The sequence below is a fragment of the Poecilia mexicana genome, unplaced genomic scaffold (assembly GCF_051168715.1).
Source record: "Poecilia mexicana isolate PSO_F unplaced genomic scaffold, ASM5116871v1 scaffold_15, whole genome shotgun sequence".
NCBI classification, from domain to species: Eukaryota; Metazoa; Chordata; class Actinopteri; order Cyprinodontiformes; family Poeciliidae; genus Poecilia; species Poecilia mexicana.
The window spans coordinates 26414853-26486941 of record NW_028263384.1 but is presented as its reverse complement, the minus strand read 5'-3'; positions in this window follow the sequence as shown (position 1 = coordinate 26486941).

Genomic DNA, 72089 nt, shown 5'->3' with positions numbered 1-72089 from the left:
CCTCCACTTTTATCTCAAAGACGGTCGTGTCTATTAATAACTTTTATGTCTTCAGACATTATTGCACACCATTGCAACACCCAGGGTGATTTTTAATTGCCAGTGGCAATACATTTCTTTCAAGCTCTTAAGATTATCATATAACTTATCTACAGTGTTGGAAAGTTGCAGAAAAGTTTGTGTAATCTTTTGAAGTCCACATGTCTTGCAATGCTTCAATGTTGTGTTCTTTGCATGTTACCAGTCCTCACAGTTCAATACAAACTGTTCTCAAGAAATGTATGTATCGTTTTTTTTTTTTGCATATAAATATAAAAGGAGAAGGGACCTTGACCTGGCAGAGTTTTGGTATTATGAATCTGCAATATACCAATCAGGCATAACATTATGACCTAGAAAACAGCCTGTTGTTAATCCAAACAAGTTTCACCTGGTGAGTTACTGAGAAAACTAACTTTTCAATAAAATACTGATTCATGGAGTTTGATAATATTATTGCTTAACAATATTATCAAATCTGCACACGCAATCTGCCACAGACTGAAAGGTTTATGATTTATGGAAACCAAACTGACTCATTAAAAATGACCATGTAACAAAGCAAAGTTTTGTAATAAAAGTCAGTTTATAAAAGTTGTATGTCGTACTTTATGTATTTACTGAAAAGGGAGTATTTATTGTTGCTGTATGTAAAACGAGGAAAAGTCTGTTTTATATTCAGTCTGCAATGATAAAAGCATCTCAGCAGGATGCATAAGCCCTGTCCTGGCATCCAGGCCCTGTGGTCTACTCTGCCACCCATCTCTCCCAAGACCAACTCTCATCCCTGCCCTACCTTTCTCTCCTTCCTTAAACCTCCACCCACTTCTTCCACCCACCCACCCCTCACATCTTTTCTTTGCTCCCCTCCTTACACCCTCAATTGGCTGTGGAAGATGGCTTCAGTGAGTCATCTTGGGACTGAGATCAAAGGCAAATTACAGCTGACGTCTATGCAAAATGTAATATGGAAACCCTCAAGCTACATCCTCACTATTGATTTTTCTCTTTTCTCTTCCATCCTCAGCTTGCCTGACTGTATCCCTTTCTCCTTCATTTCTCTGCTCGTTTTTATCCAAGCACAATGATATTCAGTGTGAAAATTGAAGTAAAAAGGCCCCAAACTCTTTTTCCAAAAAAAGCAGAAGCTGGAAAAAAGCGGGGGAGCAAGAGAACGATTTGTCCCCAGTTATGCCTGTTTGCATTTAACGTCCATTTTGTGATGTAAGTAGTCCTGTTACTTGTGTGGAGCGCCACTTAAGGCGAGGGTTCGGTGTCAAAGGGGGAGGAGTTGCAATATGTTACACCCAGGCTTTTCTCAAATTAAATAAACTCGACAGGCTGCGTCCCTCACAGCCAGTAGAGCCATATTTATTAAATATCTGGTTTTGGGGTTAAGATGTAACTGCGAGGCTAAATGGAGTTCTTCAACAGATTACTTGTTCTCTGAAGTCGCCGAGGCCCTGCAGGAAATTGAAATGAATTGAAGACATTTTCTGTGTAAAAAGGAGCCTGTGACTTTTTCTCTTCACTGCGAATTTGTTTAATAGTGCTGGAGTCATCTATTTCTGACCCGTCAACTTATTCTCTGACAGAGCAGCCATTTCAAATGGAAACACACACATAGGCAAACCCACTTCCACCTTAGCAGGATTCAGATCATAACTGAGCAATGTCTGCAATTTTGTTTCATAAAGACTGGGTACCAAACAATGAGTTGGAAACAAGAAACTGATTACATACTTTACCATCACATTATTTAAATACTATCTTTATGTCCCGGAGTACTGAGCCTTCACCAAGGGCTCAAAGACATGCAGAATTTGAATAAATGCTATAAACTGAACAAAGGTAGGGAAGTGCACAGAATGTAACTTCAAAAATAAAAACCCAAAAGAGAAAATTTACATTTAAAATCATAATAGTAATAATAATAATAATAAACAGTGGCATAAGCTGCATTCTAGTTCTTTTCTAAAGCGTCATTGATATTAGAGAAATGCTTCATCTGGATATTAGAGGGCCTTTTACCTTGATGATGTAGATCACTCCATTTCAGGCCTCAGGGCGTAGCTGGACCCAAAGCTTAGAGAATTATATATTATTAAAGGAACAATTCAAACAACGTTGTTTTTTTAATTGACACTCGGTTCCTTGATTCCTGTCTTTCCATATGTTGCGGCCAATTCGATATCCATGTTACCATTAAGAAGTCAAATCCTCACAAGTTGCAATGATCAAGCCAAGGAAATGACAAGGTGAAGTGAGGAAAAGTGGCCATAAAAAAAGAGAAGGTTTGTTGCTGGTAAAGTGCTATGGAGAGGGATAAGGGGGAGGGGGCTGTGTCGAAACCGAGAATGAGAGATCAACAACGCCATAAATAACCTTGAGAGACATCACCTATCCTCCCGCAAGCAGCAGCTTGTCAGGGAAATGAATGGGTTGTCACTGTTGTCTTTGTGCCCATGGCTGAGGGCACTGAAGCTGGCAAAGCTGCACTCAGACGAACAGGAAAAAAGGCTTTCTTTCCCTTTCTAATGTCTGAGCACCTACGGTACTGAAGCTACAACTAACAAACACACAAACCTTCACACGCACAGTTCACAAACACTCTTTGAAAGCATGCATTCACTCCAGTAACATTGAAATGCCAAAGTAAGGAGGTGAGGAGCAGGGATGGAGGAAACGTCATACCAGCTCACCACGCACACTCCTCTCAAGCACTGATTTCTATTTCAACTCCAAATGCATTGATCTGCTAAATTACTGAACTATCTCTGTCTTAATCAACACATGCCACAAAGTGTGTGTGTTTTTTGAGGACAGATAAATCAACCCTGGTATATAAGTTTTTTTTTTTTTGTTTTTTGGCAAATTACAAATACAATTGTTCTCAAATCGTCTTTACGCATAAAAAGTGTCCTTAATAAAAAAAATAAATAAAAAAAAATTAAATCTATCAGTACAAATAAATGTATGATTTCCACTTTACTTTTCAAATTCTTCCCAAAAAGAAGAAAGGAAAATAGAATCCAGGTATCTGGATTCTATCTGGCACTGTTGATCGGTGTTTTTAGATACGTGTTTAGTATAACGGGGCCGTACTATAGAAAATATGTTGAGATATCACCATGGTAATGAGCATTTAAATCTGTCTATCCGCAAAAATAACCGTGACAGTTTTGTTCTCTTCCACTGGCTGCCCCAGTAGGTGTCAGTGTATGATGTGACGTTACGGTCCAATGAAATTTCTTAGAACTTCATAGATAATACATGTTATTTTTGTTATTTTTCTATGTACTCAAAGGTGTTTTACAAGTGTAAAACCATATAAAATCAAATGCAACATAACAGCTAAAATGAGCAGTTTTAAACATGAATGCAAACCTAAGACAATGTGATTGTCTAAAGTACATTATTAAACAGTAGTCTTTACCATTAGGCCAGAGATATTTTTAATAGTTCATAAATTATTTGATAAATCACATATTTACTGAACTATCGAGTAACTAAAAAAAATGAATCATTGAAAAATATCTACAATAAATAAAACATGATTTAAAAATGTGATTTAAAACAAACAAAAATGTTACATGAACTACCTGTAAGCAAACAAAGAGCATCTTTGTTTCAATTTGCATTAGAAACAGCAAAATCTACCATTTAGAAACCATTAATCTTTTGTGCTGCTACTTGTTTTCTATTGGACTTTTTCTTGAAGCATTTTGGATTTCTTACTCAAAGACGCTTGATCTCTGTAGGTCCAAGGCAAATTTAAATGTATGGCTTATGCCTTCATTACTCAAATATTTTGCCTCATGTAGACACAGCTACACAGCCATAAAAGCAAGGAAAACACACATTGCACACACACACAAAGGCACACACGTTGCATGCACGGGTAATGTGATTTAACCTGCTTTGGCGAGCTCCGACGGGTACTCGACATGATTAAGAGCCAATATATTGCTGCATAAAGCCCAGCTAAAGATGTCTTTTTTTCCGAGCCGCTCTTATTTGCCTGCTCTTTAAGTCCCTCTTTGCATCCTCCTCTACGTGTCTTTTAAGCTCTTCTGAGGCTTCTCCGAGGGAGAACGTTACACACATCATTTTGAATCGCTCACTCAGAGGCAGAAGCGTATCAAATGCCAGTGAAATCAGGAGCGCTCTGGTAATCAGGTGTTTTTAAGGTCCTTTCTGAGAGCCAAAATGCTGAAAAGTTTAGCATGGGTTCATCTCTTCATGGGGGGGTTTTCTTTTTAAGTAAGTACCCCCCTTTCCATTTCCGTTAAGACCAGTCATTATGTGCTTGGAATCGGCTTGCTGCAGATGCTAAAGAAGTTTTTAGGCGGCCAGGTGAGAGCCAAGTGAGGGATTTTGTGAAAAAGTGGCAGAGGTGTGGTTCACCCGCAAGCTTCTTGACCCCCCCCCCACTGTTTACATCTAAGTATGTGTGTCAGCAGAAAGTATTCCTGTCAACATGAAGCACAAACCCGCTTCATGTTCAGTCCTCTTAAGAGCCGCTGAGCTGTTCAGTATCCAAAACTTTCCCTCCAATCGCATCCCCTCCTTTCCTGCCGCCCCATTTGTCATTGCTTTCTTTCTCTCCGCCTCAACTTCTCTCCCTCTCTTTTCCATGTTGTCCCGCTGGCAGCTCGCGGTGAGGCGGGCATCATCTCGTATACATGGCGTGGTGCGTGATGTGGGACCACAGTAATGCAAGCATCTGCTCGCAGGGCTTTTGTGTTCAAAAGATTCAATTAAAAAATAATTACCAAAAGATTAGTGGTAGTCCGGTACGACTGTACTGTTTGAATAGATGTTTCCTTTTCATCTGCTGTAATAATAGGATGCTTTTTAATTAAAGAAAAGAAGAGGAAGCAGATGAAGAAAGAGAGGAGGAAGAAAAGGGAGAAAGGCGGACCCGCCTCAGTACACCCTGTCTGAAGACAAAGTTTGTTTGATGTGCAGCAAAATTAAATATTTTTTTTTGATCTAACAAATTAATTTTCACTCCAACTCCCTAGCCCTTCCTGTCCTTTCCTTTTCTCCCTCTTTTACTGGAGGAGATAAAGACAATTTAATTTAGATACAAATGCTGTGAAGAGCAGAGTGCGCACACAGTTACACACACTCTCAGCTGGTCAAGCCTGATTTAAATCCACTACTGGTAACTCCACCGCAGCCCAACTGTGAGGTCGAGAAAAACGCGGGCCTTATATCAACACTGATGGGCAGCACAGGGATGTGCGGGCATTAAAGCCAAGTAGGTCATTGTGTTATTGTCTGAATAATTGAACATGTATGTTTTTTAATTTGTGCTTTAAGTGTGGTAGCAAAAAAAGTAGTTGATTATAGTAGAATCTTCTACTTGTGATGTGTGTAATGTTTAGAATGGCCTGTTTCCATTTACTAATTTATGACAAGAATACCTGTCGATTAAAATAAACTCTTGTCTTAATGCAAAAAGGTGGTGCCATAAAGTTTAGGGCTTCAAACTTTTGAAGAAGGTCATTTGGACCTGCCTGCGGTGTTCTTTAGGCTCTATGATGCTATTTGCTGATGAATTAATTCACTGAATGGCTCAGCATCAAATTGCATTGTAGTCCAGTTGTCATTGTACCAGCCATCCACACCTGTCAGGTCTTCTGGTCCTCAAATCTTTGTTTAGAGTTGCCTTTGATTAACTGATTTGACAAAATGTAATGTTTATGGCTTGCTTTACAATTTGCTACTGGTTGTTGGTTATGGTGTGAAACACTTTAAACTCCCCTATGGTGCTGAAATGTGCTAAAAAAATAACTTGGCTTGTATTTTACTTAGATTAAAATACACACACGTGGACTTTGGAAAAAAAGTTTTACATGTAAAAAGTTTTTAAAAACCTAAAAATATTAAGCATATTTCAAAGAATATACTTAAGATATCACAAAATGTCCACTTTGGGATAGATATCGTAAATCTCAGGGTTCCCTAAACTACTCTTCTTAAACCTGTTAAAATTCCTTATTGGGGGTCCTGAGGGCCACTGTGCTGCAACTCTTAAATGCGCCTCTGCTTCAACTCACTCACTCAACTGAGTCAAAAAATAATCAGGCTGTTAGCAGAACTAAGGAGAACCTGACTGCACACAGTGGAGGTCATTCAATTATCTGATTTAGGTGTATTGGACCTGAGACACGCCTAAAAGCTGTCTGGCTCTGGTCTATGGTGTAGTCATCAAATCCAAAGACATTTCAACACATTTTTTAGGAATACTCACTGTCATAGGAAAGTCCTAAAAAAAGGTTTTGTCCTTTAAAGTGAACGTTCCCTAAAAGGAGAGTTTGGTCTTTAGAAAATCTCCTAAAAATCTCACACAGGTACTTTTAGCACCTCAAAACATTAACAGATTTTATTTTTCTTGATTAACAAAGCCATGAAAATAAAATTATTCCAGCAGAGTACTTCAGAGTTATTTAACAAACATGTTTTAATCATTCATTTGCCATGTACGTTTTTTTTTTCAGTTTCTGGAAATAAGTTTTTTGGTTGTTTTCTGGGTTTTATGCAAGTCAAAGAAGGTACTGATTGAAGTAGTAAATAGTAATAGAAGACAGAAAACAGTCCGTCTTGCTTCAAATGGTCATGAATTCATATTAATAGTCCCTTTATTCTTTGCTATTTGGTGATTTAACTTATCTCACACAAAATGTTCTCTTATTTAGACAAAACTGTATTAATTTTAATTTCCCTTGTGAGTTTTTTTTTATGTTGTGCTTTATTTTAGTTGTCTAAAAAGAATCCTTAACTCTTAATCTTTTTCCATCAATGTGACAGCAGGTCAAAGAATCTTACTATTAACTTCATCTGATATTAGAAATCTCTTATATTAAAATGGATTAATTCAACAAAGCTATATGATATAAAAACACCAACCAAGAGGCAACAAAGGGTAGAAGGACGTCTTAAAGAGGGAGGCTGCAGTGAGGCAGGTGAGAGAAGAGCCTGGCTGAAAGAGATGTCATTGATTCGGGGTCCCGATGGCTTTGTTCCTGCCATGCTCTGCAGCACAGGGCCGACGGACCCTAAGTCAACGGGCAACAAATGGGCACACAGCATTTCTCACGCTCACCGGCTTTGTGCTTACTCTGTCAGCCACGGCAAGACCTGTCAACTGCTGACCACTTCATCGGACCCCCAGAGAAACGGCGAGAACCATGGAGAAGAAGGCGGCAGACAGACGAGTCAAATGAAGGACCTCTTAGGTCCAGAGGGATCCTATCCAGCAAATTTCAATAGAGAGTCCTAGAAGATGGAGACTGTCTCGCCCTTTTATTTATTTTTTAAATTTACTTCAAAATGAACTTGATAAGGTATGCCAAAGTTGTTCACATCGTTGCCTTGCAGGAATAAATTTTTGGGCTCCAGTCTCCGCCTGGAGTCTTTCTGCATGAATTCTACACGTTCTACCTGTGAATGTGTGGGTTCTCTCCAGGTACCCCCTTCTCCTATAGACTAAAAATATAACAGTTGGGTTAATTGATTTGTCTTGTGAATACTTTCCTAGAATTGCATTCAAAAAAAATCAATAGCAGTAAACATCTTTTAATGATTTCATTCTAAACAGGTCAACAATAAACAGAACAAAGTATTTTTATATAAACATGATGATTGTGATTAAAGATTATTTAAGCAGTTTACAAAAATAATCAACATATTTTCAGACTGATTTAAAAGAAAGAGAAATCAGGGTTATCTAATATGCATACATCTCACAAAATGTACAGGCAACACTTGGCATCTCATTTTTTTTCCTTCTGTTAGCACAGGGAGGAATAAAAGACGGGGGCGTGGGGGAGGAGTAGGAGCATAGAAAGATATTAATTAAGCAGGGATTGTGCATTGACTCTGTCTTGTGCATAATACAAAAGGTTAAGCAAATGCCAGGGCAACAGTGTTACTTCAAACAATGACTATTAGCTTTGGAATCAGTTGTGTGTCTGCTGAGGAAAGGAGTCTATTCAGACTCCTGATTGCTACTCAGCACGACGTCTGTAGAGAAGGCAGGGGGTGGTGGTTTCAGAGCTGGGGTGGGAGTCACTCTATTTCAGTCTGTCATTAAATTAGCTGAAGGTAGCAGAGGTTGAGAACACACAATTATTGGTGTGAGTAAGGCGATTGGGTGGAGAGGAATGACGCATAAACAAGATGGCAATAGAGAGAACGACGAAACAGTTGGCGGTCAGCATAAGCACGGTGACGAGGAAAGGAGGTAAGGGATACGTTTTCCTTATGATAAACTAAAACGTTTTGCCAAAGACAACCTGAAACACCCAGTTAGCTTTTGCGTCAGGTCACTTTGCCCCCTCGTGAGTTCTTACCCCTCCTTTGGTGCCCAGTTTCCCTTGGGTATTTTCTTGACATTATACCTTAAGCTAATTATGAAAACTGTTTTGGTGAAAGTTTCTAGAAAAATTCTAATGTTTTAGTGTCTTGTTCATAATTGAGGGTAGGATGAGCAAGAGGACAAAGAAATGATGTCTCAAATACAAGTTGGTGAGTTGACCTTTGTTTATAGGAATGCGTAGCTTAAAGAAGGCTGTAAAGTCAAGATGGCTTGGAATAGAGCGAAAGGATTCAGTTCAGGCTTCTGATCAGGATGCCTCTCGACTGCCTCACTTTAGCTACATTCCTATGGGTGGAGTCCCAGAAGGAACCCAAAACCTGCTCCATATCCTTTCTGCCTACGTAATGCCTTGGGATGCCCACAAAACTGCTGGGGACAGGAATGTTTGGGCTTCCTTCCTTCCTGTTAACTTGGTCAAATGATCCTGGATAAGTGGAAGGGTAAAATAACCCTACAAAGAGTGTTGATTGCTATCACTAAAAAGGCAAATAAAGCCAAAAGAAAAGAAAAAAAGAATATCAATTTACAGTAGATCCCCAGTTCTCATAGGAGTTAGGTTAGGAACCACAACTGCCATGAATAGTTAAAGACATCTTCCAAAAATGCTTATATAACTGCTTATTTTCTAACCAAATATACCTTAATGTATAATAATATGCACAGTAGAAACTGTCTTAGCACAACTGCAGAACCTAATATCTACAGTCTTTCAGATTGTCGCTCTAAGGGTACAGCCAATCAGTATTGAGGAAAATAAATGGCACTCCTGAATTGGCTGCTTTGCCAATGTCAGACAGCAGCATGTCAAATAGCATTGCATCTATGTATTTCAGCTTCCAAAGCTGCATTTCCCTTCAAATATTTTAGATATGCTTTCTAAAAAAAATAGGCTAATTTTTAAAACCCAAACTGGGTTTCACAAAACAGTTGTTCCGTAAATCCAACAGGAAAAGTCCCTTTCTAACGTTAATCTGGTCACAGATAAATCAGAAATGTCAAAAAGTAAAAAAAAAAAAAAAAAAAGAAAAAAAAAAAGAAAAATCCAGCTGGCATTGTAAAACCAAAGAGGGAATGGAGAGGAACTCAAAGGTCCAGTTTGTAACTTTTATTAAAAATATATGTTTTTTACATATTTATTAAAACTATGGGACCAGTGGTATCCCAGCATTACCGGGAGGAGATGGAGGACCTCGATTTCTTCACAGATTGTCTGTATCATACCATCACAACAAATTATATATTGCGGAGAATTACCCTTTCTCCATCAGGCTCTTGATCTTTAAGGTTGAAGAAGAGTCAGTGAGTTGAATTCATGAATTCCATTTATTAAGACCAAAATACAGCTGGTCCACTTGTTCGTGCTATTGTTATGGGCTAACAAAGCAAAATGGCCTCAAACAACAGTTTGCAATTCCCTTTGTTAGCCTCTATCTAAGCTAGACATTCCCTAGTGCAGGGGTCCCCAAACTACGGCCCGCGGGCCGGATCCGGCCCGCCTCCACATTTGGTCCGGCCCCCTGAACAATACCAGAGAGCATTCAGATTTTTTTCCATTTATTGTATTTTCCGGTTTATATGTGGATTTTTCTTCAACCACCAGGGGGCTCCTTAGCAGGAAGTGTGTCCTGTAAATTGTGGGGTGCATTGCTGCCATCTGTTGGACTTTTAGGGAACTGCTTGACTTTTAGTACAGTTGCTAGCGGTAGAGCAGATGAACACACGTGTCTGTTATGAACGCCGCATTCCAGGTCGAGTTCTTCAAAGCAATGCCTGTAAGTAGCAGCTTATACTTCAAAACGAGCCTTTATGTTACCATATGAGAAATTAATATGTTAAATTTACATTCCCTCAATGGAATATATACTAGTCAGTCCCAGTCACCGTTTCACTCATGGGTTTTGGCCATGTGCTTTCTGGGTAAAAATCAATCGAGAAACGTACCCCCCCCATCAACAATCTCTGGCCCCCCACCAGAGAAGGGAAAAGTTATTTGGCCCTCACAGGAAAAAGTTTGGGGACCACTGCCCTAGTGTGTCATTTCCATTAGCCTCAGCTTTGCGCGCATGCTCTATGTAACTGCATGTGTGTGTATATGAGCATGGAAATAGCTAAAAGAGATGGAGTGAAAAGCAGAAGTATTTATTCTCAACAAAAATATATTTTATATAATATATACACACGTGTGTGTAAACGTTATATGCTTTAAGGCAGGGGTGCCCAAAGTCGGTCCTCGAGGGCCGGCATCCTGCATGTTTTAGTTCTCTCCATGGTTTAACGCACCTGGATCAAATGATGGCTCGTTAGAAGACCTAAGAGGAACACTGACATGCTGAAAAGGTTGTTACCATCAGCAGGGAGAGAACTAAAACGGGCAGGACGCCGGCCCTCGAGGACCGACTTTGGGCACCCCTGCTTTAAGGGGATCCAAATACAAAAATGTAATTGTAAATGGACATCAACTATTCAGTGATATGTGAAACCTTGCTAGCCTTATTCTATTTTCTGTCCTCACATCAAATAAATAAATGAATAGTAAATAAATAAACGCAAATTTCTCATTGTCACGCAATTTAGTTCTCCTAATTGGGAATCTTTCTAGACCGGACCCAAAAATGACAAAAAATATAATTTCAGGCTTCAGAGGTCTACAATTTTTTTGCAGTGTCCTATAAAATGGCTTAAATTATATGTAGAATAAAATACAAATTCAATTCAGGAACCTTTATAATAGACAAAAAAAAAAGTCATTTAGCTAAAGTAAGCCCAGAACCTGCTTCTTAACATGCAAGGACTTACAGTGAGCCTATTGAACAGCAGAAACCGGCTTTAAACTAGAATAAATTACTGCATCAAAATGACAAAAAAAGGTGGAAATAAACAAACCAGTAAAGCGGAGAAAACCTAATGGTAGAAGCCCCTTTTGTATTGAGAGAAATTACAGGAGCGTTTGATTTGCGCCGAGGTGCCATCCTGAACATATGGCATTTTAATTCCTGCCCGTCTCATCTGGATAACTTGGGGCCTGGTGAATATTGTAGCACCTTCAGGGAAATATGGGCACAAGCAGAATGCTTAAAAGCAAAGAGCTTCAATTTCCCACCTTAATGGGCCTTCCCACCCCCTATCTCTCCTTTCTCTCTTGTTGGTCTCTTAAATCCTGGAGTTTTTTTTCTCTTCTTCTTCTTTTCATTTTTACAGCCCTCATTTCTAATTTTTTTCACTCCTCCTGCCCTCCCTGTTTCCCTTATTTGCATTGATTTCCCCACTTAGAGTTTGAGTGGACTCGGAAGGAAAATAGGCCTCTATCAAACCACACTTGTTTTCCACCACACACACCTGACACACAGAAGAGGACTAGCGGTGTGCACAATTTGTTTGCGGCTGTTCATTTTTTTTAATCGTCTGAAGCCTTTTGTGTGGGTTGACAGCTTGAGACTAGTGACTAATAAGTCCAGGCCTGGTGCTGTCCTGCTGGGCTGAGCAGTCTCTTTACACACGCTCACATACATACAAACACACATATACAAAAAGAGATCCCGAGCTTGGCTTCTTATCCCGCACACACACACACATATATACACACGCCTAATCATCCTTGTGTCGAGCTCTCCGCTGGCGATCACCACTCCACCACACTGCCATCATGGGCCAATTAAGTGGCCATATATCTGTCTAACAGTCTCCTCTGTTTGAATGGACAGTAGTGAAGTAGCCCTAGTAAGCAGCAAGATGAGGCCACCCGCAGCTAGCAGTCAATTTGTAGCTTGAAGCCCAGTTGCCACAACACTCCAGCATTATTAGGACTAGTAGCACCATAGAGAATTTTTCTGTTTGCGTGTAAGAGAGGAGCAGCAGCAGAAAAAAGGATGTCCACTCCTTTGTATGTGTGTGTATATTTACCAAAACAAACATTTCTGTTCTTCAGGCTTGCGACCACGTTTATATTTTCTATGAAAGCAGTTTTGATTTAGTATGAAATTGAGCTTATCGCCTTGTTTAGCTTAATAATACCAGGGATGCCTGGTATTATTCTGACTTGGATGAAAAAAAAAAAAGTTTTTTGCAGTAAATTTGACTGTCAAGGAGAGATGGTTATTTTTAATGTAGCACCAGCCAAACATAAATGTAAGCACTCTTTCATGCAAGTTGGCAGAATTAGACATAAATGGGCATAAGTTAGGTCACTAGATGGCAAGAAAGTTTGTCCAACGCATTCCTTTGTGTGTGCAAAAGATATGTTAATGGGTTTTAGTCATATTCTTACACCACACTGGTGGTGCAAGGTGATTTCAGGCAAACTTGGAACTTTTATACAATTGTAAAAAATAAAAACAAAAGGAGCTGGTATGTAAACTGCATATAAAGCTTCAATAAATTTTAAATAATTATTTTTTCTATACCCGTTTTTGTTATACTTATTCTTCCAAAGTGATAAAACCTCAGTCATGGTTGACATGGCTCTGACTGATGTTTAATCAGGTTGTCCGTTAGGTCCAGTCACACTTTGACCCCAGCTTACTTAAGTTGTAACAATTCTCTGAAAGTGTGGACAGAGCCATGACTCACCTCTACCATTTTATTTTACAAGTGACAGTTAAATGTGATTTTATGTGCAGAAAAAAGTTTATCTGAACCTATGTCTCATTGTACTATTGTTTGATTTAGTTTTACATAATTTTTCTGATATTCAAATAACACTCTAGCTACCTGATTACATCAGCATCAATATGAATTAGTACATGGTTGACTTTTGACAGGGATTTAGTCTTTAGAGACCTTTCCTTAAGTTAGAACAGAGGCTAATTTTGTTAGAGTTCCAAAAGGATTGTGCTTATTACAAAAAGCAAAAACAGAAGAAACATGTACTACACACCTGCTTTTTATATGGATAATGTAGAAACTTTTGATCGTTTAAAATCCTACTCTTTTTAAAAAGTGGGTTTCTTGATTTTATATCTTGCCCTTTAGAGAGGGAAAGTAAGACAAAGTGTGTATGTGAAGAGTCACACAGAAAAAAAAAAGTACATGAATCTCCAATGTAAATCAAAGGAGAGAAACTACAATACAGACAAAAAAGAGGAAAAGGCACAGTGAAAGAAATGAGGTAAAGCCCAGAGTGCTTTAGAGGTGATTATTCTAATTTAGGAACCAATGTAAATCTAAATGAAGTCACGTCAGGAGTCGCCGGTTGGACACAACATAATCACCCTGGGACTTCCCATCCCATCATCCTGCTCTCTCTTCTTTCCATCCACCTCTCCCCATCTCCATCTCTGAGACTCTGTTTGAGACCTTTTGAGTGGGTAACCTCAGCAACACCACACGCAGAGGGACCAGTGGAGGTATTATTGTGCTAGGTATTGGTTTTTGGGTGGAGTAGTCGTCGGAACGGCACTATGGGAAAAACAGGAACGCAGAGGTGTTGAAGGTTAGACAGCCTATATGGGCTCTCTCACAAACACCGTCACACTGATATTCCCATCTGGGTCCTAACAGATCGGGATGTGGAGACGTGTTAACGGAGCAGGTTTCTCCGTCCATACGCCCACAGAAGACTGCATAAGCTGTAAGCACAGTATGTGTACAGTGGATGCCTGTAAATCCGATATGTACGCAATCACAAAATCAATGAAAAAAAGGGATATTTGGAGGTGGTTTTGTTGATCATTGAAATATTTAACTACTGGAAGCAAAACTAATTTTGTAACCATGATCGATGACATTGAGAGGATTTTTCCAATAACATTTTGGGATCCATTTACTGTCTGATGTAAATGGATCAGACAGTAATTGAGACTAATTATATATATATATATATATATATATATATATATATATATATATATATATATATATATATATATATATATATATATATAATGATATAATGCATAATAAATATATATTAATAATATATATAACAAGTAAATTCTACATTTTGACAAATAGAAAAGTTATCAAGTATAATAATCCTCAAACATATTAATAAATATTCCTGTTTTTTGTTTTGTTTTTTTCAATCAAAGACTTTGCCCCCCATTTTAATGTCAAATCAAAGCTCTTGGTCAGCTGCCGATCTGCTGTGCCATCTTTGATCGCTGGCATCGCCCTGGAAGTGGGGCTGAAATCTGTTTTTACTGGTGGACGCAGCAGATTTGTTGATCCTGTCAAGCAGTAATCACACGTGTCTGATGTTGTGTGCATCAATCTCCAAAAACCCAAACTACACAGAAGAAATTAAGACGGCTACATTTGCTGAAAGTGATACTGATGTAAAAGCAGTTCATAACAGGGTATATATTGTGTCTCATTGTTGGGATGAATTATTGTTAATAACATCCCTGTTTTTCAAGCATCACTTTTGAGAGTGAATATTATTGTTATGCTTGTGTGACTCATACACAATGTGCACTGGTCCATTAGGTATATCTCATAAATAAACTAACATAATTAAAATCCAAATTTAACAATCAACCCAGATCAAGGCTTACAGATAAAGTCCGGACTCTGGTTTAAGATTATAGTTTGGAAATAATTTTACTAATTAATAAAAATTAACATGAGCAATTTATTGGCATTCTTTACCTTTATTTTTATTTCACAGGTCAATTAAAAGCACTTTAGTGGTATCTCACATGTTCTGTAGAAAAGTACCATTTGTACAGATATGGCTGTGGTTATTTCAATATGTATGTATATTTAATATTTCATTTTTCTAGTTTTTTATCATATAGTTTTTTGGAACTGGAAAACTAAAAAACAACAAAAAAATCACCTACAAGCTGAAGGTGAAAACAAACGCATAGGGACACAACCAACAATTCTAATATGAGTGTGTAGCTCTTAGTGTTTAATAATCAAGATATAACTTAACATAAGATAGAAATGACCCCAATTTTAATTTAGTTTCAAGTATCGCATGTGTAGCTTACTAAAAAAGTGAACATAAATGGATGTGTGTGTCTGCAGTGGTTTGGGGCCCCAGCCGAGGGTTGAAGCTCCTTGCACTTAGTGGTCATTTATCATGGGAAGAGTCCCAGATAACACCTGCCTTCACCGGCAGGTCAGGAGAGGGTCATCTGCTGACCTGGATGGCAAAATATTTAACCATCACCTCCCATGACCAACACACGTTGACTGTGTGAGGGCAGAGGGGAATAATCTCATTCTGTGACGTGTAGCCGAAGTGACCTCTCGTCTACATTTCATCCAAGGAAGCTTGGCTTTACCTCTGATAGAAGCACCAGCAGCAGCCTGTCAACCTGTGACGAGCCTATGCAGCAAAACTCTCATATATCCTTTCAATGCATATAGTAAACTATTATTTCTGCTGCTTTTGCACTCGCACCAAAGCAGACTCTCAATGAGGACCTAAGAATCTTCTGCATTAACTGTCCTCCCCAACCTTTTATACTTTAAGTCCCCCGTTTCAGTGTAAAGGAGAGCAGTGTGATACGGACAGGAATAGAGACACAGAGAAGATGAAGAACCCTTTTGATATAGTGCTGCAGGCAAAAGAAGAGAAAATTGATTGAACCTTGATGAGAATAATATCAAGGGGTGTGTTCACTTAGTGCTGGACCTGCTGCATGCGCCAGGGATTAAGACACCCTGTACATATGTATGATCTGTGCTGGGCTGTGATTCTAGGTTAAAAGGAAGCGCAAGGGAACAGCACATTTCCATGATTTTTCCTTTTAATCCTCTTCCGACATGCCCTCTGATAACACTGGTTTGGGCCGTGTAGAGATAAATAAGTCATAAATACATTCTGATAAAAGATAACTTAAAACTGTCTCACTATAAATAAATGCATATCCATCTGGATGTAGAAAATGTAGCTTCTTGAGCCGGTGCACATCATGTCCTATGAGACAGACACTTAAAAAAAAAAACTGCAAACGGACATAGTTAGAAATTACCATTCGAATCACTATAAACAACATTTACGAAAATACAGCAAATAAAACCGCTTCACAATACTGATCAGACTCGTGTGTGTTTACTTCAAAGTACGATGAAACTACACAAATGAAATAAAAGAGAATGATTCAGAGGAGGACGGTTCCACAGTCAGCAGCGAGTATGTCAAAGAATTTTGATTTGGGCTAATTTATTGGAAAAAAAAAGATTTTACTGTACTTGAACAAACAAAGAATAATTAACATTACACTGGTTTCACAGCATGAAATGGATGTAAATTCTGGCAGGTTGACAGACTGAAAATCATTCCATCAGACCTCTGGTGCGGTCAGATATACGTGTGCATGCATCTGTACATGAGAGACAGGCTTGTGTATATATGCCATCTGGCAGAGGCGCCTCACACCCTGAGCTACCCGTCCCTGTGTGTCGGATCAGAACCGGCGGACCGTGGATCCAGATCATTGCTTGTACCAAATACCACCCAAAATAAACACACATGCAGCACCAGAGCACAGATGCTATGAGAGAACACACTAATTGCAGTCTGTGGTTGTCAATCAAGCCTCCACCTACCCACCCCCTCCTCCATTATCTTTCTTTTTAGCATCTACTCTCCCTTCCTCGTGCCCCATGGAGATCCCCAGTCCCTCCCTCTCTCCACCACCTACTGGGGACAGCTGAGAACAATCTGGGGACGCTTTGAGACATTCATTAAGACTGCAGAAGTTGCTGAAGCTGCATATTTTCTGTGCGGTGGCATCGCTGCGGATGAAGATAGCCTCAGAAAGGTAAAGAGTGATCCAGAAACACTTATTGTTCTGTAAGAATTAGTTTGGTCCGAACAGGTATCAGGGCTCTGAAAGGGTTAAAAGTTGGTGTTGCACTTTTTCCTTTCTTGCCATATAAGCTGGCATATTAAAAACACGTCACAAGGGTCTATATGTGAAGACTTTAAGGGGATTTATAATAAGAATTTAAATCCCGTCACATCTTTAATGTGTGTTGCTTTTATTATACTACAATCTTTCAAACCCCCTTTTTTCATTGAGTTGATGACTACTGAAAAGATGCTGGAAAGTTTCTTTCCTTCACTTTTACAGGACAAAAAAGACACTTAAAGCTGACGGCTCAGTCTCTGAATTTGCTGCATATGTAGGTATATCTTAAAAGATTATTTTTAGGGGGAGAAAAAACATCATAAATATGATGTGTGCATGTTTATGATATACCTTTTTAGATGCCACATAATCTGTATATTGGGATGTGTTGTGATTGTAATAAACTGTACTACGGCATGATTACTTCAGTTAGTTTTGCAGTACTCTCACAATATTTTTTTCTTTTTGCATGACTCCTACTGGTCAAGTTATTACATGAATAATCTGACTAAGGTCAATTTCTCTGCCACCTCAAACACTTTATGCATTCGACATACTCAGGAGACATAATTTTCATCAGTGCAGACAGAGTGTCTGCATATTTGTGCATGGCATTAAGTAACGGGACGTGGTCATGTTTCCCGTCACATGCTACAGAACTCCACCAGGAGTGGAGGCTGTACTCCTCAACGCGGTTGTCTTGGATTCAGTTTCCGGTCTCGAGTCTCCCTGTCTTGCTGCATGTCCATGTACGATTCTATACTGGATTCTAGAGACTAAAAAAATCTTAAAAAGGAAATGTTTAACATTTTCCCGCTCTTATTATATTTATCACAAGTATAGTATCAAAAGATCTTCATCATACTTCAGGGATTTTTACTTGCCTTTTACCGTATTTGTGACAATCTGCAAAGCAAGACTTAATACACTTATCTGATGCTTGAGTTTATATTGTGCAGGATTTGTAAACATAAAAGGGATCAAGACATCAAGAAATTATTGCTGAGCATGACGGTTGTGACAAGACGCAGAATCAATTTACGCTTCTTCAAAACCTCCACTTGAAGCTGGTGGCAGGCAAGAAGGAGCCAAGATGCTAATCGCCTGAAAGATCCTGGTGTAATGCTTTCCCTCCCATTCAGCTCGGCTCTGTCTGAAGCTCTCTTTCCTAATTATCTCTGTAGGACATACATTAACAGACCAAACACAAATGCCATCGAAACTACAATGGTCCCACAGTTGTCATTATCGCAAGGCACTAATTGATCTTATTAGCTGGTTACAATAAGGTGCTCCTAATAAGTAGCTCCAAACATTTTAAATTTGCATTTATAGATATAAGCACGTAATGATTTGCTATGAAACTTTTTACTTCATTTGTTGAGGACCAGTGTTAGTGACACTCCTGTTGAAAACTACTAAAAGCATGACATGGATGGTGTTATTAAAATCGTGTCTTATTCTGCTAAAGGCAATATCTTGTATTTTCCTGTTTTGTGACCCAGACTCACCGATCCATCGCTTTCGGTTCATTCAGGAACCGTCATGAAAAAAGAAGAATCTCTGGAGTGAAATCTTAGGTTTTTAACACAAATACTATGGCATAATGTTGTGAGATTGTAGCAGGTAAAGCAACACAGAGGCTTTACAAAAAAACATATACATATGTGCATGTTAAGCTAAATTAAATCAATGAATAAGTACAGTCTTACATGTGGTCCAAAATGAACTATAAATAGAAAACAATCTTTGCGGCAAAAATTCACCCAATCTGATGGAAGTTAAAAGTTTAAACTAAGTTTTAGAAAGCAATTATTTTAGTTGGATTTGGATTTCGGCACACATCCATGTGGCAATATTAGTTCTTTCAGCCAAGGCTTTTCAATGAATTCTTCAGAGACGGTGTTAGAAAATGCAGACAGAAGTTAATAAAAGTCTAATCAAAATAACTTCCAAAGCTTTGGCTTCTTTCACTTTCTAAATGAGATCAAAGCAAGAGTCGAAACCATTTAGGAACGTGCAACATCACAAAGAGAAACAACAACAAAAAAGAGAAAGTGTAATGAATGGCCAGGCAACAAACAAATAAAATAATGGGAGAAGAATAAAAACAGAGCAAAGAGGAGGGATAGAACAATCCACCCGGGACGCTTCGCCTTTATTGTCTTGCCTCTTCTTTCATCTCATGTATTTTTGTTTCTTTTGTTTATTTCTCCATTTGAGACATTTAGTTTCTCATGTGTTGTCCAAAGGGGCAGGATGTTGGGGGTTGCTTTCCAGGGGGTCGACTTATTATCATGTGTCGAAAGTGGGTGTAAGTGTGTGAGAGTCCTTGTTTGTGTAATTATGCTCTCCACATTTCCATATTTGAAATGTGCTGAGCTATAATTGGCTTGATGATGTGAACAATTGTTGATTAGTCTTTGTTTTTAATTATTACAGTGTCAGAATCTCAGTTTTTGTCAGACTAGATTGGGAGCGTAGTCAGGCAGCACTTTTGTCAATACCGTTCTACAACTGTGCAGTTTCACGCAGAAGTGAAGCTCATACAGATTCTTTATATGTGCAGTATTTATTTCATTTCTGTTCATTTTGATGAATATAAACACAAACTATAAAAACAAAAATGTGTTCATTACTAATATTATGTAAGAGCAATGAAAGGATGAGAAGTCACAAATAGTCATTGCTAATAAAACTGTTCACAGATTGCTGTAAGGAAGCATAACAATGGAAAGTTGAGCGTAAGGAAAAGGTATTGTCAAAAAATTTACACAAAACAGCAAATATAAAGAGCCTTTAGAAAATTCTGAAACTAAATCGATCCAAGAGTTTGAGGATACACAAGGTGTGGACTCCACCGAAGTCAGATTTTTAAGAGCCTCTGTGCAGACGTGTCCAGGCCATGGGCCATAACTGTTACACTCTTTTTGTTAAGCCACTTCTAAACCAGACGAGATCAGAAATATGGGCTAGAGCTAAGGCCAGCATCTGGCACGTTTAGGTTCTTTTTCTGGATCACCTCATCTGAATGAAAAGATGGCTTGTTAGCAGGGCTCAACAGAAAATTGACTTTCTGAGGAGACATCTACTACCAGGGTGTTGAAACAGAGGTGGATACCGGCAGGATACCGGCCCCTGAGGACTGACTAGGACACCCCTGGACTAAGGAGAAAAAGGCTGACATCTTACTCCAAAGATCTCTTACACATGAAAGCCAGGTTCATCATAAAAATCAGTGTGACAATTTTGGGTGCCAAGTCATCTGCTTGCGCTGGTTTGTCAGTATTCATCCCTCTACTGACAAATGTTATGGAGATTCTGATTTTTTTTTTTTTTTCAGCATGATTTGATACAGGCCTCATTGCCAGTACCTCAATTTCAGGAGGACTATGAAAGACACCAGAGACAACAGTGCAAAAGAGCTAAAGGCTGATATTAAAGCAATTATTTTTACTTTTCAGTGGTATCCTAGATTAGTGACTTGCACCCGTATGCAAAAACTCATTTTTTTTTTTGTATTAACTCTTTGATTCCTGACAAATCATTTTGGCACTCCATGTGTTTTGTACTTTAACCTGCACCATTATTGCTTTTATCGGTAGGTCAAATGTGGAATTCAATTTTTCTTCATAAATTGGAGAACTACTCCTTTTTATCACCGCACCCAGCTGTCCACTACTGCGACTTGTGAAGAGAGGCTGGTTGTCCAAGGAGAGAGGACGGGCCAACCTGAGTACAGAAATGAAAGGAGCATGAAGAAATCAATTTTGAGAGCGATCTCTTTTTCACCTTCCACTTGGAGAAGGAGGTTGGAGGCAGTGGCTGAAGGGAGGGGAGGATGCGGAGTGATGGGCCTACAGGACACGTTAGGTCAATAAAGAATCAATCAGAGTGGGTGAAACCGCAAGCTGAGAGGAAAGGAGTGCGGAGTCGGCCTCAGCTACTTCATATTATATAGGAGGTTTTGGTACTGGATAATGACCAAACCCTGTAGTGCTGTGCTGCACTAAGCTGCTTTTTTAATCCAGTAACAGAGCTTAACAACATTTTAAATTCCAGTCGGTTGGAAAAAAGTGAATTGTTTTCTTCATGTTGGGAGTGACTCACTTCTCTAAATCAAGTCAAGTTTATTTGTACAGCACATTTCAAGAACGAGCTGCATTCAAAGTGCCATATGTGATAAAAACAAGACACAATAAACAAACATAGATTATGACATTGCAGTATCAAAATAATGAGAATTAATCAAATGCTGCAATTCAAACAAGACTTAGTCAATGTTCCATCTATTCTTAATTAAATTCAACTCAATCTAAATGGACTCTTAGCCTTGATTTAAAGCAACTCTGTGTTTCAACAGTTTTGCAGTTTTCTGGAAGTTTGTTCTACATTAGAGGATAAAAACTCCATAGCTGGTTCTGATTCTGAGGCTGCAGAGCCAACTATAACCACAAAACCTGAGAGATCTTTAAGGTTGAAACAACAGCAGGTCGTTAATGTATTTTGGTGCTAAGCCATTAAGTGATTTCCAAACTAATAGAAGTATATCAAAGTGTATTCTCTGAGCTACAGAGAGACAGTGTATGGACTTTAGATCTGGGGTGATGTTTTATATTTTCCTAGTTTTAGTGAAGACGAAAGCAGCAGCATTTTGGATCAGCTGTCTGATTGACCTCTTAGGCAGACCTGTGTTGCTGTAATCAATTCAACTAAAGATAAATGCATTGATGAGTTTCTCCAGATCTTGTTGGGACATTAGTTCTGGAAATGTTCTTCAGGTGATAGAAGGCTGACTTAGTAATTTTCTTTTGTGTTTCTTGATGTGAGGTCTGAGTCCATCACCACACCTTGACTTCAGGCCAGTTCAGTAGTTTCTTGCTGTAATAGCAATGACGTCTTGTTCTTCTTGAGGCACAAAAATAATTACTTCAGTTTTCCAAGTGGAGACGCTAAAGCATCTAGAGGTGTGGTTCGGAAGAGACGGTGTGGTTCGGAAGAGACGGAAGCCATACCTCGGGTTGCCTATCTTTTTTTTCTCCATGTGGGTTTGTGATTGATTGAGTCTTGCCTCAGGTCAGTCCCTCCTTCTGGTGAGGACAAATATGGAACATTTTAGAACATGTGTCTCCCAAAACATGATAAATAAAACTAGGAGCATTTTAGAAAATGAACACCATACTGAAGCACAGTGTGACGATATGTGACACCTGAGGAACTTTGCCAAATCAATGGAAACATTAGTTCTGTTCTCTAACACAGAATACTGTATTTTTTTATCTTAACCTCGAGCACATTTAGATTTTGCAGCAGGACAATCATCTAAAGTGCACCAAGTCCACCACTGAAGCTTTTGAAATTGTCAATTCAAAGTCTGAACTGAAGTCCAATTGAAATTTTGACCTTAAACAGACCATTTATTGTGGAAAGTTCTCAGAAATGGTTGAATTAAAAATATTTCTGTCAAGGAGATTGCACCAAATTTCCTTCCCAGCAACAGCAAAGATCACGGCCAGTTAGTGCAAACAGTTGGTTGCAGTTGATGCCACAAAGGGTGGAACAACAAGTTATTAAATCTAGGGTGTAGTCAGTTTCCAGAAAGGATCAGGTTTGGTTTGGATCTTTTTTTTTTTTTTTTTGTCTCGTTAATTGAACCTATAATTTGAGAACTGAATTTTGTGTTTGTTCACAACGATTTTCAGATATTTGTTTGATAATTGTAATTACTGAAGTCTGACAAGAAGGCAAAACCAGAAGAAATCTGCAACAGGGCACCGACTTTGTAACAGCACGTTGCTCCTGCTACTGAACGCCTCCTTATAATCCATGGTAACACAAGGTGTGTTGCCGACCAGATAACACCCAGAATGATTTTTTTTTCACCTTTAAAGAATACAACTTTCTGTTGCTGTAAACATACTTAGTGTTAAGTGTTTACAACCTTTAAACAGTAAAAATCCACTTATTAATCACATGAAATCTACTACTCAGCTCGTTCCCTCTCTGAAAACATGCCCAAGTCACTCTTCATTATAATTTCACTGGATGTGTTGTGACATTCCTGACATGTGAAAAATAATGAGGAAATGGAGAAAGGATAATAAAACAGCCTATGAGAGCTCTGTTTCCTTTGAAAACATTTCTTTGTCTCTCTGCTGGTGATGTACAAAGCTGCCACTTACACAAATAAAGATATCAATTAAGAGGCATAATTGAGATGGTGTAGATATATAAAAATGAATTTCCCAGAGGTGTCCTGGGTAATGAGTTCCATAGAGGTATTAAAGGTAGACGTGTGTCATGGGCCTTGTGAAAAAGCTCTTGTGACACTTGCACAAAGTGATATTGCTTATCTTTTTTTGTTTAATATGTGGATCTTTGTCATTTTTCCAGCCTGATCTTTGAAGAAATGGTTCCATCTGATTAGAAGCTGAATGTTTTCTGGTTTCTGAGAACGACTCGTTTAACAGCTGAATCTTTGGTGTGTGATTTGCAGGAGAGGGCGTATGTTTTGAATAACACAGCTGATGTGTGAAAATATTAGAAAATATTAGCTCATGTATCAAGCATAATTCCTGCATCTCCAGAAAGAACTTTATGCAGAAATGCCGTCAGCAAAATATCCGTCAAAGCCTGCAAGGGCAGAATCAAGACTCAATTAATGTCGACTGAGTCTTGGTTAATTATGTCCTCACATAGATATCTCTTCATGTAGCCAGTTTCACTAGTATTTACCTTTATACAATGGGTACTATGGTCTTTATTCCCACAGAAACGTACAATGATACCATTAGAACACAAAACTACCTCTTCACTTGCTACCTTATTTATTTCTTACATAGATTTAGTGAGGTGTTGGAAACACCTCAGATTTTGAGTCATGATGATGATAGTCAAAGGTGCTACGATCATTTTGACATGGTACATTATCCTGCTGGACGTAGCGATCAGAAAAAAGGTACGCCTGGATGGACATTATCAAAATCAATCATACAGGTATGACACGTATCAAGAAAATGTCCCCCACACCATCGCACCACCACCAGCTGGACCTAGTGGTTTGAGGCAGGAACAACATTCTTCCAATCTAGTATTGTTCAGTTTTGGTGAGGCTGTGTTAATTTTAGCCTTGGTGTTTTGACTTCTGTTGCTTTCCGTTTAGTCAAAATTGTCTGGTTGATCAGGGCATCATTTTTGCTGTGTTGATGCACATCGCTCATTTTTTTTAAAAATTATTTTATAAAAGTCTTTTTTTGGTCAACTTTTTGGTAGTAGTTCAATTAGTTTTACCTGTTAACAAAAGAAGGAAATCTCCTGAAAAGGACGCAAAAACAAAAAAAAATATCAGAATACAGCTATGAAGTAAACTCTGTCATTAAAAGAGTTGTATATCAGAATTGTTGAATGTTGGAACTTTTTTAGCAAGTTCAGGAGATTTACTCAAAAAAAGAAAAGTGACTGGTCAAGTTTCTGTTTCACTTTTTGGAGGGGATATATTTGTGCCTAATGACTCTCAAGGCTACTAAAAACACCTTCGGGTTAAAAGCCCAATCTGAAAATCAGTTGATGCTACTCAGTCGCTGCTGTGATTTATGTTTTTTGCCTTTTGGGGTAAATGTGAAATTGAATAGGTGTACCAAATGAAGTGGCCGGTGAGCGGATATGTGTGTTAAGCATGTGTTTTTCTGCCTTACCTTTTGTCCAGGGAATCCTTGGCCATTCCCTGCTTATGGATTTCCCAAGAAGTATAGAACCTCTGTTCCGTTCTACTGGAGGAGAATGCATAATGAAGACAATGTTAAAGGATAATGTGCAGAAAAAATCTACAAAAGTGACAGAGTTGTATAAGCCCCAAAAAATCCAGTCAGTTGCATCCATACTCCCAAACTCATCCAACTCTACAAACATAAAAGATGCAAGGTTCTCCATCTCTCTGAGGACAGACTCGGTGTTCTGCATATTGAATGAAACAAGAGCAGAACAAGATCTATTTTCAGGGCAAAACACACACCTTCAAAGCTTATTTTCAGTGCTGTTGGCAACCTGGACGACAAGGTCAAGATAAGGAAGTTTGGAGGAAGTTGAAGAATCCAGACTGAAAAACTTACTTAACATTGTCCAGTTAAAGAACTTGCCCCCCTACAACTGTGGGAAACTGTGTGAATTTCAAAGTTTGACACAAGATCAGAAAACTAATGGGCCAGCATATTTCTATATAGAAGCAGATTGTTAATAGTCTGAAGGTAGATTGGACCACAGTCTTCTTGAAGAATTGTATTGGTTACACATTTCAGTATAATGAAAAGAAATCTTGTAATCCCACTAGAGAACATCTACACTCTGATCTTAATGTCAAACATCTGAATAATTCAGTAGAGGCTAGGGAGAAAGTTGGTTTGAACAAATGAGTCTAAACTAAAATTATTTGTTTTCAACTTGATTTCCAGTGTTAGGACTAGAGAAATGTACGACCCAAAGATCATAAGTAATATCCTTACCGGGAAAAAAAAAGACATCACTGATGTGGCTTAACATTTTTAACAGCCACAAAATCTAGGGTTTAAAATTAGTAGAAATTTGCCCAAAAAAGACTAAAAAATAGATTTGAAACAATTAAGTTGGTCAGATATGAGAAACAGCAAGGTTCAAGGAACCGAGGAACCAAGAATAAAAAAGTGAGGATGAGTAAAGGGGTGCAAAAACACAAAAAATGAAAAGTAAGACTGGAATTGGACCAAGGATCAGAAGAAAAGGAAATGAAAAGAAAGAACTAAATCAGAGATGTGCACAGGAGAAACGCTACATTCTTCTAAGTTTGTATGTGTGCATCGTGGTGTTGTCATGGCATGCAGCAACCTAGCATGCCTTTTAATTCTGCTGAGTAAATAATGCATCCAGCACAGTCCATAATTTATATAAGTGGACATGCAATCAGTTCAGATTAACATGCATGATGCCCTTGTGTGTGTGCGTGCATGTGTGTGTGTGTGTGTGTGTGTGTGTGTGTGTGTGTGTGCGTGTGTGTGTGAAAGAGGAAGCAAGAGCAAGATACTAGGGGATCTCTGTAACATGACAGGTCACTGACTTTATCAGTGCAGCTCTTTGCCACTTTTTCCTCGACTGGCTTCTGCTTTACTTTCACATGAAACTAGCAGTTTGCATTGATTTCAAAGTAGACGTTACATTCTTGTGAAAAATCATGCGAATTTACACGTTATGGCTTAAAAAAATCTTGCAAACTGCTTAAAATCGAGGCTTAAGCAAGTTTAATTAATAACCAGTATATATGTCAATTAATAAAATTCAATACTATAGACTCAATTCAAATTCAACTTGGGAATTTGAATTTGGTCCCAGTTACAATATAATTAAATTAATGTCAGTGTGCAAAGCCATTTGGTAAAATAACCTATTTTTGGAAACCTGTTGCTTTGACTCACAATAAATATATTTTTAAGGGGATAAATAAGAGACTTTTCAGATAAATGCAAATCACATGTTCTTTATTACTTGAAATATTTATAACAGAGTAACTATTTGCCAATGAGGAATTTCATTTTTTCTCCAAACATAAGCAATATCAAAAGTCCTTGCAATAAAGAAAAATAAAATCTGAGTAATTCAGGGAAACTCCAAAGGAATCAGCTTGGAGCAAGAAATGTGGTCCAACATGTTTCATGTCCAGCTTTACTCCCAACTCCAGCTCCTGCTGTTTTTTTTTTCCCTGCAGCATGTTAAATGGCTATTCCACAGATAGATCTCCACCGGGCATTTGGTTTAATCCAGACCAAATGCTAATAGGGCTGTTTGGTTGCTGGCCATCTGCCTGGGCTGGTGGTCAACTGTGGCAAGCTGTGCTGAGCGGTGCAGTGCCTAGTCGCTGTGCCAAAGTCTGAGCTGTCCAGAGACCACTTCATAACCAGAGGACACTTCACGACCAATCGTCCACACTCACTCCACGGCGGGGTAATGTGGTCAAATTGATCTTTTCATGATTTTGGAAGCAGCTTGTACATCTCTCACTCCCACACCATTAAATTCCACATCAGAGGACGTTCTTGTTGAAAATTGAGCATTTGGCTGTGGCTACTGAAATTAGCTTTGATTTATTTCTGAGAGAAAAAAATAAGACGTGCTCTCTCTCTGCAGTTACACACAGGGGCTGACAGTGCTGTGGCCTCGACACCTCCACCAGGACAGAAGCTCACACTGAGAAGTTTATTTGTGCAGCAACAAGGCAGCTCAAAGTGCTTTATGTCATAAAAACATAACAGTAAGCAACTATGAAACAAGCTGTAAATGTTGCATTCTGCCAAATGTCATCAAGCAAATACACAACAAATCTGATGATCAACTTTCTACTAATTGAAAGCATTTCAGAACAGGTGGGTTATTAGTCTTGATTTAAAGGAACTCTGTGCTCCTGTTCTGCAGTTTCCTGGAAGTTTGTTCCAGATTTGTGGAACAGAAGATGGATGTTGCTTCTCCTTGTTTGGTTCTGGGTTGATATAGCAACAACTGGTATTTAATGTATTTTGGTGCTAATGCTATCCTGCAACCTTGGATGGCTTGAGGGTAATGTAGAAATTATCTTCTTCAACATGTGATGCTGTGGCATAAGAAAGACGAGACACATGTTGAGCTTCCTTTCACATTGAACAGGAAGATTTATTCTTCTGCATAATAAACACACTTCATAAACAACATACTTCAGGTATTGCATACTGCAAAAGAGAACCCTTAGCTTCATTACATCAAAAATGGCTGTAGTATTCCTTTAAACCAAACAATTATTCTTTTAACATGCTCCATATAGCATTATGAATCTCATCAAATGACAAAATTAATTAATATATGTGCACAAAAATATATTTCTACTGACCTGCGGCATAAGAAAGACAAGACACACACGTTGAGCTTCCGTTCACATTCAACAGGAAGATTTATTCTTCGTGTGCTCAACTTTCTCAATGCCACCAACGCGACAGGCGCCCCTAGTGGCTGTGTGTGGAATTGCCAGGAATAGCTGAAATGACACTAAATAACTTATTACAACGAGAAATTAAAGATACAAAATTAAAAATTATGTTGTGGTGCCTATTTTCTTAATTATTGTTTCCATTTACTTATAACTCGTTTTTCTCCATGCGCTAAATTTGGGAACATCACACAAAATGAGAACGCTAACCTTTTGACTCCAGAAATAGCAGACAAAACAAAACTTTACCATCATCTCAGAAGTCCAGGTTGCCATTTCTTCTAAGTAAAGTTTTTGGGGGTATAATAGTGGTATTTATAAATTCTGTCACACACTGAAAGCACTTCTTTCCCTAAAGCAATGACACAATTGGTAGAAAATTAATACTTGCAAAACGTGCCAATAAATCGACTTTTAAAAATAAAAATTGTTTCCAAATTGTTGGGGTACATTTATGCAAAAATATTGAGTCCCAGTACCTCAAACAAAGTGAGAAAAGTAAATAAAGAAAATGCAGAAAGTGCAATTTTGCCAAGTGCTGAAAGTAATTGTTTCCACAATTGTTTCCGTTTTTTATGCTTGTATTATCTCTGCTGGGACTTTTATTGTTAATAAAGTGAGCCAAGCATATTATAGCCTAATTCACACCAGTCAGGTCTTTTCTCTCTTTTTTGTCTTGAAGTCAGCAATAAAACTCAAATCAGTATGCAAAGTGCCACAGCATGTTGGCTTCTAACAGCAAGACATCTAAAGCTTTGTTGAAACTTTTGGACACCAAGTGAAGCCTCCTGAGCTGAGGGAGAATGCTACGACACAGACCAAGGGAGAATTAAACAGAGTATCAGCACAAAAGAGAAAGTACGCTTCTAACATTGTGTTCCCATCCAGTACTCTCATTCTTGGCTACAGTGTGGTCGACTTAACACACAAATATAGACGCTAATGCCCACAATCGTGGATTTTGGAAGGCCTAGCCGGCCTTACAGTGCGCCCGCCGGCTCCTGAATATGCATGGTGCCGAGCAGAGAGAAGAGAACGCCAGGCGAGACACAGAGGATTTGATGTTCAATAAAAGAAAAAGCCTTTGACATGGAATACGAGCGGGGTCCAGCCTCAATATAAAAGAACCAGGAGGGGAATTAGATGGATGGAGAATTCCTTCAGAAGTACAGACAGGGGACAGACACAAAAAGAGAGCTGAGAGGAAAGGAAACTGGATATTTGAATGTGTCTGAGTGCATTTGTGTGTGTGTGTGTGTGTGTGTTAGTTGTGGAACAAGTAAGGAGAGTACTTACTATTTAAGTAGATACATTTCTCTCTGCAGCCTCTTTGAGTATGGATAATACAAACCTATGATACATGCATAAGTAAGTAAATGAAAATCTCTCCAGCTGCTTCTCCGACATCTGAAAAAGCAGCTCTTACTTTCAGTTTTCACACAACTCTTACTAACTTTCTCCGAACTTTGCACAGCTCTTAAACATTACCTTTAAAAATCTTCAAGTCATTTAACAGGCTCTTCAAATTAGACAAGGCCCGTGGGTCAGCCTCATTACACTTCCTATTAGTAACCACGCCATAAGGCTGTACATGAAAACTGTTGTTTAAGTGCTACTTAATGTAGGGGGGTTATCTTTACAAGGAGGAACATTAACTAAATTGCCCAAATGACATATTTCCTCATTTTAGATTTTCATTGAGTTAAAAAAAAACAACAAAAAAAAAACTCATTTCATCAAAGACCATTTCTGGTCCATGTTAACGTTAATAAATCACCAAGCCTTTTACACAGAGATGGTAGTGCAGTCTAAACATGCCTGGAAAAAAATATTTCATACTTGTTTTATTGAAAAGTTGAAAATTGCTGCAGTAATGTGAAAATTGACTACAATTATTTAGCTGGACAAGGCAATAAAAGTTCATTTCATTCAAAGGTTTAGTGACAATCCAGTGCAACAATTCAGAGGTACAATTGCTTAGGATCATTGTGCTGCTGCATAATCCAAGTGCACTGAAGGTCAGGATTACAAATAAAGTAAACCAAGCAAAGTAATGACAACATTTTCCCTCTAGATTTTCTGCTAGAGGAACAGAATTCATGGTTCTATTCATAACAGCGATTGATCAAAATCCTGAAGCAGGAAAGGAGCCTCACGCCATCATACCATCATTACCCTGTTTGGCTGTCAGTAAAATTTGTTAGTTTTATGCCAAATGTAATGGGAAAAACACAAAAGTTCCAGTTTTGTCTCAAAAGGATGCAGAATATTTTGACAAACTTGGGGTAACTATTAGTTATCAGTGGTTTTGACCTTGGAACTTTCTGAACAATTTTTTTTTTTTTTACCAACATCTCTTTTGTGCTTTATACATTCTGAGTTATTTTCTTTTTCCAGATGTGTCATCATTTCACTCTTGGTGTAATTTTGCAGTGTCAGCCTTTCACCACTGTTCCATGTTTCCTCCATTGTGAATAATGGCTCTTATCGTGGTTAATCTAAATCAGGTTGTCATTCAGATTCAGTTTTTCTATGGATTGTCAGATGTAACCATGCACAGTGTGTATACCTTTACTTATTAATTTTATTTGGGTTAATGGAAAACGCAATGTATATAAATGAAACACAAATGCATATAAACTTAAATGTACGTTCAAAGCATTTCTTATGCAGTTCAAGAATTCAAAATAACTGCTCAGAGCACTCGTTATGCAATTCAAAAAAATTCTAAATAATAAATGTTCAGAGCACTTTATGTGCAGTAACAGATTCCAGTTCAAAAAGTCTTTCCCAGACTGTTTCAGAGTTCTTTGTGGTTTTAATTGTTCTAAAGTTTCTCGTGGTTCTCTGTCTTTTTGAGAGTTCAGTTGTGTCCTTCCAATACTACAATCCAATCCAGAATAAAAATCAAAAGGGAAAATAAAAAAGTAAAAGGTCCTATCAGCTCGCCATCAGTTCAGTTCTGTTCAGTTTTCATTTTAGGGCAGAAAACCTGACTTGTAAAGGGTCAGAACAATAATCAACAACAATTTAAATGCAATCATTAACTGAAATCAGTTTTCCAGGAAACATTAATACCATACATCATTTAAATAACTAAACAGGCAGTTCAGAAATCATGTGGGGCTGTCAATACAGTATTTCTTAGGAAAACTCATTAATTTAACTGCACACTTATAGTCAAAAAACGCTACTTCCGGATAGCATGCCAATCACAAAACGAGTCAAAAGTACAAAAATAAAATCCAAAATCAATTAGGCACCATAGCCAAATGAAACAACACATCTTTGCACATTAATCTGTGTTCATATTCCCCAGGTGCAATTCAATTATAAAAGTCTAAATTAAACTTCAAATTAGTAAAACCTTTTCTCAAAGTAGTTCAGTGGTTGCAGTAACAACCCTGCAACACAGGATTTTAAACACCTAAACACTGTTTATTTTTCTATTAACTGAAAAATAAGTACAGAGCTTACCACATGAGTTGAATGTATAATTATATGTTGTGTGGCAATGGATTCTGAAGAGCAATAGATGGTCAATTCTGATCAGAACACCTGGTTTTCATCTGACATCCTCAGCAGGAGCCAAAACTAACGCCAAACAAACGTTGACAACCCCTCGTCAGCTGACTAAATTGTTCCAAGGGATCATGTGACATTTCTCAGTTTCTTTATAATGTATTTTAATAACATGGATTATTAAAATGAATGAAAACATTTTGGTTAATTACAGACAATTCAAGGAAACAAACACTTCTCACTTAAGGCCAAGATAATTTGTCTGATGATCTGAAGCATTCAAGTCTGACAGGCTGAACTGGAGGAAATAAAAGTCTGTAAGGGTGCAAATATATTTACATGACTCACCATGTGTCTCGTTAAGGAATCATTTAATTGATTTTTAAAACCTAAATCCGTGCAAGAGTTGCTACTAAGATAAGACTGAAAATGCAAGTAGACAAATGATACAAAAACAGTGTTGAGATTCATGCTCATATTTCCACAAAACTGTGCACTGCATGGTCACAAATACAAAAAGAGGCGTTTCCTTTCGCCAGTTGGGAATGCTATGCGTGTGCGTTGGTTTGGGCGAAGCTCCACATTAAGTCTGTTTTTGAATGCAATTAAATCTTTGGCCTGATCCCTTCTGACATGGTAATTGTTATTTCAAACTCAGATTAATAAATCATGGACATCTAGTTAAGAATTAAAATAGGTCTCCAGCACTGCTGCAGCCCTGCCTAACCTCCACAGCCCAGTCTCTCCAAACACACACAGCTTTCCTGAGCACAGGAATTCTCATAGTTCGCATCCTCTCTTTATTCACAGCACAAGCATTTACAAATACATCACATATACACACATATGCTGGATTTTTATTGATTTGAAGTCATGAAATGAACATTTATGAATTGAAATTCTACAATAAGTATGCAATACGTTTATTCACAAGGTAAGCATCTCTCAGCATTTTTAAGACATTTTGGCAAATAAAAAACAAATTTCAGTCACAATGCAGCCTTAGAAATGGACAAATTAGCAACTAAAAAGAAATACTCCCAGGTTATTTTATGACTTTTTAACACAGGCTTTGTTTTGTAAGATGCAGTAGGGAGTTATAAGAAAACTGTGGAGTTAGCCTGAAAATTTGAACAACCACACATTATAGATACCTCTCCCCTGCTAGCCAGCAATCTTCAGCTTGAACAACGATAAGCCCTGTGTGGGGGATGAGTATGAGTAGTGCATACATGAGCATGATTGACACTGGTAAGACATTCCTCCTGGCTGTGATTGGTTGTTTTTGACCAGGGACATTTTTATTTCTATAAATGGCAGAAGGGCCACTTGGAGGAGCTAGATGAGCTTATTTTTTTTTCACAGATTAGTTGTCTTATATTTTACCATCATGACATAGAGACAGTTTTTTTTTTTTTTTTTTGCTCCAGTGGCCTTTATTTGAGAACAGCTAGTCAGGAAAGAGGGGGAAGACATGTGGCTAAGGTCATCAGGGCAGGAATCGAACCTGCGATGGCCTCCTTATGTGGGATGTGCTCTACCCCTGCACCACCACAACACCCCACATAGTGACAGTTTTAACAAATATGTAAAACATATTTTTCTAAAACTACCTACTACAGCAACACAAAACATGTGGAAAACATCTTTCTTTGCATAATGAATGCATGAGTGCCACTTTTTAATTCAATCACCAGCATATTACATTTTGATAGCACTACTGTATTCAGAAAAAAATGAGAGAACAGCACTATGACAAACTAAAAAGTTAAGCTGATCACTGTGTGTATTTACAGTCAGCCATGTTTCTCTCATATCTCTCTATTTCGAACATATTCACATATTTCTTTATATTTCTGGTTTATCATTTCCTTCAGCTTTTTCATGTTTGTTACTCTCTTGTTCAGTTGTCTTGCGAGCTCCTGCTCCCTTTGTATTGCTCCCTCTCTCTCCCCATCATTTGTACATAGGATGACAGAAGCCTTGTGGCCCGATGCAAAATTTATGAAGAATAATGTGCATGGTGGCCATCTCTTGTGTTGTCTTTTCCATGCTGCCTGACCGAAAACATAATCGTACAAACAAACACACACAGTCTCCTGTGGTCAACAAAGAGCACTTTAGCTATCACTGTGGATTAGCCTGACACATGTAATGCACTTTTAAGTATGCCGGGGCCTTTTTAAGCAACAAGCCTTCTCTACACACAAGTACAGTCACAGACCATCCCAACTCTAACCAACATCCAGCCAACTTACAGAAACTGACCATCTTCAATGTTCACATGTGCCTTCTTATATGAACATGTAAATTTACATGTCAGTTTTAACATACATGAGGATATTTCAATAGACAAGTAGCTGCGGTTGCAACTAAAACACTTTCCTTTTGTGTCTTTTTGTTTTTTATAAACGTGCTTCTTGCTTTGTATTCTTATACAGTTGAAAAATGTGTTTTCACCTAAATGGTGCCATTTTGAAAGGAAAACACACTTATCTATCGCTTCTTTATTCTGCCATTGACTCTTGATCATTTTTTTTTTTTGGATTGGAAGATCTTGGTTATTAATTTCACAAACTGTGGCCATACAAAATTATTAAGATTTTTTTTCCTTTTCTAATTCCAAATCTTGAAAATGAATCTGTTGCTGAATACTTATCAAAACCAAAACAAGTTTTCTCAGTCAATAGAAAGCTTGTATACAAATAGACAAATAGATTTTTATGTTAAGCTCGCATGACAAAAACATAAGGCATATTGAATTTTTGAGTCCATTCTCACAATTTTTTCCTTTTAAGGAAAGTGCTTTGTGAAAAAGGTTGAGAAATCTGATTACCCACATTAATTATACATTTTGTATTTTGGATTGAAGAGGACTTTCTAAATCAGAGTTTTAGCTTTGACATACACTGAAATTGCTTTTTTTGCTCAGTGGGGACACATTTGTGTTGCTCAAAATTTGTGTATATAATTTATATTAGATGAGGCCACCATTGCCTCCCTTAAGGCAGTGTGGACTAATATTTTTGATAGCTTGACTTTATCTTTTTTCTTTTTTTTATGTGAAAATGTTTGGAGATGAGGAGTAAAATTTGCATGCTTAGCCTCTGTATTGTTTTATTCAGACATTACCATTTCTGGATGGTTCTTCCAACCAAAGACTTAGTATCCATTTTTTAAGTATGTAGTAAAACTAATGATCACATTCCCGAAACAAACTTTTGTATTCATATTTTTATCCCTGTTAAGTTTTTACGTGCCGTGATTGTGTCCGGAGATTGTTTTTTCAAAACTCCAGTTGACCCTGTTTAAGGTTACGGCGAGTACACGTGCACATGCGTACGTGATGTGCTGCCTGTGGAAACTGCTGCGATGGATCAAAAGGGCTTTGAAATGTGTTTCAGCACCCCGTGACAGATCAGCATGCAACAATCCTCGGAGTGGCCCTGGGAACCCCCTGTGGATGACCCCAACATCCAGAGTGAATGCAGCCACTTAATCCAGTGTGTCATCTTAAACACCCAGGCCATCCACCTTCCAACATGGAGACGAATCAAAGAGAAAGGGCCCTCTCGCTACTCTCGCTCCCTGAGAAAATACAGCAGTGCAGAGATGACCTTATAAGAAGGCACAGATTAGATCAGATGGTGAGATGAGAGGTCACAGAGAGCGGAGGAGGTAAATTAAAAAAAAAAAAAAACGAAGTAGAAGTACTATTAAAAGAGGAAAGAAGTGGGGCAGATGAAGCAACAAGGGCAGGAAGGGAGGGCAGACCACTGTAGTGTAAAGAGAGATGGGTCTCAGAAGGATTAAGTGGTCATACCTAGGTTGTTGTGCTTGTATCTGAATTTAGTTGAGCTGCAGTGAGTATCACAACGTTAGTCTGGTGTCACTGAGTCGTTCATTCTGCATGAATTAAGCTTATGTTAAAGTCACATTCTGTCATCTTTCAATAGCAAACTTTAGAGTCATTTATTGTAACCTCATGTGACAGATTAGAACTAACTCATGCATAACTATGAAGTGGAGAAAGTAATACATGCTTTGAAACTCTTCCTTGGAAAAAAATCTGAATAGTGTGGCATGCATGAGTATTCAGATTCTGAGTTAAAACATTTAATAAGCGGACAGGAAGTTTTTTTGAAGTGTTTTGCACATTTTGTACAGTGAAATTTATGCCTGTTCAACTTTGCAATATTAGAAGGAGGGTTTGTGTGAACATCGGTTTTCCAGTTTTTGTGTAGATGCATTGGGTTTAGGTTTACACTTTGACTGATCCTTTTCAAAACATGAACAGAGACAAATCCAAGACATTCATTGTACTTCTGTCTTTAGGTTTTCTTGGATTTAAGCATGTCTAACCATGCTGAATATAAATCATCTCAAAAACACAACACTTACACCATCATATTTCTCTGTAGCTATAATTTTATTAGATAGATATTTTTTCTGATGTTCAAGATGCTTTACCTACATACTCAAAAGATCAGTTTTTGGTTCATCTGACCACAGCATCTTCTTCCACACATTTACTGTCCCATGTTAAGACTTTCTGGTCCCTCTTTTAAAAAGATCTAAATTGCGATCCGTTAACTGATTTTTATGCCTAAACTTTGCAGCTGCTTCAGTGTCACCTTTTGACTGCATCCCTATGTAATACTCAACTCGCTCAGCCTGCCAGTTAAAACGGTTTATAATGACTATCAACTATAATCCAATGTGGAAACATCTTTTAAATCTTTCTGCAAAGATTGTGAAATTAAGCGTTTCTTTTTCACCTCGACAGTCAGGGTCAACAATGCCTGGCTTTTTCGATCTAACCTCAGACCCCTTGAACACAGGCATATATAGCAGTTTAATTTAAATGAAGGGGAGACTAATTCTAAATTTTAACATCTTTCTTCTAATCTGCTTACTTTGGTTTTATTGGACTGAATTGGACTGACTTTGACTTACATATAAAGATGGACAAACTGTTCTTTCTGGTGCCACGGCCTCACAAAATCATATTCAAAGACTGCTTTGAGTCTAGCAGCTGAAGTCTGTTTTAGCTCTGTTGAACAAAGCAATGTTTTTAACCCAGCACGGCCCTGGCAGGTTCGTTTTGTATTTTTATTAAGAGGCTGCACTTTCCTCAAGTCACCACCTGAACAGCCTCTCCAGAAGTGAACTGTTGTAAATAAATCAAGTTTCTTCTTCTCTGGTGGTTCAAATGGTGCAAAAAACATTTTAGCTCACTTTAGAATGCACAGTGCCTTGCAAACTTATTCACTCCCTTGGCATTTTTTGTGCTTTGCTAGCTCACTACTTGATGACAAACTCAAAATGAGCCTTCCTCTTTATACCTGCAAGTAAAAGCTTTTTTTTTTTTTCTGGCCTCTCTTTACTAAAGCCGAGCTCTATGATGTGTGTGGCGTATTGTAGTTGTATGGACAGATACTCCAGTCTCTGCTTGGGAACGCTGCAGCTCCTTCAGGGTTAGCTTCGGTCTCTGTGCCGGCTCTCTGATTGTCCAGACTGAGACTTTTGGTGGGCGGCTCTCTCTTGGCAGGTTTCTTTTGGTAATATGTTATTTCTATTTGATGATGGTGGATTTCGTTGTGCTCCAGGGAATAATCAGATTTAGACATTTCTTTTTTTTTTTTTTTTTTGTAACCCAGCCCTGATTTGTGCTTCTGTCAACGTCAAATTCAACTTTGTCCTGGACCTGTTTAGAAATCTTCTTGGTCTCCATTATGTTGTTTAGTTAGTATACATATACCTATTTGTTGAAAAATAGCAGCAGAAAGGGATTTTGAATTGAAAATGTTGCTTATTTTGACAATATATGGTTTTCAATTAAAATACGATTAACTAATTACAGACTCTGCAATTAACTTGCTAAAAAATTTTAATCGACTCCCACCACTACTTAAATTACATTAACAGTTTTAGTATTTTAAGTCATTTATCCTTACAACACACAAAACAGATACTCAAACAAAGGGATGCTGATCATCTTTTCCTTATTTTTTTATTTTGTATTTTTTTTTTTTTTGCATGTGAAATGATGCCTTCAGCCTAGTGAACATTTGTTAACAACCATGTGACATTTCACGCCAGCCAGACATACCAACTCCTGGACCTTTTTGTACCTGTAATCTGCCTGCCTTAAATTTTAAAAAAATAGCCCATATTTACAATTAAAGAAAGGGATTTCAAATTGAAATATGTTAAATTATTATTCGGTTATGCTTTTATTATCCAAAATTTATTCTTCTTTAATCCAAATTAAGTTCAATCTGGTGAATTCTGACATCACTTAGAACCCAGTTAGGGATTAATAAATCAGACAGCAGGGCCTCAATCCTAATACAAATTTGACATAAAACACAGCAGATTTTCTTTATTATTGGGAATATTTCTTGATAAATACTATATAAAAAAAATCAACACCTGACAACACTTTTACTTGTTTTCAATCTGTGTTGTGATCATAACACACTTATAGTTTCACGAGTCAATGTCCGTGCATTTTGTCGTGTTTTGTTCTGTGAAACATCAAACTGGAAAAATGCAAGCTAATGGTGTTACCAGCTTTTATTCACAGCGGCCCTGTAATCAATTAATTTAATATGTCTGAAGAGTCTGCTGTCTGTAGGTATCTTTAAACAAGTCGCCATGGTAACTTCACAAATGCATGTAATTTGCACAAACACTAAGAGATACTCTATAAAAACATATGCTATATGCTCTTGACCCGCCTACACGAGCATTCACCCTCATTTGCACACACTTGAACACACGCTTGAGCACAATGCATCTTTCTCGGACACTGAAATAACTTTCTGCACAAATGCTTTGGCAATCACACACTGCTGTGACCCCAGAGAGCGGGCCAGCTGTGCGTGTGCTGGAGCAGTAACCCCGGCGTTAATTATAAATCAATGGGCCAACTGTAAGCGCACACAGAGTTCACACATGACTTCTCCCATGCATGTCAACATCCATGGGGTATATAAGCTGTTTAAAGTGCTGGGGTGGCTGCAATATTCATGGCTGATTATAACAGATGGCTGACACTCACACAGGGAAGCACACGGCACTGATACAGAACAATGATACAGACAGATTGAGAGGGGAGCGATGGGTTAGGGCCGGGGCATCATGAACTGATAACCACTGCAAACAGACTGCCTGAAAGATCCATTTCAGGCCAAAGCAAGTTCAAACACTTGGCAATTACCTACATTAATGAGCTGCTCAAATAGAAAAATCTGTTTGCAAGCTATTAAATGTTTAGTGTTGAAGGAGAGAAAAATGATTAAGGGTTGCATTTTGCCATTTAATTTTATTGACTTCCTTTTCCATTGCTTCATCTCATTTAAGTCATTTGAATATTTTCAGCCATTCTTGATTTGAGTTTTGCTTCTATTTTTGAGACTGAGGTGATTCTTGGTTCTGTTTTTCGAGTCTTAAAACAAATATATTTATTTGGCTGCACATTGGTTATTTCCCTAAAGGCCGACCTTATAATATTTCTTTAAAAAGCTAGTGTAACATCTGTACATGAATCCATAATGAGATAATGAGTGATCAAAGTTTTCTTCTTGCTCAGTCACAAGAAAAATCTATAGGTTTCTTTAATTTCAAAGTTGTTAATGTATAACCTGTCTTAACAGGTTATAAAGTTTTTTGGGTTTTTTTATATCTGAAATGTGCAAACTTTGACCACAGATTCCGCTCCACTATGTTATCTGTCAAACTATGGCTGTGTGATATAAAGAAGACATTTGATTGTGATGCTGTTCCTGAATCCTGCAACGACGATATCAATCGAAATCAACCAAAAAAATGGTCCCTTTCTTTCTCACAGTGGCCCAACGTGCTTTGTGACATTTAGGACATCTGCCAAAAAGTATGGCAAGGATCAAAGACAGACAAAGTCTATCCATCAGGAAAGTTATATCATTAGGATGCAGGATTTGTAGAATTTCACAAACAAAATAAAATCCAACATGGCGTGAAATAGAATTTTGTTTTGGAAATTTCTAAACGACATGCTGTATAGTGACATTTTTTGTTTTTCTTAAGGGCTGGGGTCGTTTTTATCAGAAAACAGTGACATTCCACCTTTTGTGCAACCTAACAGTACTGCAGCATTAAATTAAAATAACGTGTGTCCTTTGCTTTCCTGTCTCCAGTCTGCCATTGAAATCTTCAATTCTGGAAGAATTAATTAAAAACTAATTAATTAGAAAGTCTACAGCCTATTGATTTATGTCTCACTTACAGTAAAACTTTACCAGTTAGTTTAAACATTAAAACAGAAACATAAAACATAAACATAACAGTTTGACATCTTTACCAGTGTGATGTCCTCGTGTGAACTTCCCACAGGTGCATACGTTTAACAACCAAATCAATAATGCATACAGAAATACTGTAGCAGTGCTGCTGTCACTGCAACGTCAGCATAAGCAGCTTACACTTGGAGTAGAAGCAGAGGGGAGAAATAGATGGATGGAGACAATGATGGAGATGAAATGAGGAAGATCAATTAAGTGGTTCCAACGATTATATGTAACTATGAGTGCAATTATGGATCTATATAACCAACTGCAGTCTGTCAAAAATAGTGACGCCTCAGCATTTGGATGTGATTACCAACACAGTGCATCATGCAGAGGACGCAAAGAAGGAAAGAAACTGGATAATAGATTGAGACTGCAGGTTAGTTTTGGTGGTTCATTTTGTTTGATTCTCTAATTGAATAAAGATACAGCAAAACTAATATTGCAGGAAGTTCTCTGCACTGTTCCAGACATCAGGGTAACCTCTAAAGAGTCGGTCACCTTTCTTGTTGGATCTAAGATCTGAAAGTCTAAAAAGATGTTTGCTACATGATGCTAAAAGTTTCCGTTTATAACAACTAGCAATATTTTAAAGTTGATCCTTTACTGAACAGTACATCAGGGCATGAAATCCATTTTTAAAATAATAGTATTAAAGCTTTTATTTACTGTACACTCAAACGTTTGTTCATCAATAGTACTAAATGTTTTGTATTTACACACATGCCTCCTAAAATTTAAGCATAAAGTAATAAAATACATCTACTTATTGTTTCCAAAAGAATAAATTATGTATTTGTATGCATTCAATATGCATTTCTAAAACATCAACGGCAGCAAAGACTAAGCTGATTTTAAGTGTTTTATAGTGACTTCTATTGCTGCAGGTCGTCACTGCAAAGCCCCAAAAAGTAAGGAGATCATGAGAGTGAGCAGAAGTCAGGTCACTGAGTTGTCACATATTTACACCAACCGAAATCCATAGGTGTTGAGAAACACACAACTGGGCACAACGAACCACTGGCCAAACAGCGAGTCTCCTGCGTTTGACCACTGTTTCCGTATGCCTGCACACGCTTCCTCGCTGCATATTTACAGGCACATGCTGTCGGAAGTAAAGACAACCGCAGTGTCAACAGGCAGAAAGAAAGCAGCAAGACTCAGAGAGAGGGAAGAAGGAGAGATAAGAAGGAGGAAACAGATCTGGTATAAATCACTACGCTTGACAGATTCGGAAAAGAAAACAGACGGCTCCAGTAGAAATGTTAAAGTATGCGATTTTTACATGATTTAGCACTATGAATGACACTGAAGCATACAAGTCATGGTTAACACACACACACACACACACACACACACACACACACACACACACACACACACACACACACACACACACACACACACACACACACACACACGCACACACACAGAGAGAGAGAGAAAATACATACAAGTTCCTTGCAAAAAAAGATGAAAATGAAGGATCATTGCAATTATTGACAACTTCAATGAAAAGTGAGAAAAACTTAAATTATTTTTTTTTGTAAAAACTGAAAAATTAAAATGTTTACCAAGTTTGTCTTTAGTTTTATGAATTTCCCGCAAATGTTCATGTTTAGACAAATTGTGTCCTGCATTAAAATTTCCTGCAACAAAAACTTTCAAAAAAACATTTCATCATGAGAAACACTGAAAAGCTTCCAGCCTGAAGCCTTTTTAGCAGACGCACCTACAAAATTTTGTATGAAAACATATTTTCATACAAATTTTTATCTTATTCCTTAAAAGGCAGAAAGTTAAAAAGTAACACAATAAGTGTTGAAATGATGTGGAAGGTATTCTTTAGCTCCCAGTATATCAAGGTCAAATATATGGTTGTAAGTCTCTAATTTATCGTTTGCTCTGAACAGTATGGCACAGGTTTCTGCAGTCCGGTACGATATTATATGGTCCGGTATATTCAGAAAAGCTTTTCCACCGGCAGTTGGTCAGAGTTTACCGTAAATGTCCAATGTTACGTCATACTAGTGCAACAAAAATGTGATGTACGTTTACCCTGAGAATCAGAAACTCAGAGCTGCAAGTGCCGTCACACCTGAGTTAAGGATGATACTGAGTTAACCAGGTGACATAGCCAGAGAAGTCTGGCTTCCACTATGGTCGACTAAGTAGCTATTGTTTATTTTACCTGTCACAAACATTGATTTAAACACTTCCTTTAACGTGCAAACACTGTCCCCCAATCAATGGACTGTGTTGTGTGGCGTCAGTAGCGAACTGCTCGGACCTACAAGGGGGGCCATGAAATTGTATAAATCATTCAATGGAAACAAGGTGCAAGAACACTGGCATCATGAGTTCCGAGTGACTTTAAGCATCAAGATAAAAAGACACACTATGCTAAGAAATATGGAAGAAAAGGAGGTACCTTTTCCTTTTCTTCAGGAGAGAATAACAAGTACAAAAAGGAGGGACAAAGTGAGTGAGAAAGAAGAAAGAACAGCAACAGAGAGGAAGAAAAGAATCTGCCAGCTTTTGCGCTCTGTGAAGCTTCTTAGAGGCCTCGGCGTCTCATGTATATTAATGACGCTGTGATATGACAATAGTGACACAAAGCCTGTTTACAGTAACTGTGCTGGCTGTAGCCAGGTTCAAGATGTTTAGCATGAGCCTCTGCAGGGATTTATCTCACTGCGCTCATGTTGAAGGCTGCTCAGCCTAATGCACCAGCACAGCGTTTTTGTTTTTTTTTCTATGGTGCATTTACATTTTTTACATCACCCTCCCGGACATTTACCAGCAACATATGTTGAGCAACTTACTATGATAACAACTTTAGTATAAAAACATTGACACACACACACATATATACATACATATTCCTTCTGTAAATTATGTTCAATTCTAAAGGCAGCAAACTGCTGACATATGTTACCCTACAGAGAGTTTGCACTGTGAACGGCCTAAACAGCTAAAGGTACGTTTATATTTTGCAACCTGGAATATTTTGCCCCTTAGCTTAATTTCCAGAAACCTATCATTTCACTCTGGCAGTGAGTCGTGTGTGTTCAAAGCCGTCACATCCAAAGGTTTGCTGTTTATGTGAAATACATAAACCTAAGTAGAGAGGGCCACTGATCCTATTGAAGGAATATTAAGCTGTAGCTTCAGTGATCTGAGGAGACACATGGCCCCCCATCTCAACAGCACAGTTCATAATCCAGTAATACAAATTTAAACAAAAACAGTGAAAGCAGTCTGATATAGAACTGACCTCAAATTGTTTCCGAATGGTTTTAATTTAGAAAGTAAAGTCATTTCAAATCTTGTAGAAGCTGCTATAATGAACTCTTCTGATGGAGATAAGAGAGCAAAGAAGTAGTAAATATAAACCTCTATAATTTTTAACCTGTATACCAATGATTGGTGGAACAATTACACTTTGTAGCTTCAGGAGAAGGAGTAACAACTGCAGAAGTACCCAGTTAGGGCAATAAGCTGGTGTTCCACAGCCCCATGGTTGGGATAACTTTAGAGCTGTTGCACTTTGGACCAGAATCAAAGTCACTTCTAAGTCAAAGGAAGTCTGAAATATCCTTTGTTTTTTATTTATTGAATCATGCAATATGTGTTCCTAAAATCATGAATCACACACCCACACACAGCAGCAAAGGACATCCATGTCTGTTTCTTTCCCTCCATCATTTGTTCCACACTATTCTGATTTGACTGTGATACTTGCTATGTATTTTACAAGGCTAAAAGACTGACACCACAAAGGTACCCTGTCATGGCAAAATGACACCCAGATGGGATTCTCAAAATAAAGTCAATTCAACTTTTGATACCAAGGAATCAAAATTGTGTTTCTCACCGTCTCCCTGTGATGACAAGACGAGACGTTCATATAAAGTTGATGGTTTACTTAAAGAAGGACTTGAAAATGTGGAAGAGGAACTGGAGAAACTCTGGCACATAAACGCATAAACAAAACGCTCAGATGAAAAATAAAATCTCTTGCGTTGGTGACAGCTGAGTTGGAAAAATGACGAAAACAACACAGAAATCAGAAAATGCGGGACACTAAATGTGCGATTCAAGGAAGAAGAGGGAAATGTTTAACAGTTTCAAAGTAGCTCATCTGATCGTACTATGGGCAACTCATATTGAGCATTTCCACTAGTATTGTTTTATTCCCTCAAGTGGTTTTATCAAGATTTTAAATAAATTTCAGAATCTAATCTGGGGATAATATAGGAAATAAAACAATAATCTTCTGACTGAAGGACAACCCCGAGCCACGTTGTGATCCATGCTGGGGTCGAATCCCTTTAATCCTAATTAGTACAGCATAGCATGCAGTCAAAAGTTAGAATTACTTATGATGTGTGTGATATTTTAATAAGTAAAAAAAATAAAAACTAGCATACTGCCCATCCGCAAACCCACAAGTCTAATTTGATCTGCACACTCTTGCAGTGCACAGTTTGCCTCCAGCGCCTTCTCCACCTGCTTGGTGAGAATAAGATGGATCTCTCACTCTCACGTTCTCACCCTCCCTCGTCCACGGCTATGCCCACGTATACGGGGTGGGGGAGGTGTGGTTAGGTCTGGATGAGAAGAGATTCAAGTCTTTATTGAAAGATCATATGGGATGACTGAGGAATCCCATTACTTGTTGATTAAGTATTGATCCTGAGCTGTCCAAGTATTAACAAGTAAGCTAATACTTGGCTGACCCATGGGAACCAGTGGCTTGGGGGGGTTGTTTGTGCGTGTGTGTTTGTGCACGCGCAGCTGTCTGTGAGTTAGTGACTGAGTCAGAAAACAAAGTTGAAGAGGCAGAATGAAGCGAGTGTGCGTCTGAAAGTCTGACAGGTTGAGAGATAGAGGAGAAAAATATAATCAAAATAAAGGCTGGCGGAGAGAGGTGGCAATTAAAGTTTGAGATGACACTGAGACAAAGTGCAGCGAGAGCTGAATGCACACAGAAAAGGTGGAGCCAAGTAAGTGTTCATGGGTCAAACGAAGAATGAAAAAAAGAAGGAAAAAAGATCAGATGGGGGGGCGAAGGGGCTGAGAGGAGATAGGTGGGTTAGATGCTCAAGGCTTTGGTTGAAATGTCATGTGCTCACTGAGTAATGAAGATCAATTCCTTCAGTCTGCTCTTACTATTAAAATCATCACGACATTTCTCTATTGAATTGATGTCCGTTGTATAAAACCCATTTGCATCCAGACACTGAATTCCTAAAACATCGTCAGCAACACAAATTAGATGATAGATAGATAGATAGATAGATAGATAGATAGATAGATAGATAGATAGATAGATAGATCACAATGCAGTAATAAAAATTGAAACAAAAATAGTAAAAGTCTGATATTGCCTTTGGAAATGCATCACAAATCATAATGACAGCATTTTGAGGGTCTGATCTTCTCATAATGTAGTCTCTACTTACAGTAAAGTTAAATTTGAGTCCAACATGTTTACTGTTGGCATATTTTTTTCTTGCCTCCTTACATAAGAGTTACCGGGATTTGCTTGCCATCACTGGGGATTTGTCGTTCAGCGTCACGAACGTTGAGCTCATCTGTATCTAAAGTCAGAGTTGAAAGAGATATTCCTGCATCTGTATGACACAGTGAAATTGTACCTAGAAATGTACTACTGTTTTAGCAGAGTCAGCACAACAGAGCTTTGTGTTTTTGTCTTTATGCTTGACGTTCTGCCCAAAGTGTTGGTTTGAACAAGTGTAACAAGATTTGAGATTTCGTTCCATGCACTAAAGCGTGGCATAAAACAGTGGACTGGACTAATGTACTTTAAAGTGATCGTAACAATGATCTGTTGTAGCTGTTACATGGACTGGGGCATTGAAGTTTTTGCACCAAACTTCTCCAAAGTTACACAAAATCTAGAACTTGGTTTCTTCCTGTTGTGAAAGTAGAGTCTATCTAGATAGATGAATAGGTGGAAATGATCAGATTATCATACAAACTACTTCTCAGTCCAACGATCCTTAGAACAGTTTTAAATGGCATCGTTATGCTGACGTATTGGAAGCAAAGTATTGGAAACTACTCAGAGACAGAAGCCAGTTTCAAGGCATCAAATTGAGGTTTACAGCATTTTTGTAACAACTGAAGGTAACAGTTACTTGACTGACTGTGCTATAAAATAGCCCTATATGCCCAGAAAACACATGACACATGACAGGCTTTGCAAAAGAAAAGCCTGTCATTAAACAGAACGTATATAAACTATGTTAAATTAAAAGTCAATTCATTTGCAAAAAGCAGGAGGTACATTTACTGGATTAAGCTCCAACTACATATGTGGGATTTGGTGTGCACAGTAAAAATATAATGGGATTTAAAACCTTTTTTTTTTCTTCCCTATGTGTGTAAAACATATCACTGTTTCAAAAAGACGTACATTGGTCATATCACCTTCATACATTTCTCCTCACTTCTCCGAAGGTCCAAGCAAACTAATTAAAAATGTCTTTGTTCATCAAATATACAAAGTAATCTGCTTTAATCTGCCTAGTCAGTGTATCCAAAGCAAACTCCAATAAACTCCATGATTGCATTACATTCAAGGCTTTGATATCACCTGCTCTTCTTTCTTTTCTGTCTTCTGTCCTACAGCCACAGTAAATAATTCATTTTTCATTAAAAACTCATTACCACTAAAACCTCTGCATTTATATCATCACAGACTACCACCAAAAAAAAAAGAGAGAGGTAGAATTTATGTGTGTGGAAATGTAGAGAGAGAGAGAGAGAGAGAAATAATGGAGTTGAAATATGAGGCAAAGCCATAAATAGATTGTATGCTTTAATGTGATTGTCATCCTGTGGTTGCTCTTTGTCTGCAGAGAATGCAGAGTGATGAGTCCAATGAGAAAGAGATCAATGAACGACACAGAGAGGAGAGAGGGAGGATGGTGGAAAAAAGAGTGAAGACAGAAGTGATGAACAGGTTTTCTGTTTGTGTGTGTGCGTGTGCGTGTGAGGACGCATTTGTGTTGCATACTGAGAAAGTGAGAGCTTATGTATCACACTGTTTTCATATGCAGATCAGTTGGTGTTATTATTCACTGTTCACAATCTTCACTGTATGTTTATTTATGTGAATATACAGTGCTGTCACATAGCACTTCCATCTCTGGCGCTCATGTTGAAGGGTTGCAACTGATCAGCATTTATGGTGGGAGAAAGAAAGCCAACACCCAAGGTTGTCTAACTTCCATAAAACCTTCAGGATTTGTGTTTCTGATTTTGCTTGCACATACCTGTCTTCCAAGAAGCTCTGACCAGCTTCCCTATTCCTACCAAGGAAACGCGTCTCACATCACTGCGCTGCCACCACTGTGCCTACACATGGGGATGATGTGCATTGTTGGCTTTATGTTTGCATGAAGGCCAAAAAGTTTAGCTTTGGCCTCGTCTGACTACAGAACCTTCTCCAGGATGTCTTGTGTTTCCTCACAGTGCCTCTTGCAAACTTAAACCTACTTTTAGCTTTTCTTTTAACTTGATCTTTCCTCTTGTTTCTCTTCCATTAAGACCAGGTTTGTGGATTGCACAACTAAAATTTGTCTAGTCAACAATTCTCCCACCTGAGCTGTGGATCTTGGCTGCCTTGCTGATTAATTCTCTTCTTGTCTGGTTGTCAGTTTAGATGTTTTGCAATTGTGCCAATCTCTTTTTGTTTTTTTATATGAAGATTGACCCATGAGATGTTCAAAGTTTGGGATATTCTTCCATAACCTAACCCTGCTCAGCTTGGGCACAACTGTATCACTGACTGATCTGTTTATGAATTAGGTGACTCCTGAAGGCAGCTGGGTAAACGGGATCTTATTTTGGGATATTAGATTAAAATGACTGAATCCAAATATTGTTTTAGTGTATTGTATGGGCAACTAACATGTTGATTACTTATTATCAAATCATTACATATGCAAAAGCATTTACCAAGCAAAAAGGAGATTTTTTTTTTTTTAAATAAACCTTTTTCAGATTTTTTTGTGCTGTTTTATCCCAAAGTAGAGCCAAAAGAGGTTAAAGCTCTTTTCTTGGTAGAATTTGAATTGCAGCGAGGCGTACTAAAACAGTTTTCAACAGATCACTTTATGAAGTACGTTCTCGTCAACACAGAAAATTCTCCAAAAAATGAAAATCCTAACTGAGATGTACTAACAGATCTTTACCTGAATGTTTCTGTCTGATTACGTGGCAGACCAGGCCGGTGTTTGGCATTTGCCTCGTCTCTGGTCCAGTCAATAAGCCAGCGTGATTATTCAGGTGGGCCTCAGGTTTACCTATGTCCTTCTCATTGACTTGATGAAGGTTTTAGTCCTGTTAAGAAGCTGACACACTTCATTACGGAGAACATTCCCGTATTGATTAAATCATTCCAGGGTCTGGCCTTTCTTTCTCAGGAAGTAACACCTCAATAATATCAATACCCAGCTCAAATGCAAACACAATGATTTTGCACATGCACGCAACTTCGTGGACAAATGAAATAAAAGGAGCTCAAATTAAAATGTAACAAAAATATTAATTTTGGTCATTTTTTTCCCCAACAGTAAAATGCCTGTAAACTTTGGGTAATAGTAAAATGGATCAAATTTCTTAAAAGTTAAAGCACAGCTTGATCATAAAAAAAAACAACAAAAAACCCCCCCAAATACTTTAGACTCAGTTATGTTGTTTATAAATAAAAGACTAAAGAATAAGTCCAGCACTGGCATTATCTGAACAGCAAGAAAATACAAATGAATGGAATAAATTCAGACAACCTCTCTCTATCATACAGTTGATTAACAACATAATTTAACATTACATTTAGTTACTTTGTCTAACAAACTCACTAAGATAGCAACAAAAAGATAAAATAATGACTAAACTAAAACTAAAAAAATACCAACAGTAAAAATATTAAAAGTAGATACAAATAGAATAATAAAATGAACCAACAAAGTCACAGTTCAGTATGAATCCCCCAAACAAATTGTGTTAGGAAAATGGTACTTACAATGTAGCAAATACAAGGGCACACACATACATACATACATTTGTATCTAAAGGCAATCAGGAGTACAGTAAGCAGTTCACCTACATTTAAATATCAGGCCTTAATTCTACAAGACAACAGTGATGACTGTTGGCCATCAAGCAGCCAGTAGCATTTCCATTTTTTTTTTAAATATATAGCAATTTAATAATTTATATATTCATGCCAAAGCTGAGTAATCTCTCACAGACTTAATGCTTCACCAATGCAAAGAAACTTATCTTTGCTGGTCAGATTCCAAATAATAATTGCTCAATAATAAAACAGAATCCAGCATACATGTTCAGCTCCTGTCTAAGGATGATACCGAGTCTGTTTTTGATAGATTTATATTTTATTCAAAGCAGATAAGCACCATTTGTACTTGTTAGACTGTTGAGCAAAAGTAATGTAAAATTTATCAAAGCTTTCCTGTTTTCATTCAGCTTACTTGAAAGCATATTACAGATAGATGTTTTACATTATACATCTGTCAATTATGCTATCTCAGTCAAAGACATTCATGTTGCATGTTTCCAAATAAATTGATATCCCACATAATGAGGACTGAGTGATAGAGGCGTCAGCTGTGTTCAGCCTTTAGTTGTGTTTTTATTCATGTGTGCAAATAATGTAAACAGTCATTTTAAAGTCCTGAACAGGCATTTAATTGGATATAACTGCATATAAGTTGCATGCAGTAACTTGAAAAGGAAGAAAAACTTTAGTAACTAAATGAAACATGGGAAATATGGAGACTTTACATCCATTTTGTTTCTAACTGTAAAGCAGCCTAGACAGGGTCGCAGAGAAAACAAGTCAATAAGGGGAAAATGGACGTACCCAGCAACACTAGCAACACCTTGAAGGCCAAACCAGAGGTGACAGACACTCCAGAACAAGTTTTATGAGTTGATGATCATAACCAGGTTGAAAGCAGATGTTAAAATGGCTAACAACAGAGTATAAAAAACTGGAGTAAAGGAGAAGAAATTTTGTCAAACAATTGAAAATTGCATTTGAACTAAACTCCCTGTGTAGTCAGCTGATCAAAGGTTTAAGACCATAGTCCTAACAAGCTCAAGTCTGTACTTTAACATCCTTTCTCATCAGGCATTTACCCTGTCATGATGGCAAATAGAAAAAAAAAAAGCTTTTATATTTTTCCGCCTATCAGGATTGTTGAGATCTACAAGCAAGGCATTTTGCTTGTGCATGTGCTGAATGAAGTATCATTTGATTATTTTAAAAGAATCAGAGGGAGATTCCCCTGAATATGGGGGTAGGGAGGTTCACTAGTAAACCCACAAAATGCATTAAATCAGAAGATTTGACAGAGTTGAAGAAGCTCAATCCTCAACCCATATTAAATGGTAAAGGGATTAGAGGTTAGGTATAATTTCCAAGCATATTTTTCTTATCATATGCATCATATACACATAAGAGCACTTTGGTATATTTTTTTGAGCCACACATAATCGGCAGTATCCAAAGACTGTCCCATTTGAAACCAGGCAGCAAGTATATTAATAAAACAGACCCAGCACATGACTAACCTTGACCCCTAACCCTACTTTTAACTGTAAGTTGTGGTACTATAATGGTGGCACTGTTACTCTTTGTACTTCACTGCTCAGTTCTCCGTTTTCCAAGACTTTTGGCCAGTAGCTTCATGGAAGTTCCCCAAAATACACACACTGGCGTGATTGTGTGGGCGCCACCTCGGTGATTGCCTATTTAGTGAGTAATTATCCTTGTCTTTCCCACTCTCAGCCAACACAAGCACTGATTGAGTTCCACTCATTGTGGGTAAAGTCTTATTTATCATAAGAGCCCAGTGTGAGATTTGCAGAGAGAGAGAAAAAAAAAAAAACAAGAAAGCAAACAAACAGAAAACCAAAAAAAAAAAAGAGAAGGCATGGAGTGCAGTCATCTGCAGCTTTGGAAGATAAGAGCTACAAAAACAGAAGGTCAATATGAGTTTGGAATGGTTTGGCAAGAGGGAATGGAGTTTCAGTCTTTGATTTTGTCATGCTAATGATAACGTAACAAAAAAAAAAGTGAAAAGTTTTTATCAAATTAGAGAGGTCTTGTTGCTTAAACCTTCTTTAACTTATCACTATTGCAGGGGGCTGGAGGCTATCAGCAGCCACCCACTGAAGTGGTACCTGGTGCACAAATGTGCATGTGCATGTACGTATCCACATACATGCACATTTGTATGTATGCATCATAGAAATAAAAACAAGATCTGAACATTTGAATGTTGGCACTCTATGAACAAGGTCATAGTTTAAAAAGATTTGTTCCTATATCCGACCAAAAACAATGAACGTTGTAAAACTCACCCTATAATGAGAAACTGAAGAGCATTCCTGCAGACTTCAGTCTCCCATGTTGTGTCCTCGCTCCTTCCCTACGAGTCCACAAACCATTCTTCATTGTCCTCATCTTCAGCTGGAAACATGGAATGTTTTCCAAAGTAATGTAGTCGTTATCGTCTCGTTATTCTGCTTCAGCTTGTTCTGATTCAGAATCTGAAGTGAGTTTTGCGTAAGCTTTGGTTGAGAAGCACTGCCATAGCAACACATTCAGCTTGGTCCATCTTTGTTCAGTAACAGAAACCCAACCAGGTGTCCTCATTAAATAGCATGAAGTACCTGCAGGTTTAAGTCGCCATGTGTTCCTTTAGATGTCCACCTTATTGGCAGAAACCGACAAGAACAGTAAAATGAATAACCACGCAGACAGCATGTTAATCAGCTGTGCATTTCGCCACCCGGAACATTTTCTCTGCAAACAAGCTGAAATCAAACACTAAATTTATCATTTTAAAATTTTAAAGCATAGGGTGATTTCTTCATGATATCAGCTGAGATATAAGGCAAAAAAAATAAAAGGAAATCACTGTTTTCTCAGAGATTTATGTTTTTCTGTTTGTGCCCTGGTGATTTGTTCCTGGTTTTTCCCTGGCTCATCACATTTAGATTGATGGATAAATACAACATGCATGATTTTGGTCTGTTAACCTGGAGTACCCATAGAAAACCCATGCACAAGGAACACATGCTAGCAACACACAAGAAGACACAAGCAAAGATTTGAAGAAAGTTATCTCTGTGTAGCAGTCAGCTTCTAACCTCATCTTAGCTTAAATTCAAACTATTCCAGCAAAAATCTGACTTCATTTACTCAGCACTGAGGCTTCAGTGAGGATTTTTCTATTCCTGACACAGTTTAGGTTGTCTGATAGTGCTTGAGCTCTAAAGCTAATCTGTTTCTTTGTGTTTATTGGTAAATCAAAGGTCTAATCAGCTGCAAAGCTGCTCAGGAGAAAAGAAGAGGACGAGAAGAGGAGCGGAGAGGAGGTATCAGCTATTTTTCAATCTAATGGCCAATTAAGATCAGGCTAAACGAGGAGGCAAAGGAGCATTGTCTTCTGCAGATCTCATTGAGGTTCTAATAAAACGTCAAAATGCCAGTGGTTTTCTTGCACGTGCATCGGCAAACACAGTTGCCGTGTCCCTTGATCACTTTGTCCAGGCCTTTCATTCAATTTGTTTCAGCTTTCCATTCCTGCTCTCTAATTTCTTGTTTTTTACTCTTCACCCTGTCATTTATTTTGCCAGAATACACAAACATTTACAGTCTCCACTCCCTCTTTTATGGCTTCTTCATCCTTTGCAGCCCGTTCCTGCACTCCCACACACTGGCTTTGTGCTCTAATCTCTCTTTTTTTTATTTAGAAGGGCAAAGACAGAGATTTGAGCTTCATACTGTATCAATTTTGCCCAGTGTAAATGACCTAAATAAGGAATTCAATACTGTGGGGTCTGAATAGGAGCGCTTAGTCCACATATTTATTGAATCCAGCCTTTTTGTCCAGTGCCAGTACGCTCTGTGGTTTTAGACTCCGTTCCAGTGATCCAACGTGGAATGGAAATCCAATCCGTCTCCCTCTTTTTCTCACTTTCTTGTTTCTGTTTTTCTTTCATCAAGCACATGCCTGGTGAGATGGAGATGAAGGGATGATTGTGGAGGGAGGAGAGATAAAATATATATAAGAAGTCAGTGAGGTTGTCTACACTGGTTGAGCCTATAAACTATGACCAATCAGATCAATCTCTGCAAACAGAGATTATGTGACATCAGTTCATCTCACATTTTATGAAATATTTTTGCTCAGTTGTCTGCATTGGCACTAATCATGTTTTACTTCCAACATGCTTGATGGGATGGGATCAAATGAGGAAAAACTGTAATTCTGCAAAAGGACATACTCATAATATAAAATACATGTTTCATGTAATTTTAGAAATAATCTGTAATGTGTTGGACAACAAAAGAGGTGTGACTAATCATCAATGCTACACCCCATGGTTAAGAATTGCATCATCAACCATCTGAGGGTGAACTAGCACAGCACTTATGGTGTTCTGGTCAGAACAAACGTTGTTCTTGGCCTCAAGAGGGCAAACAAATCCACCAGCTCTTGAGGAGTATGTTAATGACTGGACACTATTTATCACTGAATACTGACCATTGGATTTTATATTCACTGTCTGGTGTGCAGTGTATAATCGTAGGCTTTGGCACTTGTGTATATTTTCATTTGCTAATCAATAATTGTTTTACTACCAGTTTATCTACCTTATCATACTTCAAAAAATAGTGACTGGTGTTCCTCTCACATGCTTTAATTCATGCAACAACCCATCTAACCATTTAAAACCGGATTGAAAGAAGCTTGGACATATTCTTTTTGTTTGGCAAAATAAAAACTAGTGAAATTTCACTGAAACTTGACTGCTCCTCTACAAGAGAGCACAAATCTTTTAAGATTCACATGTTACATGTAACATTTTGTTAAATTTAGCTGTGAAAGACAGAAAAAGCATTAGTGAAGCAAGTTTTAAGTTTCTGTTGGTTGTGAGAATGTACTCTGGTGTCTATTTTATGGGTTTTGAGAGGCTCCGCCAACTCATTTCATCACTTGATAAAAATATTCAAGTAAGCAAAACCTGAGGCGCCTCAGTAGCAGAGTTAGTTGCACAAAATTGCATGAAGGTTTTCATCCTTGTCCTTTGTGTGTGTTTGTGGTTTGGGGGTGTGGATGTGTGACCTTTTTAAGAACCAGCCACACAGCTAAACGCACTCCCTTTGTGCCTGTCATTTACAGGTTGGCTATTGACGTTTTACAGTTTAAACTCGGGGAGTCGGAGAGAGCATGCTAGCAACATACACAAGGTCTCCCACAAAACTCGTTTATCTACAGACCAGCTTTTCAGATCTTATGGACATGAAGAGGACCAGCAAAGACTGGTGTGCTAACTCTGTGTATTAGCACACCTTCTTCCATGTGGAACCTATTTCTGCCGAAATGCTGTCAAAGATTACGAAGCAAGTACATCCCTACATTGTCGGTGATGGACATGGGTTTAAAAGCAAAGCTCCTTCCTGCTTCCACACGTTTGCTTTTGGTAGATTTTGGGGGCCGGAAAGTCACACCCATTCCGAATCGATAGCTGCATTTATTTCATCAAAGCCTGTTTAATCACATCTGCTGGCAGGCTTGCACATTGGAAAAGCAAGCGGACAGCTGATCCCTGCTGTGGCTACAGGCTACTTGTATGTCCCAGTGTGACTGCTGCCACGTACTTTCGCCTTTCAACGAAGGTTAACACGTAAAACATCTCTCCCCTCTCCCGGTCAACTTCTCTGCCTGCCAGCACCACCTTTGATTCAGAGCGATCGTGAAATGTACGCCCACATAGGGTGGATTGTTAGAATAGCTTTGGGGGGTAATTTTGCGACGGAGAACTCACATATGCTCTTTATCACAGCGAGTGAAAATGAGAAAGGAAGGAGAAGGCTACTGTCAGCTGTCTGGCGCCGTTGGAGAAAGCAAGATGGACTTACTGTGACAGGTCAGTGAACAACACTGAAGGCTTTCATAGGCTAAACATTTACATTCATTGCTTTTAATGGCCATCAGAGGTAAATTTAGCAATCCTCTGAAATATTTCTAAACTATTGATGAAAAAAGTTTGTCCTCCGATAGACTGGCAGGCTTTAAGGGCATGCCGGCATAACGCCAAAAGACGAAAATGGAAAATATAATGAATAAAATATAAAGAAAAAAATATATTTTTCAATTTCTTTAAATTTACTTCAAATCAATGACTACACATTTAATGCCTTAAATGTAAAATTTGTGTGTCTGCTTACTGTAAATAATTCAATTGCTTCTATTATTACTGATAAATTTTTTGTGAAAAAGTTGCACAACAATTAAAAACAAAACATGAACAAACTTTATGATTTAAGAAGAACTCAGGGTTTTACAAAAAGCGTGAGTTTAATTGTGTTTTACTTATTGATATGATTTGAAAAATGAAAATGCTAAGAAGAAACTTTGGATTCACAAATGTTCTCCTTAGAAACTGTGTGAGTCCATTCTATGAATTGGATAGATGAAACTATATAATTCATGGATGGGATTGAACACAATCTGTTTGGATCCCAAAAAACCTTAACATTTCCAAATATCCTTCTTCATGCATTAGATTGTTTCAAGTTGCAGATTTACTTGATTTCATGAATTACTTTCTGTTCTCCAACTAAAAAATATGTCATAGGTGACATGATCCTTGTTTTGTTTTTGTTTTTTTTTAAATACTTGCAGGTGTATGTTGTATAATCATTCAGCATTGGAAAAGAAGAGCTCAAATTAATCCTTAAAAGCCCTAAATTGATATGACATTCATGCCTACGATGAGTCTGTGTAAACTTCTGACCGGAACTGTAGCTTCAGATTAACAGCTCTTTTTGGAAGAGTTCCCTCCAAAATTGAACCATTTAATAAGAAAACAAAACAGAAAAGAAGCAGACCTGTTTTTCCCAGATAAGGCCATTTCTTCAGGCTATTTTTGACAAAAGACGCTGTAATACAAAAGCAGAAACACAAAATGGCTCAGTTCCATGAAGCTGTTTGTTTTGCAGGGTGCTGTTACCTTGTATAAAAAGCTCAGTGTCACTGTGACTTGCTGGGATTCAGGAATAGAAAAGAGCCATTGTTAATGTTCTTACACCTGGGCTGCTCTCACTGCTCTGTAAATTAAATACTGATGTGAAAATTGGACCATTCAAGTAGGGATAGAAGTCTGAACAAAATGTCTGATTAACTGACCAATAGATTTTTTTAATAAAAAAAGAGCTTAACTTTAAAGTATAAAGTCAGCATAAAAATTACTTCTGGACAAATCTCTCCAAAAGAATCTGTAACACATTATTTTAAAGAAGAGGCTCAAATTGCCAAATGAGCAATTTGAACCCGCTGGGATTTATAATAATATGTAATTAGACGCCTACATAAACATGAAATCTACACAAAGACAATAATATTACAGCAGAATAACTCACAAAACAGATTGATTGCACTAAACAATCAAAGGGATTCAATACAATATGTGGTTCAGTCTTAATAAACTTCCAGATTTGTGTGTTTTTCCATGGAATGTAAATTAAAAATATAAATTATTTCAGAGTTAATGGTTTATTAAATCGCTCCTTAGGTGCAGGCAAAATAAATGCCATAGGGCAACAAGAAATTCACATTTCTGGATGCAAAGTCATCAATCAATTAATTGCAGTTTCAGATTCAATAACATATAACCAAGTGTGATTCTTCGAGGTTTGCCAGGAATTTCTTACTCAATAAGGTGGCCACCATGTCCAATGAGCTAAAAAAAAAAAAAAAACACCATCAGGCTCTGTGCCTCATGAGGACGTATTTTAGCAAAATCAGCTTTATCCTGCAGATACCTTGATTCTTTTTTCTTCTTGCAGCTTTATTACAATACCATCAGAAAAAGCAATATCCGTACAAGAAAATGGTGACCCACAAGTTTTACATGAACAGACATCCATCTAATGATGAATGAACCATCTCTATGAAAATGGAACAAGCTGCAGCTGCTCAGAATAACTGTGAAGAGCTGCAAAAAGTTATTGAATATGCCTCTGATTTTACCTTTATAAATATAGGGCATTTATGCACTGGCTGTGAAAAAAACTGATTACAGCTGTTTGCTTTGTCAAAGACTTTTATTTTTCATCTGTTACTCTTCAGTAAGAAGTCAGATTGAAAGTTTCATAAAGGGTATTGTAGTAGCAGCACACTTTGGAGGGAAATTTACATCATGTCAGACGCAATAAAAGCCCACTCAAAAACAAAGGGTCCAGTAAGCGGGTAAAATGTGTGTGTATTCACTGGTGTATGTATCTGGGATTCTGCTCCCATTTCACAGGTTCATATGGCTCTCCATAGCAGATATGGTAATGCAAGATTAAGGAGAACTCTCTGGGCCAGGATCCAAGATTATGCTGACAAGGCACTGGCTGCATTTTAAAACCTGAAGTATGTCAAAGAAAAGCTGCTTCCTCCTTGAGCAGCTACTGTCAAGGTGCCCTTCAGCAAGGCTTTGATCCGACTCTTACACTGGCAGATCGAAACATCTTAACGATACCAACTCAAAGAGGAGGTAAGTGTATAAAGAGTCAGTTTAGCTAAATCACAAAATAGTAAATTTTCTCACTGGAGAGTAATAGCCATGAAGTCTTCTTGTTTTAAAGATCAGAGCGGCACGAGTTTGAAATTGCCTGTGGCTAATTTTGTTTTCGTGAATAAGACATTCAGTCTTTCCCAAAAGTTGCCACTGTTTTCAACAGTGTTGGTTTATTCTAAGAAACAGAGTTTTGAAGGCTACAGCCATGTGAGAAACTTTCAACAATGTAATAGAAAGCGTTTGAATTTAGGGGAAGAATATTTTTAAGAACTCAGAAAAGCTAATTTTTGCAGCTTCCACAGGATTACAAATGACGAGTACCAGCTCTTCTTCAAAATCATCATCATTTCTGTTAAGACATGAGATTTGGCACCTTTCTGATCATCTGCGATGGTGGAAATACATCTGCAATGAAATAACCGCAGCAACTGTTCCTACCCATTATTTAAGGTCAGTCCATCATTTTGCAGAATTAAATTTTATTCACCACTATTTTTTTGTTAAATCTCAGATTTAATCATCAGATTTTTTTGTCCTTAAATAAACTCAAGTACATTCACACTGATCAAACTGGGAAATCATGAATGCCAGGCTAACATTTGCCAAAAACAACATAGATATAGACCAAGACTATTGAAATAAGGTCTGGTGTGTGGAGATCTCATGCCAACTGGCAAGCAAGGAGTTGTAAGGTTGATGGTTTGGGCTTGTCTTTCAACCAGACAACCTGGACACCTTGCAGTCAATGAGTAAACTGCGAATGTCTCTGTACTCCAGAGTCAGATGTGAGGCCATCTGTTCAACAGCTGAAGCTTGGCCCAAAATGTGTCATCAACAGGACAATAATCTCCCAAAAAGCTGCAAGTAGCCATTATAACAGCCAAATAACCTTTTAATGGTCACACTCATGTCTAATTTAGCCACACACGCAGAACAGAAAGATAAAAACACGCAACAAAATAATGTCATGGCATTCATATTTATGAGGAAAACTATTATTTGCTCTTCATGCTTGCTTTTGATGCCATTTTTAGTTGCTTTAATATCCCGCTGCTTGCCACAAATAATGCTGGATTATGTCCAGAACACAGAGGCTAATTGAGATGTAAGATTCGCAACATCGAGCAGTAGATGAGAATGCATAATGAGAAACGGAGCTGGATTGTACACTAAATATATTGACATAGGTGAGGCTTCAGATCACGCTGAATATGCGCCGAGTCTTCTCTTCATCTGCTTGCTTCCCACACATGAACACACTCACCTACACCCACAACACACAGGTGCACATGGCCAACGACCAAGCTCAGGAATGGACGGAAACACAAGTATGTGCATTCACACGCTCTATATAAATGTACAGAGATTGGGACGCATACAGAACCATACGAAGGCTTCACAATCATAATAAAAACACACACACACAAACAAACACAAGCGCAGGTCAGAGAGTCCCGGTGGTGGAGAAACTGGCAGGCTTCCTTCCACTGGGCTCAAACAATCTGGGAGGCTTTTCTTTACCACACTGCCAAAGGCTGCATGCATACACGCACACACACACACACACACACACACACACACACACACACACACACACACACACACACACACACACACACACACACTTCTCACTGATTCCTTTCTCCTCTCCAATCATCCATTATTCTAAGCCCTCACAGGCATTGAGGACAATGAGAAGTTGAATGGGAGAAAGTGAAGCTAATTTGTGGACATGTGCTTTGTTATTGTTTCAATAAAAAATTCCCAATGAACATGACAATTACATAAGTACAACAAAGAGGCTTTTGGCAAGGCATCCCATCATGCATCTTCTGTACAGATGTCCCTTCAGATATTCTGTGATGGATCATTAGCGAAGCGTCTAAATATATATCAAGAAGTTGCTGGTGATTCTTCATCATCGGGGGTTGAAAGGTCGTAACTGTAAAATAGGACTGGGATTTAAACTTTGTGAAGAATTTTACGAAAGGAAAGAAAAATATTGATTTCTGTCTGACATGCAGGGGGACTGGATTTTAAAATAAAAAGGTTACACTAAATTTGTGCATGATTAAGAACTTCATTCCCAAAATGTTCTGTCAGTACATACATTGTACTTTGATAAAGTGTCCATACCACTTGAAATGTTAAAAAGTGCTGCGAACAGTTATTCTGTCGTCTGCAGCACCTCTGGACACATCTGGAGGCTCCTGGTTTCTTCTGTGATTTGTGATGTTATCGGCCAAGCTGTCCGTTTCCGTTAGCAAGTCTTGGTTGGTTTACAGTTGTGCTGTACTGTCTCCATTTTCAGATGGTGGACCCTGATGAAGGAGACTGATGTCTTTTAGTTCCTTGTGATTTCATTCACACACTCATTGTCAATCTGCAAGTGGCATTCTTGCAATTTTGGATAGTAATATTTTGGTCTGATGAGTTCATGAACTCAAGATTATTATTATTTTTTTTTATCTATTCCTTATTTGTTCAATTTTTAAAGCTGGACAATACAAAATAAGAAGTGATAATATTTTAGCAGCTCGTTTTTAGTGGATTTGTTCACACATTTACAGGTAGCACCTCTGTCCAGACAACTCAGGCTGCATTAAATGGACCATCATACACCAGCAAAAAGGAGCATGCATATGAATCTAGCAAAAGCGTAAAACAGCATTGTAAAAAGTAAAAAAAGTTCAACTCACTTGCATTTTCCTCACAAAGATTTAAGTATCAATACGTAAGTTTTCCAGTGGTACAAGATTTTTAACCAAGAAGCACCGTTACAAAAAATAACCAGTCAACCATCACAAATTATTGCTGTGTTAAGTTTTGCCTGAGAGTCAAAATCTTTTTATTAATTCAGTAAACTCTGAGTTTGCTATTATTTACAGTTGCAACACAAAGTGTCAGGTATAATCATAAAGTCAGTTTACAGCTTCACTTTCCAACTTATCTTTGACCTTTCATAATTAGTGTTTTATGGTTCAACGGTAATTATAACACAAATCTTAGGTTTTCTGTCTCTCTGGTTTGCCTTCAAATTAACCCCACCAATTTTCTGACAGCTCAAATGTCTTGTTTGTGCCGTCATAACTGTTTCACCAATTAGTCCCCTTTGCTAGGGATGCATCTGTTGAATAATTAGTTTAAGAAACTACAAAAATACCTTTTAATACCAGTCTGTAATCAGTCTCTATTAACTGGACGTCATAACCGGGAGGCACAAAGAGGCATCGTGGGTCATGAAATTAAAACCTACAACTTTAGCAAGTCTTGTGTCTGACCCACATTCACTCAGATTGGGTCATTTGCACCATTCTTAACCATCCTTTTCCCTTCCACACACACACACACACACACACACACACACACACTAAAACAAAGTAACAGTATTTTGGGCCTAGCAGCTCTTGGCATCCACTTCATGGTTTTGGCTTTTTCCCTTGCACTGTGACACACACACACACACAAATACACAAGCATGCATGCTCTCCTCTCCCATGCTCTAAGATCCTGCTCATCAGCCTTTATTGTCCCAATCAAAGCCTTGCCTCCCTGACCGCTTTCAATATTCAACACTGCAAGATGGTACATGAGCCGTTTGTCTCACTCTACACAGCCGGCTAAAGGAGGACACGACGTGTGTATGTGTGTGGGTTTTGTGTTCGCAGGCACGTACCCTTCCACACAAAGTGAAACTGGATAGCTGCGAGTTGCCCCTGACACCAAACTTAATTCTCCGAAGCGAAGCTGGGGATAAATATTTCAAGGTCATTCTGTTTGCTCTCTGTTGTCTTGTTCCGGGAGCACTGACTATAATAGGAATATATGCATGCCTAACTAGGGACTTTAGAACAGAATGACACCGCCTGCTGCTCGCTCTCTGCCTATCGGCACAGGCCAAGAGATGAAAGATGACTGACAGAAACACTGCAGTGGACATATAGAACCATGCGTCTTCATCTGTATGGTCTAGGGAAACATCTCTCCTGAAGTGCTTCTTTAATCTTTTTTAATGCCGCTTTAATCAGGCCTTTGCTGTAAGGAGCTGGCTTGGTTTGCCAGTCTCTTTAAACAGGAATTTTAAGTTACTCCTCAAACTGAATCGTCCATCACAACAGAATCTTGGACCTGGAAGGTAACCAATGCATCTCTCAGAGGCAATGTCACTTTTCTATAATAACTGTTGTTTGATTTGAATGGCAAGGCTCATGTATCATGTTTATTATCATGTTTATTACAGGACAACTTGAGATTATACCTGTATTAACTTGTTATAAGAACATCTTCCATGCGGTAAAGAATTGCGGTCAGCAACCTGCTAGCTCCTGGGAATGGTGAGTTCACTGATCAGAAAATACGTTCTGATTCTTGTAAATTCAGCAAATTTATGCTTGTAATTTAGAACAGTTAAATCAAACATAGTGAAGTTGGCAGACAAATCCAGCCTTGTAATGGATAGCCTGCTACTTTAAAGCCTGTTCATTAATGAGACTGATTTGTTTTTCTAAGGTCTTATTTCTGTTTAAAATAGATGAAAAGGGACTTGGCATTTAGAATCTGTTTATTTTGCCTTTTGTACCATAAGTGTATGAAATTCTGACCCAAAAACCAAGGCTGCAACAAACTACGACTGTTGTGTACTCCTTAAAGCTCTCATTTCAGGACCATCTACCTATTTGTAGACACAAATCATGAAGTTCTGCAATTTGCAGATTGTGTGCTATGTATAAGCCATAGTCGGATTTTTAATCCTTATTTGACACGTCTCCAAATAGCCTCATTTGAAGTAAATACAACTGAATCAGCTTGAAGCTAAATTATCTCATCAGTGTACTTCTGAAAGTGTTTCACATTTCCTTTTAGAGGTTTGAAAAAGGCAAAGGGGGCAGGAGACACTAACGAAGCGTGGTCAAAGTGCGAGCGAGGAGAGACTTTTCTTCTTGGCGATAGATGCAAAGTAATGAAGTTGACACCAGTGTCTACCCCATTAAGCCGAGCCTGCATGGACCATTACAGGCAGGGTTAGAGGACAGCCCAGAGCCACAGGACCCATCGAAATACACACACACGCATCTAAAAAACAAGGTGGTTTACACACATGCTTGGATGAAAATGTTGAAAATGTCCTCCCATAGCTTTCATTCCTCAGGGGTTCGTCTATACCTACACACAAGCTAAGTACTACTTGTGTCTCTTTGTAAATTCCTCTGTACAGGAAGATAACCAAGAAACAAAGTAAAGTCCTGCTCATTCTTCTTTCACGTATAGAAATATAGAAATGTTCAGCCTAAAGCACAGTGCCTTGTAGTGGCATTACCCCTTGACGATTTTACCCCATATTTGGTTGTGTTGTAAACACAAACCCTAATGTAATTTATTGAGTATTCGCATGTTAGAGCAACACAGGAGGGTGAATACTGCAATTCTGATGTGGAAATAAAATGAGTCCAGGTCAATTGTTTGTAGAACCACATTTCACTGCACTTACATCTGCAACACTTTTAAGGTGTGGGTCTACAACTGTCCCTTTGCTTGTTTGTGACTTTGTTTTCCCTTCTAATAATTTCTTCTCCTGAAAATGTACTACCCACATAAAACTGGCTTGCCTTACCAGCTTTGTACCACTAGAGACTGAAGAGACTTTTGTGCAGAACAGCACAAGCCGGAGATTGGCCAGAGACCATCTGTGAACATCAGTTTTTATGTCTCACTGCAAATTTTCAAGTCTTGACTTTAATAGGGCCTTTCAAACACATAAATATGCTCTGATGTAAACTATCCTACTGTTTCTCTGACAGTATAATTAATTTGAATCTCCACCTCAGCTTCAAGTGTTTCAGGGCATCTAACAGGTTTTCTTCCAGGATTGTCAATGTTGGTCTAGTCTGATCAAAGTACCTTCATCCACATATTTATTGCAACTACTTACATGGCTTTTGGTAAACTGACTACAGAAATGCAGCTTTGTTAAACACTACTTTTCTTCTTTGAGAAATATCTGAAGTGCACAACTAATATTTATCTTGAATTTCTGCAGCACCTCCAAAGTTATGATGGGCCCCTTGACTGCTTGTCTGATGAATGTTCTTTATGCCCAACCTGTCAGTTTATGTTACATATGTCAAACTCTAGGCCTGCGGGCCACATGTGGCCCGCCATATCATTTTATGTGGCCCGCCCCAGCATTTTATAGGCCAATGATTGTCTTAAAATAGGTTTTGAGCACGAATTGACTACAAACTACATCTCCCACAATGCATTCCGATTGTTACCAGCCAACATTACGGCTTCTAACCACTAGAGAGCAGCAGAGTCACCTCAAGCTGCTTATTGATTTTCCCAGCGAATAAAACAGACATCGACAAGATGTGTGTGAGTTGGTGTCAGGGCGGCAGGTCGCGCTAGACGTTATCTTGACCGACAACATTAACAAAAAATCGGTCATGTTTTATCTGTGAAATTACAATCACATTAACATCGGCTATTTAGTCGCATTTTATGTGGTTTAGTTAATATTCACCGTGAATCCAGATCCCATCACAAATTAAGCAAATAAATGCATCTACATTTTTCTCGTAGTGACAAAAACCAGCCCAATAACTTTTAATAAATTAAATTAAGCGACTTCACTTAAATTAGCATCACTTCACTCGCTGGGGTCTGAACGCACTTCCTCCTGGTTCCTATCTGCAGAAAAATCTGCGCTAATTCATCAGTCAGTTGGATCTGTCTGATCCAAACGGATCAACTGAACTCTGTGTTTTACCCTGCGCGGTCCAGTGTGTGCTTTAACTAGGATTTTTAATTTATTAGTTTTTTTTTGTTTTTTTTGCGTTGTTTCTCCGAAACGCACAGATGTTACGTCTGCAGCTCCTCCAGAACGCCGCTCTCCTGGGTAACGTGATCCCAGAAGGCTCCATTTGTTAAATCCGCTGGATGAGTTACTTCCAGCGGTTTCTAATTCTTCGGACTACGCATGTAACATGCGCAGTCCGCAGTGGTTGAGCAGCGGACTGCGCATGTTACAGTCTAATTCACTTTTGCATCATCATTTATTTCCTCAAGATAAACTACCGGCTCCTCAAATGGATTAACACAACGTTGCATTCTCTTTAGTTTTCTCTGGTTTGTAATGGAGACTTGAATTTAACACGTCATTTCAACCAAAGGTTTGTAATGCGCTTCCTACCAGACGCTCCAAAGCGTCCGGTCCATAACTCTTCAACACGCTGTCAGCTCCCGGTCAGAAAGACGCATTTAGTTCAGAGTCCATGAGATGATATTCAGAAAGGATTTTTTTAATTAATTGATTTCAGTTGCCTCTGAGACTAAATCTGTGCGTAAAGTCTATAATGTCTGCCCATGTGACTTGTTGACTTGTTTTTATTATGTTTGCTTACCTTTAAACACTTATTTGAATATTGTAATTTTTAAACTGAGCAGTAATTTTACATCCATGGAAACTCAAATGTAATATTTAAAACTTCAATACATAAAATCAGTTATTTAACAATATGAGGTGGTGTTTAATTTATTTTTAACATTGTATTTTTATACATTTATGCTAGGGGTGCCCAAGTCTAGTTTTCCAGAGCTACCATCTGCAGCTTTAGATGGTTCCTTCTCTAACACACCTGGACCATTGACTCATTATAAGCCTCTACAGAACTGAATGCGGGAAGTCAACCTTTTGTCTGGTGTGTTTTAGCAGGGATGCACTCCTGATTTGTACCGTTAATGTGGCCCGTTGAGGGGGGCCAATATGCTGAAGTGGCCCTCAGTGAAACTGAGTTTGACAACCCTGGAATAGGTGGATGACCTGAACTGTCATTAGGTTTGCCGTTATGCTATACTCTAGGCACTTAAAGTATAGCAAAGCTTGGGATATTGTCTTACAACCCATCCCTGATTTCAACTTTTCTACAACTTTCTAACTGATTTGTTTGTTTTGTTCCTTGTTCTTCATGAAACTGTTCACAAATGCTCTCTAACAAACCTCTAAGCCTCAACTGGACAACTGAATTTATACTGAAATTGAACTAACATACAGGTTTTCTAATTCAGGGACCTCTGAAGACAATTTGCTCAACTTTTTATTTAGCTGTATTGGAGAAAATTAGGTTAGTCTTGCCTACACATTACATTTTTGAGATTTTGCTTGTAAGAAATGTTGAAAACCCTGCATCACTATCTTTACCGCTCACAATTAGGCACATTGTTTTCATCCATCACATAAAACCATGCAAACACACAATTAAGTTTGTGGTTGTAAGTTGCAAAATATAAACAAAAAATTTGGGGGTGTTAATATCTATTTTCAAAGCTCTGTACCTCTGTGAATGTGTGTGTTGGTCTGTGTGGACTGGAGCAAGATGGTGGCAGCCTCCGTTCTCCCGCTCGGCCTGTCAGGGAAATATAATTTGCGCCTTCGGTGCTTTTCACCTGGCTCATATGTAGCATGCAAATTTATTTCTCTAATAATCCGAGTGCGCTGTGGCCCTCCTCCAGGATTAATGACAATATTCCCGGGCCCTGCCTCCACCCTGGACGGTCAGAATATTACCAACGCTCCTACCCCACACACACACACACACACACACACACACACACACACACACACACACACACACACAGAGAGACTTTGACATGGAAAAATTGTGTTAGTTCTACACAGAAAAACGGTGGGGTATTTGTCCTGCTAGACAATATAATGGGCTGGTGCATCATCAGATTGCAATGTCATTTTGAAAAACCTTGAATACAAATAATGTGGAGAAAGTGGGGGAGGATGGGGAGGGGGGAGGAAGGGGAAGACTTGGAGGATAGATGGCGCGTTTTCTAATCCTGTGCGGTTGTTATCCTTCATTTCAGGTAGAGTGGTGTCGCCATGACACACACACATATAAACAGTAGAAAAACACGCTGCTCCGTTATTCAAATGAAGTGCGCCGCATTGTGCAGAGCTTGCTGCTTTCCCCGGACACATCCCTTTTCTTCCCCTCTTCCACCTTTAATTAATCTTTTCTGAATCTTTTTTAGCATCCCTCCCTCTCCCTCACAACACTCCAGAGCCGTGGCTCTTTCTAAGCAAACAGTATGAAATATGGATACGGGAGAAGTATTAATTATAACCCCACGTTGGAGTGTAGGTGTGTATCTGTGCATGTTGGAGAGAGGAAAAGAGAGGAGAGAGAGAGAGAGAGAGAGACAGAGGAGGAAACGATGTGCCAGCGCCACCACCCACCGACTGGATCTGTCACAGGAGGCCGGGGAAGGAGAGAATAAGAATCAGAGAAAAGCACCAAGACAGTGGGAAAGAGAAGGTCGAATAGTTGTGTGCATGCGCGCGCGCGTGTGTGTGTGTGTGTGTGTGTGTGTGTCTAATAGAGTGTATAAGTGCCAGCTCAGCCTGTGTAGCCCTTCACCTGCGAACAGAGAGCCCCTCCATCACAGGTGAGGCCATACAAAGCCTCAGTTGGGACTGTCAGCTGCTGCCATCCAGCATAAAGCGGGTTAACTTCAGCTGTGGCTCTGCACCCTGACAGGCCACAACTGCTGGTCACTTATCTTTTTAATTAGCTTCTCACTCGGCCTCTGCTTTCTTGCACTCCTCCTCCCTGCGCTTCCCCCTCTTTCTCTCCCTGTCACTAATTCTGAGCACATTTCTATGAAACGCTTTTGGCTTCGCAAGCTCATCTTCCTCACACTGCTGTAAAACTTCTTGTACCATAGGGAATTTATGACATTTAATGTAATTTAATCATGAGTCAACATCTTTCTTTGATTTGTGGTTTTATTGAGTATGGACTCCAAATCCTTTCAACTTGCAGCTAAACCGGTATCTCTCAGTGGTTGGGTAGATGGATGGACAGTTTAGTATGTGGATAAATGGATAGAGGGTGAAATTGGTAAATTAATGGATATATTTGTGCTTGGCTGGAAAAATGGATGGATGGACAGACAATTGGGTGATTCTCTTTCATCTCGTCCAGCTGACGTGAGACGAAAGGTATTTTTTGACCTGGACAAGATGTCAGTCCGTCACTCATCTTCACAGTCATCAACTGTTTTATACCACTTCTAACTCAAAGCCAGCTTAAATGTACTGAGAACTTTTGCCTACGTAGAACCACTTAAAGACATTCTTCAAAGTTGTTTGGTGAGCGGCCAACGTGTCCTTGATGTTTTCATTAAATAGAACCAAGGGAAACAAAAACACCCATAAAAGCTTCATCAGGACAGTCGGAATGCTCTGTGTAAATACTTCAAAGTCCTGAAGTTAAGGTGCAGCTAGGAATGACAAGGATCACTTTGTTATCTTTTCTTTGACATAGATATTATTTTAGTCTTCAATGTGACAGAAACTTTAGAAATACCAAAACACAATGTTAATTGGAATTTCTGACTGCTCTATAAAGAGTACATTGTACAGTGTGCTTTGAAATTAAACTTTTTTTTTCCCCTTCTGTTGTCATGAGATATAAATGAGAGCAACCAATCACTGAAAGATTGGTGTTCCCTTTGAGGTGAATGTCTGATCAAGGGCTCTTACATTGTGTTTCTGTCGCTCTTTGTTGATTCTTAAGTGTTTACATATCTTTGCCGTCACCTTCATTTCCGAGAAGAAATCAATCCCTTCAAAAAACGTGAATTTATGGGCAAAAAATGTGTCATCGGAATTCAAAGGAGAAATATGAGAGAAACGAGTTGTGTACAAACAGAGTCCAGGTGAAATCAAGGACAGAAGGAGAATAAGTGGCTCGTGGACCATATAAAAAGCAAGAACAAATATCTTCTAGCAAACCAACATATCTAAAGTGTATGGTCATCTACCTAAAATATTTGAGAATGCTAAATGCACAGTATTCCTTTCTGAGTATCTGAAGTATACAACATCAAAATGTTATTGTAAGCCATTGTTTAAAAGTTATATGCATCTTCCCTGTGTTTTTGCTGGCTCTCTACATTTTTCTGTCTTTCTTCTCCAGTACATTCAAAATTACAACACACAACAAATATAAATGGAGGTACCCAGTAAACCAATTGTGGAAATTAGACATAAATTATGCAAAATTCCAACATTTAAGATGTCTACAAAGTGCTTTAAATGTGACTGTAATGTGTGTTAAATGTGCATTAACTTGCATACCCTATCTTGGTTGCATTGAGACCAAAAGCGAGGCCAGGCAAATTTTTGTCTTCAGTTCCCAAGAGATCAATACCTGGCCAATGCAGAAGTATTAATTTATTGTGGAATTGGGTCATGAAAGAACTAAGACTATAAGTTTAGGTCGGAACAGATTTGGAATTGGCTTTCACTAATTTACATATCTGGATAAGAAGTAAAAAGAAACTAGAATAGAATATCTATTTCCAGAGTATCAATATGAAAAATGTGTACTAACCCGGATTGGAGAATGTCCTCTGAGGTTTTCCAGCAAAAACAAAACAAAAAAAAGTTGTTGAAGTTATATTTTAATCACATGCTGTCAGATCAGTAGATGGTCATTTGACTGATGAAGCAAGTCAAATTGTATCTTTGAGGGGAAATAAGGCAGTTGCCCATTTCTGGTCTGAATTATGGGAAATCATGCAGAAAAACAAACATTGAGGGCCATGTAAATGACATTTCTATCATTTGGAATGCTGAGCAACAAAAATACACTTGATTTGTTACTCTGGTGCGTCATCCTTTTGGCCGTAGTACTATATTTATAACTGGAGTGGGTTTGAAAGAGTTGTTGAAAGTGCTGATGGTGAAAATAGATATACAGATTTAAGTGATCCAGAGCAAAACAGAAAACGAAAAAGCAGAGAAACGTACCAGCTTAATCCAGATCAACTCATGATCTCATTTACTCATCTAGTCAATATCAGTGTTTGATAATCATGTTATAGATATTTCACTATACAAACTTCTATAATACACATAATGCCTCTTATCTTGTGCCCTGAATAAGCTAAGAAAATATCTATTTCATATACATTTGTATTTCAGTAACTGGAATGCATCATATGGATTAATTACAAATAGACCGATGTTTTAAGTCTATATTTCCTGTAGTTATGATGATTCTCCACAATGAAAACCTGACATTTCATTTCTTAGAAGACTGGAATATTCCATTAAACCAATGGGGAAAAAAAGTTGATCCCTTCTTAAAAGTTATTTTCAAAATGTACTTTTAATCTGCCAGTCGATCCTCATCAGTATCTTATCATATTTTTAGTTATTGAATATGACTAGAGTTTGAATACATTTAAAAATTACAAATAGATTGCTTTTCTATTCTTTTTTAAATCAAAAATATATATTTTAAATAAAATAAAACAAAATCAGATTTTATTTTAATCAAATAGTCCAACCATCTATCCATCTGTTGTCTTATTCTTTCAGGGTCGCTGGACTCCAACAAAAGCTTATGGGAGAAGTTGAAGAGGTGGCACTTTACTGATCCACATCCATATTATGAATTCATCAGACAGGGGACTTAGGACTGAACTTGTTTCCTTGAGGGCCTGGCCATGTGTACAGATGCCAGACCATCCAACAGCCATCAACACTTCTGGAAAAAGGGCAAATCACCTGTGACCAATTAAATATGAAATTGTGGCTGATGCACCTGAGTGCAAGGGTTTGATTTAGTTGGTAAGTCCTTATGTGGCTGGAGCTTTGTTGGTGTGAGGCTGGATGTGAGGCCTCAAAGCTGGACTTTCTGAAATCCCCCCAAGCTCATTGGCAGACACTAAATAACAATAACAAGGCAATTGTCCTGAAATTACACACATCTCAACAAAGAATAGTATTAGATGGTGACAATCAAGGTAAAAAGTAAAGTTTTATGCTATTTCATAAAAAGGCTGATATTGAATTATTAAAATAACACAATAAAAAATATATTTTTTAGATCTTTATTAATTACTTTTAGTTTCTAATGTTTGTAAATCATAACTTCTTTTATTCTTATTTCTTCCCCCATCTCACAAAAGTGCTTTGATATTTTCCCATAAAATGAGCCATAATGTCACCTGTCAGTGTCCATCTGAGCAGCGGATGAAGACGTGACAGCCTTTAGGGGATCGGAATACTATTATCGTTGGCGTTTCATCCCAAATGGGCTTTTATTAAAAGGAACGCCTAATTAAATTCCAAGATGAGGGGGCAGTGAACAATACCAGACAGTGGCTACTTTGATTTCTTCCCCCCCTTGTTTTAAAGTAATTATGCAGACTTGACATGAGTGAGCACACTGCCGGAGACCCCTCTAATGAGTTAAGCAAGAAAAATCGCCACAGTCGCCTTGGCTGGCAGCAGCTAATTGCATTGGCCACATCGGGCCACGACTAACACTGTCATTTAAAATGTGCTTTTCTTCGTCTGCTGATGGTATTTGTTCTTAGTATGCTGGTTAATTAACATTTCTGTAAATGCGGGCTTTAAATGTTGGAAGAGTCAGTGCTCTGTAAATGCGAGATGACGCTGGTGTGTGGAGAAGTGGCCTGATGGTAAGGCAAGGGTCAACACATTTTTACTTAAACTGCTTAAATTTTACTCTTGGGAACTTGCTGTGTCATATTAATAGCAGTGTGTTATGAGGTTGCTTTCTAGGGAACCTAATAGGTCAGAAAAATGTCTGCTTTCTTATGCTGCCTTGCAAAATAAATCATGCACATGAAGTCCCTTGAAAGCAGAAAGGCAATTGTTACATGTAAAGAAAATTGTAAATAGTTTTAAATATTTTTCACAAAGAAATAGTTGTGTTGTACATATGCATCCAGCACACTTTAGTTATCCCCTAATACTCTTGACCACACCTTTAACACTTTTACTTTCATGAAGACATGAGTGAGTCTAATTTAATTTCAGCACAAATACAGTTTTGAAGAATTTCACTCCTGGTTATATTGTAATACAACTTTACCTTTGACATTTTTGAAAATTCTGATTTTCTTTAAACATTTACAGCATAACAACATTGTTATATTAACAGTGATGGTATTGAAACAGATTTCAGATTAGTTTAGTCTTGGTCACACCTCCCTTAAATTATTGGTCTTGACAGGTTAGGTGATCTTGAATACTACAGTTATGATAGGAGGCATACTTTGATCCAAAAGGAATACTTTACCTTTTAAATTAAGCACTGCATTTTGTTGGTTTTCACACAAATTTCAAATCCGACAAGGGGAAGTCTTTGGCCTTAATGTGGCAAAATATGTCACAGCTAATTAATAACAATACTTTATAATGCACTGCATTTTTGACATGGTCTCACAGAGATGAACGATAAAAGAAATTTTACATATCCGTTATTCCATCTCCAGTGAAAGGAAACATTTTCCAAGAAAACAAGAAGAGAAACAGAAAGGAAATGGTCTCA